We start from the raw sequence: 60948 nt of genomic DNA on the forward strand, positions 1-60948 counted from the left end.
AGGCCTCGCCTCAGTAAGAACACAATCCAACGGACCACTACAACTACACCCTACCGTGTGCAGAGTAGAATTACAGGGAAGTAAAGAGCACTCCATCCGCTGTTCTGCAAATTACACAATCCCAAACATCTGACACACGTACTGGATCACACCCGTCTACTCCTGTATAAATTAGACAACCACATCTACACCTGTATAAATTAGACCACCACATCTACTCCTGTATAAATTAGACCACCACATCTACTCCTGTATAAATTAAACCACCACATCTACACCTGTATAAATTAGACTCCCACATCTACTCCTGTATACATTAGACCCTCACATCTACACCTGTATACATTAGATCACCACATCTACACCTGTATACATTAGACTCCCACATCTACACCTGTATCCATTAGACCACCACATCTACACCTGTATACATTAGACCACCACATCTACACCTGTAAACATTAGACCACCACATCTACACCTGTAAACATTAGACCACCACATCTACACCTGTATACATTAGACCACCACATCTACACCTGTAAACATTAGACTCCCACATCTACACCTGTATACATTAGACCACCACATCTACACCTGTATACATTAGACTCCCACATCTACACCTGTATACATTAGACCACCACATCTACACCTGTATACATTAGACTCCCACATCTACACCTGTATCCATTAGACCACCACATCTACACCTGTATACATTAGACCACCACATCTACACCTGTACAAATTAGACCCCCATATCTACACCTGTAAACATTAGACTCCCACATCTACACCTGTATCCATTAGACCACCACATCTACACCTGTATACATTAGACCACCACATCTACACCTGTATACATTAGACCACCACATCTACACCTGTATACATTAGACCACCACATGTACGCCTGTATAGTTATATTTGTCTTATGGTTTTATGAACAATGTGTTGAATTACAACTACACAACTACACATCCTAGAATTTGACATCAACTCCCTTCTTCAGAACATACCAGTGCACAAAACAGTTTCATACAAGCTGCAATGAAACTATGTGAACTGGCTAAAACAAAAAGTCGTATGTAAATAATCATGGCGATAAACATAATGGCGATATCGGTCTGCCAGCGAGGCCCACCCCGACAGCTTGATACTACAACAGTTTAGTGACTGAAGAATGTTACCGATACCACCAGCAGGCAAACGACCCCAAACTCCCCCTTCCCCGTCTGGTTTGTAAGCAATGCGTTAGTTCTAACCTACTGCATGGATATGTTTACAACGAGAACGCAGGTGCGATAGTTCAACACCACTCTTCTTCCCAATAAAACAGAAAACAGAACACAGAGCGAGTGAGAGATTGAGAGAGAGAGAGAGAAAGAGATTGAGAGAGAAAGAGAGAGAGAGATTGTGAGAGAAAGAGATTGAGAGAGAGAGAAAGAGAGAGAGATATTGAGAGAAAGAGATTGAGAGAGAGAGAGATTGAGAGAGAAGAGAGAGATTGAGAGAGAAAGAGATTGAGAGCGAGAGAAAGAGATTGAGAGAGAGAGAAAGAGAGAGAGATTGAGAGAGAAAGAGAGAGCGATTGTGAGAGAGAGAGATTGAGAGAGAGAGAGAGAGAGAGAGATTGAGAGAGAAGAGAGAGAGAGAGAGAGAGAGAGAGAGAAGAGAGAGATTGAGAGAAAGAGAGAGATTGAGAGAGAAAGAGAGAGAGAGAGAGAGATTGAGAGAGAGATTGAGAGAGAAGATTGAGAGAGAGAGAAAGGCGGGGGGGGGGGGGAGAGAAAGAGACTTTAGATTTGCTTCAGGTAGACTCAGACTTGGACTTGCACAAAGGCTTAGATTTACCTCAGGTAGCCTAGAAATTTAGATTTACCTCAAGTAGACTTAAACTTAAAGTTACCCCAGGCAGACATTGACAAATAGTAGGACTTACTCCAGGTAGATATAAACAGACTCCTCAACTAATACTTAGACCTACTTCAAGTAGATTTCATCGTGTGGATATTACAGGGTGTGGTCAATCACAATCTGAAACACCCAGTTCGATTCCATCGATTCCACGAATAATTATGAAATGCAACATTACTTTCACTGTATATGCTGCCTTGTTTAAAAATTACCATTTTAATGAACTTACACCATCCATTACCTCACTCACTCATCACCCAACTCACTCACTCACTCACTATTACCTGTGAACTTAAGTTACATTGGCACCGTGGGAACGCATGCTAATGAGAGCCGTGGACCTATTTGTATTCCGTGTTGAATGGCGTTGCCCCGCTGTGCTGTGATTAATGCATTCAGCCTACCCCGACGGTGATCTGTATAATGGGATATTACGCCCGGGGTACAATAGCAGGCACCCGGTGCCACCTCATATTGATAACAGTGCAGGTTAGAACTGCATTTTGCACTGATTTACTCTAAATCAATAGATATAAAAACATATTTATTATCTGCCAAAATAGATACCAACTGGCGTAACAGGCAAAATAGCAATGAAAATTTCATGAATGGATACTGGCGTTGGAACCAGGTTTTCCGGAAAGACATTTTGAATAATATGGTAATGTTTGCTTTGTTCTGTTGACGTGTTTCATGTTCACGCAGTTTAGTAAAATTATACGTAAAATGGTCAACGTCACACAATAATCAGTCTCTGGTATCTGCCGAACATATACCACTGTACGCAATAGGCAAGAAAGAGGAGAAAATGTATAATCAAATGAAAAATACTAAAATTCATTTGCTGACAGCAGGTGTTGGCGAAAGACTACAAGCATGACTTAATCCATATGGCGAACACGTCTGTAATGTACACCAGTTTAAATGTTGGGTTATTATCATTCAATTCGTAAACTGACGACAACAGTTGGCAAAAGGAACAGGCTTTACTCACTGCAGCCATTTCGTGAATCGAACCCCTTCAGTCGGTTTGAAAACCAACGCTTTTACCAGAGGGTCAAACACAACAATTGCATGATGTGAAGACTGTATGTCTGGGTTACCTGCGTTAACATGCCCACGTCAACAAAACAATTTACATGTGTTTTATATTTGTCGACTGTCTGCTCTGACATTACACATGCAGCAAAAACACAAATCTCGACCTCACGAACATAGATAAGATATTTATCACGAACAAGGGCGTTGTCGGGAGAAGTGACAGTTCGACTTGAGAGGGTCATTGCTAAGAGTCGTACATGGACACTGTTATCTGCACATATACTCACGGAAACAAGTAAAGCTGTGTATTACTGATGGAGTACACGTGGTGAATGGCACTTTGAGATGCACTTGCGTGATATCATGTTTAAGGTATGTTAGCATAGGTTAACCATAGATTAACATCCAACATAAGTCTTGAAGCACCCATAATCAGAGCGAATTCGGGATATAACATAATGATTGCTGCATCCTGACCCGCCAAAGGGACGTAAGTCTGCAGAGCCAGTTGGACGACATGGCTATCAGAGCCTCCTAACCCTTACAGAGGGGTTATTTTATTAACTACTGCAATGTTTATTGGTCAGTTTTCAGACATCCTGCCCAATATCATGCTTCTAATTACAATCATAATCAGTAGTGTACTGAGGTGAAGAGAAAGTCCAACCTCAAAAATATTGTTTGTTTTAATTTGTAAATGACTAAAACCATAACCGATATGTTCGTATGTACGAGTATACAGTTCTTGTAAGAGTCATGGGTGACCAAGCTGTCTTCGGCGCGTCATGCAGAGTTGCTTGCCTTACACGTGACTACAACGTGAGTTCGAATCCTAGATTCACGCTGTTTATTGTTTCATGGTTTGTAAGCTCTATAATCGTCACGTAGGTTTCACCAAAGCGATAAACGCCTGACACCTGTTTCCTTCCTCCCGCGTAAATCTGACATGCCGTTATATAACGGGGATACTGCTCAGAGCTTACAAATGCTTATATAAGACGAGTATATGGATGGCAACGTCTTCTTTATTGTATAACGCGACGATTCTCGTCTACGTCTTGCCCCTTCGTCAGGTGATAAAGACAGGTGTAGAAAACATAATATATATATGTATATATATACTCATGCCAATAATGGTTGTCACCCCTCCCTACCCCCCCCCCACACCCATTTCATTACACACCCACTCCAATTAAAAAATTGAAGGGGTGACAACCATTATTGGCATGAGTATATATACCAGATTTACAGGAAACCAGAGATGTACATCTAGATACAATCAATCAGTGAGGACAGACACAAAAGAAGTTATAAAATAATGATAATGGGGATAAGGTAAAGCCAGTTGACACAAACAAAGGGATATGAACACAGCAGAGTGACATACTTAAGTGACAATAGAGGCGAGTGTGGTGTGGCTTTTGTGATGTTCCAGGCACTAGGGAGGTATACACCTTGATCTCTATTAATCCCTGGGGTTAAAAATGCTTGCTTGTTTGGTGTTTAACGCCGCACTCAGCAATATTCCAGCTGCGGTCTGCAAATAATCGCGTCTGGACCAGACAATCCAGTGATCAACTGCATGAGCATCGATATACGTAGCTGTGACATGTGTTAACCACGTCAGAGACCCTGACCATCCGATCTCGTTAGTCACCTCTTACGACAAGCATGGGTTTCTGAAAACCAATTGTAACCTTGGCCTAGATTTTCGAAGCTCTCTTAGCGCTAAGATAGTCGTAAGTTAACGTTAATGTATGGCACTTACGACTATCTTAGCGCTAAGAGAGCTTCGAAAATCTAGACCCAGGATATTTACGGGTTACCAAAACCTTAGTTAGTATCATCACATTGCTACTCTACACAATACTACAGCCAATAGAACACCATCGCATATACCATTGTGTACAATATAACACATACATTTTCACTTAAATTAGAGGGGCGGTGGGGTAGCCTAATCGTTGAAGCGTTCGCTCGTCGGGCCTAGGACCCTGGTTCGGTTCCCTACATGGGTATAATGTGTGAAGTTCTCGCATCCCGTGCTGGGATACTGCTCTAAATGCGGCATAAAACTATACTCACTCACTTAACATCTGAGAAGAAGATGGTACACATCACCACGTTCAACACACTATGCTGCATGCATCTGTGCAATACCAAACCGGCCGTGGGCTGTTCAATATTAATCTATATGAGAGAATACCACCCACTCTGTAACGTTAACACCGCACGCACTATCAGCTCCCGAATCATATCTCTCACGACATGATGCAATAAATAATTGTATCCTGATATGCACGACGTGGTATCTCCTCTACCTTCCAGCTCTATCCAACAACGTCCTTGCACGTAGAAAGGAGATTACAGTATTTCACACAAAGCATAAACATTATAATCTTTCCTTGAAACCAACTCTCGTGACGTGACTGCACATGCGTCAATTTATGGTCTCTCTCATGAAGTGGAGCATTAATGTACGGACGTAAATTGAGGCAGTTAGGCGGTCGGGGTAACGGGACACAATCTTTCAGTGGCATGAAATATAACCCCGAGAATTGTTTACTATATAATACTATTGTTGTAACACACCTGAGCCTATAGTATTTACTATATAATACTATAATACACATTGATTGTAACACTATATAATACTATTGAGCCTATAGTATTTACTATATAATACTATTGTTGTAATACACCTGAGCCTATAGTATTTACTATATAATACTATTGTTGTAACACACCTGAGCCTATAGTATTTACTATATAATACTATTGTTGTAACACACCTGAGCCTATAGTATTTACTATATAATACTATTGTTGTAACACACCTGAGCCTATAGTATTTACTATATAATACTATTGTTGTAACACACCTGAGCCTATAGTATTTACTATATAATACTATTGTTGTACACCTGAGCCTATAGTATTTACACTATTGTTGTAACACACCTGAGCCTATAGTATTTACTATATAATACCATTGTTGTAATACACACCTGAGCCTATAGTATTTACTATATAATACTATTGTTGTAACACACCTGAGCCTATAGTATTTACTATATAATACTATTGTTGTAACACACCTGAGCCTATAGTATTTACTATATAATACTATTGTTGTAACACACCTGAGCCTATAGTATTTACTATATAATACTATTGTTGTAACACACCTGAGCCTATAGTATTTACTATATAATACTATTGTTGTAACACACCTGAGCCTATAGTATTTACTATATAATACTATTGTTGTAACACACCTGAGCCTATAGTATTTACTATATAATACTATTGTTGTAAACACACCTGAGCCTATATAGTATTTACTATATAATACTATTGTTGTAACACACCTGAGCCTATAGATTTACTATATAGTATTTACTATATAATACTATTGTTGTATTTACTATATGTACCATTGTAACACACCTGAGCCTATAGTATTTACTATATAATACTATTGTTGTAATACACCTGAGCCTATAGTATTTACTATATAATACTATTGTTGTAACACACCTGAGCCTATAGTATTTACTATATAATACTTTACACCTGAGCCTATATAGTATTGTTTACTATATAATACTATTGTTGTAACACACCTGAGCCTATAGTATTTACTATATAATACTATTGTTGTAACACACCTGAGCCTATAGTATTTACTATATAATACTATTGTTGTAACACACCTGAGCCTATAGTATTTACTATATAATACTATTGTTGTAACACACCTGAGCCTATAGTATTTGTAACACACCTGAGCCTATAGTATTTACTATATAATACTATTGTTGTAACACACCTGAGCCTATAGTATTTACTATATAATACTATTGTTGTAACACACCTGAGCCTATAGTATTTACTATATAATACTATTGTTGTAACACATCTGAGCCTATAGTATTTACTATATAATACTATTGTTGTAATACACCTGAGCCTATAGTATTTACTATATAATACTATTGTTGTAACACACCTGAGCCTATAGTATTTACTATATAATACTATTGTTGTAATACACCTGAGCCTATAGTATCCATAATACAATGGACAACAAGCAATACCAAGACATGAAATGGGAGGTGGTGATGTTTCATGAAATGATGGAATGAAAAGGACTGACTGACTGACTGAGTTTGGTTTTACGCCGCTTTTAGCAATATTCCAGCAAAATCACGGCGGGGGACACCAGAAATGGGCTTCACACATTGCACCCATGTGGGGATTCGAACCCGGGTCTTCGGCGTGACGAGCCAACGCTTTAACCACTAGGCTACCCCACCGCCCTTGTAATGTAAGAGCATGATGGAGATATCATTTACAAGACAATGAGGAAAAAAACAAACACAGTGTCGTCACGAGGAAGGTAAGGACAACGTTCCCAGTAAATCATTTCGCCGTGGTCAATACGTGCATCTCCGTCCGACACGAGGGAGATAACATTGTCGATGTCTTTAGAAGCAGCTAAGGTAACCGTGATCAGAAGGCCCGGGTTCGATTCCCCACATGGGTACAATGTGTGATGCCCATTTCTGGTGTGATATTGCTTTAATATAGCTAAAAGCGGTGTAAAACCCAACTCTCTCGCTCGCTCACTCACTCATAATGAACTGAAAATGAAAGTATACACTCAAAACTCGGATTTGACCAAATCGTTGCAAACTGAAGGCTCAAAACAGTATCCAGTACTTCATCATGGAATAACCATGTCTTGGTTCTTTCATTTCTAGTCTCCATGAAACATGGATGTATAATTTCTTTCGCCCGGCAGTGATTTATTTATTAGTATTTCTGTTACAGTTTTCCTGGTGTGATCAGTTTACTGGGTTTACCATGACATCACCTGCGCCTCGATCAACAATTAAGCTTATAGTCAAATATTAGTTTGATTATAGCCCTTACAGCGTGATCGCCTGGAGACTCAGTAAATGTTTGTACCTTTCTTAATTTGAACACCTCCTAGAGAATAGACGAACACCTTCCTTGTGTTTATTCTTCCTTGTCAGGTTTGTGGACACATGTCAGAGATTAAGAATCTTGAGGTCTGGCGAATCAGGTAAACATGTATCTCATAAATATACACTGATGTGTGTATCAACCCATGGGCCTGTAATACAATGCATAGGGAGTCAAAGGCGTGTCGGTTCGCCCCCCCCTAAGCCATGAGCGGGATCATCTAATGAAATCTATAGTGTTTGGACTGAAGATATATCATATAAACTAATATGGGATCAGTGTATATTCAAGGCAGAGCTGCATTCGTCTTGTAAGGTGACCAATATCGGGGAAACAACAGTTAAGCCTTTACTTAAGCCTTTAAGGGACACACCCGAATGGAACACCCCTGATTGGAACACCCCTTACAGGGACTGGGACACCCCTTACAGGAACACCCCTGATTGGAACACCCCTTACAGGGACTGGAACACCCCTTACAGGGACTGGGACACCCCTTACAGGAACACCCCTGACTGGAACACCCCTTACAGGAACACCCCTGACTGGAACAGCCCTCACAAAAAACATCCATGACTGGGACACCCCTTACAGAAACACCCCTTACAGAAACATCCCCTACAGGAATATCCCTGACAGGAACACCCACGAGAAGAACATCACTCACTATCTTGGAGGAACACTCCCAACAAAAGCATCTGCAATGAGAACATCCTTGCAGGAACGTTATAGAATGTGTCTTAGCAACTTCATATGAATTTGGGCGGTTGGGTAGCCTAATGGTTAAAGCGTTGGCTCGTCACGCCGAAGACCCGGGTTCGAATCCCCACAAGGGCACAATGTGTGAAGCCCATTTCTGGTGTCCCCCGCAGTAATGTTGCTGGAATATTGCTAAAAGCGGCGTAAAACCAAACTCAGTCAGTCAGTCAGTCATATGTATTTACCACGTAGCGTAAACGTGTATACGAAGTATAGATTCCATTCTGACATTGTTTGTGGTCAATAAACGCCCATATTTCTAACAGCAAAAGTCACCTGTTAAATGTCATGGAAGCCTAAAGTACTTAAGTTTTCGATCAGTCAAATATCTTGAAAAGGTCAAGTCGTATCTAAGATATCTACCGAGGACGGGAGAAGTATTTTTCATGACGGTATGGAATGTGCGGTGCATTCAAAATAGTGGTGTTATAATATTCAAACACCCTTGAGTCGATGTTCAAGGGTCCTGAGTAAATACGTCGAGTTACCCGAGATTCGACACAACCGCACAATTACGTATTGATAATACGCTGAGGGACAGCTTTTCCTTCGCGATAACCGTGCGTTCGACAAAGCAGTGTTCGACATAACGGTGTTTGAATTTATGTAAAATGAAACACGCAGAGAAGCTCGAAATAAGACGAGTGTCAACATTAGGGCAAATGGCGACTGCCATTAAATTGATGTAGTGGAAGTGTTAGTTCAGAAAGTCGCCACCCATTTCATATCATAGCATGCAGTGAAGACATGGAGTGTCTTACAAACCGTGCCGGAAATACAACAAGCAACAATGGTGATTTGATGGTGACATATTTGATACGGATGTCACAACCTTAGTGAGTGAGTTTAGTTTTACGCCGCTTTTAGCAATATTCCAGCAATGTCACGAGGGGACCCCAGAAATTGGCTTCACACATTGTACCCATATAGGGAATCGACCACGTGTCTTCGGCTTGACGAGCGGACGCTTTAACCACTAAGCTCCCCTACCGCCCCTTTTTGGAGCCTTATGCCTTTTCTGCTGTATTCAGTTCGGAAAGGTTTTGACGATTCTGATGTAATCCAATTTTCAAGAGTTTGCTCCCTTTGTCCAGTCTTAGTGCAATGGTAAATTATGTTACAATATTACATGCCTATTACGATAGATATTTGTAGCATGGTTTGGTGAAACCTCCATATCAACTGAAAATACAAATGACTTCCACGTGGCTCCACGGTAACACTGTATATATTAGTAAATATTACGTATTACTCCAATTTCTTCTCGCAGGGCCTTACCACCAACATGTTCGTAACGATGTTAACCCTGACTGGGAGAAGGAGATAGTGGGCACCTGGTGTTCCCCTTTGTACAACCCTTAAGAAGCTGGAGAAAATATTCTTTCATTTAACTTAAAGTTTATCTGACAAGTAAGAATCGTATGTTCTTTAAATTATTTTGCGAAGCATATAACCCCTTGCCTTGCATTGCAGCGCAGATCTACCCTCGTAGATATAGCGACACGTTTTTATAGGCCGATGTAATGCTGTAAATATGGCATGCCTTGTAGTGGCAACAGGCGGATAGAATATCGTAGATTTGGCGTGATGCTGCAGTAGTCTGATAAGTGTTGCACATTTAGCGTCATTTTGTTGGTGGCTGGTGAGTTCAGGAGATAATGTCTCAGGCAGCCAGAGGAAGTAGCGGCCCGAGCATGTGACTTGTAATATGATTCGGTTAATAGTGTACGGACGCGGATAAAGCATGCTCCGTTGACAGGATTTGAAACACGAGGATGTGCAAAATATATGAGCTGGGATCTTCCAGCTCTCAGCTTCTCACGTTCAGACACAATCTCTCGGTGTCTCACTTTTGGAATCTCATACCGAGTGTCTCTCAAGGTGTCATTCTTGGTATCTCACATCCGGGTATCAAATAACGCGACAGTCTCACTTGGCATCTCATACTTAGTTATGTCACTCTCTACATCACAATCTCGGTGTCTCATATTTAGTTATCTTAATCTCTACATCACAATCTCGGTGTCTCATATTTAGTTATCTTAATCTCTACATCACAATACAATCAGTGCCTCATATTTAGTTATCTTAATCTCTACATCACAATCTCAGTGTCTCATATTTAGTTATCTTAATCTCTACATCACAATCTCAGTGTCTCATATTTAGTTATCTTAATCTCTACATCACAATCTCAGTGTCTCATATTTAGTTATCTTAATCTCTACATCACAATCTCAGTGTCTCATATTTAGGTCTTAATCTCTCATATTTAGTTATCTTAATCTCTACATCACAATCTCAGTGTCTCATATTTAGTTATCTTAATCTCTACATCACAATCTCGGTGTCTCATATTTAGTTATCTTAATCTCTACATCTTAATCTCTACATCACAATCTCGGTGTCTCATATTTAGTTATCTTAATCTCTACATCACAATCTCGGTGTCTCATATTTAGTTATCTTAATCTCTACATCACAATCTCGGTGTCTCATATTTAGTTATCTTAATCTCTACATCACAATCTCGGTGTCTCATATTTAGTTATCTTAATCTCTACATCACAATCTCGGTGTCTCATATTTAGTTATCTTAATCTCTACATCACAATCTCGGTGTTATCTTAATCTCTACATCACAATCTCATATTTAGTTATCTTAATCTCTACATTACAATCTCGGTGTCTCATATTTAGTTATCTTAATCTCTACATCACAAATCCTCATATTTGTTATCTTTAATCTCTACATCACAACTCGGTGTCTCATATTTAGTTATCTTAATCTCTACATCACAATCTCGGTGTCTCATATTTAGTTATCTTAATCTCTACATCACAATCTCGGTGTTATCTTAATCTCTCTCATATTTAGTTATCTTAATCTTAATCTCTACATCACAATCTCAGTGTCTCATATTTAGTTATCTTAATCTCTACATCACAATCTCGGTGTCTCATATTTAGTTATCTTAATCTCTACATCACAATCTCGGTGTCTCATATTTAGTTATCTTAATCTCTACATCACAATCTCGGTGTCTCATGCTTAGTTATCTTAATCTCTACATCACAATCTCGGTGTCTCATATTTAGTTATCTTAATCTCTACATCACAATCTCGGTGTCTCATGCTTAGTTATCTTAATCTCTACATCACAATCTCGGTGTCTCATATTTAGTTATCTTAATCTCTACATCACAATCTCGGTGTCTCATATTTAGTTATTAATCACAATCTCGGTGTCTCTTAGTTATCTTAATCTCTACATCATCTTAATCTCGGTGTCTCATATTTAGTTATCTTAATCTCTACAATCACAATCTCGGTGTCTCATATTTAGTTATCTTAATCTCTATCACAATCACAATCTCTCGGTGCCTGATATTTAGTTATCTTAATCTAATCTCTACATCACAATCTCGGTGTCTCATGCTTAGTTATCTTAATCTCTACATCACAATCTCGGTGCCTCATATTTAGTTATCTTAATCTCTACATCACAATCTCGGTGTCTCATGCTTAGTTATCTTAATCTCTACATCACAATCTCTTAGGTGCCTGATCGGTTTAGTTATCTTAATCTCTACATCACAATCTCGGTGCCTCATTTAGTTATCTTAATTCTACATCACAATCTCGGTGCCTCATATTTAGTTATCTTAATCTCTACATCACAATCTCGGTGTCTCATTTAGTTATCTTAATCTCTACATCACAATCTCGGTGTCTCATGCTTAGTTATCTTAATCTCTACATCACAATCTCGGTGTCTCATATTTAGTTATCTTAATCTCTACATCACAATCTCGGTGCCTCATATTTAGTTATCTTAATCTCTACATCACAATCTCGGTGCCTCATATTTAGTTATCTTAATCTCTACATCACAATCTCGGTGCCTCATATTTAGTTATCTTAATCTCTAAATCACAATATCGGTGTCTCATGCTTAGTTATCGCAATCTCTACATCACAATCTCGGTGTCTCATGCTTAGTTATCTTAATCTCTACATCACAATCTCGGTGCCTCATATTTTTAGTTATCTTAATCTCTACATCACAATCTCGGTGCCTCATATTTAGTTATCTTAATCTCTACATCACAATCTCGGTGTCTCATGCTTAGTTATCTTAATCTCTACATCACAATCTCGGTGTCTCATGCTTAGTTATCTTAATCTCTACATCACAATCTCGGTGTCTCATGCTTAGTTATCTTAATCTCTATATCACACACTCGTTATTTCTACTCAGTTATCTCTCTCTACATCACAATCTCAGTGTCTCATATATACTGTAGTTATCTCACTCTCTTCGTCACAATCTCAGTGTCTCATATATACTGTAGTTATCTCACTCTCTACGTCACACACTCGGTATTTCTATTAAATTATCTCACTCTCTACATCTCACTTTCTATATCGTCTATATCGCTATTGTCTGCTGGAAAAGAAATCTTGTAAACAAATACATATTTAACACGGCGGTTCCTATCCCTTTTTGTGTTCAACATAAACGCTATTAACAACGTCTAGCAGTTACCTTCACAGCATCAGGACAATCAACCCTTTACTACAAAAGAACATTTCAACATTTCAATCCACATTTCAGCTCATCTGACTTTAATATCTTTGTTGCTATTACAAACTGCTGAGTACATATATAGGTGAGCTACAGAGCCGTTGCAATATTTTGTACAATTGGGAACATACGGATCCGTGCTGCCCGGAATATACGGGTCCGTCCTTCCAGAGACACGAGTCCCACTAGACACGCCTTGGCTGTAAATGGAATCTCACCTTATTGATGGGTAGAACTGACGAGCGGCGGCAGTGGCAGCAGCAGTACCCGACACCGCCCCCAGGACGTGGTGATACTGTTTCCTTACAACTACTCTTCTACAAGACTGGCCTCCGGTCGATTGGTATTAAAACTGGATATCCTTATAACAATATGAAGGTGAACGGAACAGGTGGCTCTCTTCGTTAAAACAGACTTGTGTTCCGCATTGAAGAAACACAATGTATCACTTTCTACAGATTGTACACATTCCTGACCAGCAACAGAATCCAAACACAATTATCTTCCGAACTCAAATCCAGGTTTTCTAAGCAAACGTCAAAGGGAATGACGCGATCTCGACTACGCGACCGAGCAAAGGAGGTTTGCTGCGGATTAATCTCCTCAGCCTCGCCCTATATTGATAGCCTTCAATGTTTGTTGTCTCCCCGATAACACCCCCTTCCCTCCTTACCCACACTCTCAAGCTGTCATCAGGTTCTATATTAATCTGGTGACACACTGTCCGGTCATGATAATCCCGAAAACAATCGCTTGTCGCACTGTATGAAGGTTAAATAAACGCGATCGTGATGTCAAAATATAAATATGGCGTAGAGCGTGTTCGAACAGGTGCAAGCTTAAACAGAATAGTTTGTAAAGTGTGGACAGAGAGGAACCTGGAGTTACAGACATATATATCGATATACAGTTTGGTAGAAGCAACAACAATAAATATACAAGATATGTGAGTGAGTGTGAAAGAATATATTGTAATGTTGAGTAAGTGAGTGAGTGAGAAGGTATTGCAACGTTTCAGCACTATGTCGACAGATGACATCAGAAAAAGGCTCCATCGCCAGTACCCACGCAGGGAATCGAACCTGGTTTTCGGCGTGATGCGCATTTCATATCGCGACGGCGTACCATAATCTGTATCAATGTATGGATTCGAACCCGGTTACTGCTGTAACCACTGCGCTCCCACACGGATGTTAAGTTCAGGGCTTAGATTTTCGAAGCTCTCTTAGAGCTAAGATAGTCGTAAGTGCCATACATTAACATTAACTTACGACTATCTTAGCGCTAAGAGAGCTTCGAAAATCTAGGCCCTGGAGTAGAATATCTTTGTGGTTATATATGTAATATTATTAACAAAATAGGGGGTATTTCATTTTGAGGTGATATTATTTACAAGCCAAGTTGTGTCATTGTATGTGAATTTACAAAATAATTACTTCATTCACAACGTCACATGACCTTCGTAGGTAGAACTTATGCAAGGGTTTTCATGATGTGCCCGTGAACATGGTGGGGGTAACAATCGAAGTGTACAGTGAAACGTGCCCGACGTCCACGTGGTATTCCACGTGTGACGGGCCGTCACGTTACTGCAAGACGTCGTTGGTGCCAAAAGCACAGCGCTGGACCAAGCGTCGTTGGACTAACGTTATGTTTTCGGATGAATCCAGGTGTACTTTGGACTTCCTTCACAGGGAGGGAACCCGTGTCTTCGGTGCGACGAGCGAACGCTTTAACCACTACACTACCAACCGCCCCGGAAGCATGTGGTACCAGATGCGCGCCGACATGGACGTCGTTTTATGTTTCAACATTACAACGTAAGACCACACCGGGCTCGTATTGTTACTGAGTACCTCCATCAGTAGGAAATATCCACCTTACTAGGCTATCACTCAGTCCAGATTTGTTACCCATCGACAACAACCACCGACCACTCTCAACGAACCTACGCTACCCTGAAGATGGTATGGACCAAGTCGACATTGGATGCTTCATTAGGACTATGCCTCGTCAATTCCGGGATTGTCTTGAGAAAAGAAGTGTATTAACGCGATATTAACGAGTTTGACTTTTCATGGTAGACGTGAAGGACAGGGCGGCGATTTGGCCAATCATCTAGCAAAATCTATGGTCATGTGACTCTCAACGACTAGTACACATCTCAGTCGGATGTTCCTAATCCATTGCTAAACTATTTATTCCTTTAAAGATATATAACATCAATACTTGTTACACATTTTTACTGAATATCTCCTGATATTTTGACAGGATATTTATGAAATTCTTTCCTGATAATATTATGCATATAATGTAGATATTTCAGACACTGAATGGAGTAGTATCTTCACAAATATATTCTGATGAAGTTAGTGAGTGAATATGGTTTTACGCCGCTTTTTAGCAATATTCCAGCAATATCACGGCGGGGGACACCAGAAATGGGCTTCACACATTGTACCCATGTGGGGAATCGAACCCGGGTCTTCGGCGTGACGAGCGAACGCTTTAACCACTAGGCCACCCCACCGCCCCGTTATGATGAAGTAGTGTAAGACACAAAATACTGTTATCGCAAGTAAACACACTCAAGGCCCAGCATTCCACGCTGCCCGTTTAGTGCAGACACACTGTATGTCGACAGTAAATCTCTCGTAAATATAATGACATCAATACAACGTTATTACCTCTGAGATTTACCTTCAGTAAGTGTGATTTATGTGGGTATTTAAGGTGCGTAGATTTCTCCTATCAGTTGGCACTGTGTCAAGATTATGTGCCACTCAGTCATCCGGGTACTTACGCCTTGCAGTCACGTGACATGCCAGCTGTGCCAAATCATTAAAATGGAAGTACTGATTTATATTTGCTTCGTAAACATATTTTCGCCAGGCTCTTTAGTTCCGAAACGATTTAACTTGTTCGCCGAATGAGATGTATTAAACAAATGTCTAGTACTGCTTGGCAACTAATCAATCATATTTTCGAATTATTGATCTTATAAGAATGTTTCCAGTGTTGCAAGTGCAGAAATAAGGCGGCCTAATATCGTAAGTAGCAAGCTCCAGGTCAACACATGGCGCTATGAGTAACATACATGATTAAGTAATGCAGAACGTGTGCATCGCTGCAGGGAGCTTGTGAATATCCGTGTGCACATACACGCTGTTGGAGATTAAAGATTTATCATATTTATATTCATAAATTTGAACTTTTCTTCATCAAAATATATAGATAAAAATAGTCGCTATAAATTCTGACGTTATACCTTTAAGGGCGGACCTAGCAACCTGTCATGTCTGCACTATGCAGCTAGTTGCAAGATATAAGGATCTACTTGAACTGACACATATATCATTATACGTAACTGTTGCATATACTTATAGATAAGGTTCCTCCGTCAAATAAAAATATCTGTGTAAAATATAGTCACACTGCCTGACGCACGGCATTAAGGGGATAAATCATGGGATTGGAGTCAGTATTTGTGGGTATTCATGATCCATGATCCATGATCCATGGTACATATCACTAAGAATCCGGACTAAAGTACAAACGTTCATTCATACACATGTGTTTACCTCGGGATATAAGCGGATTAATTATGAGCGGTCCCATGCCTCTCCCTCCCCTGTTACACAAACATTCACGCACGTACACGCACATGCACACACACGCGCACACAAAAGACGCATACTGTGTTGTAGACAACAAAAGCGCCCAGGTAGACGTACAATGCCAAAAGGGAATGACACCATTTTCCATACTGAAGGTTCAACCGCCGTACTATTCTGCTAAGTGGAAGGGTAAACAAGACCCGTGATAAGCCGCAGTGCCTGGGTGTCGTGTTTCCGCCATGTGCCGAGCATCCTAGTCCCAGGTATGCTGTACACAACGTCATTCAAGGGCATCAAACCGGCGACATTGACATGTGATGAATAGTGATCCACCTTGGTCACGAGCGGCGCCATCATCTGTGACATATTGAACTGAGTCGACTTCGTCACCACGGCCACTGATGTACTTCCTCCACATCCTCTTTGACCACCTGTACGATGCCAGGTTGTGATATCTGATCAGTGCCACGTTTAATAGAACCATACCCTAACATTGATAGATGCAGCTGCCTTGGCTGTCATATCACCCTTAACATTGGTATTTTCAACCACCAGGGATTCCAATATCGCCCTTAACATTGATATACTCAACGGCCTTGCTGGCCATGTCAGACTTAACGTTGATATAACTCAGCTGTATTGGTTTACATACCACCATTAGCATTGATATACTGAATGTTCTTGTTGCCATACTACCCTTAACGATGATATACTTAACAGCCTTGGTTGCCATACTACCCTAAACGATGATATACTTAACAGCCTTGGTTGCCATACTATCCTTAACGATGATATACTTATCGACTTTGGTTTCCATTCATTGATATACTCAACAGCCTTGGTTGCCATACCACCCTTATCATTGATATACTTAACTGATTTGGTATATATGTATAATGGTATTTAACATGTCACGTTATTGCTCATATAATCAGATTATTGCAGATCACAGCTTTACCAAATGTCCAAACCAGACATTCAAGAAGAAACCTTTTCCCCAGTGCATATACCCCGTCACTATGCAGTCATAGAAGTCTAGGACCGAGCGATCTCCGACGCTGCATCCATCGCCTCCAGCAAGACATCTTCAACATCGTGAAGAGGGAGAATTGGGGCTCCAGCTGCGCTCTGTATCCAGCTCTACACATGAAGATCATCACTGACCTGCAAGGTCAGGTCATGGTTTTAGGTCTTGCATCATATGGCCTGGGTGTAGTGAACTTAAAACAAAACCCCTTGATGTATAATGCCGCGAATTCATTCTTGAACTGTCTGGTGGTAGACATCTGTACTTTAGACAGCCTTGGTCCCGATCCACAGAGCGTTTTTAGCGCTACGACATTCGCACGTCTATGATTAACTATAGAGCTGCGACAGGTCGTAACGTTACGAATGTGTGGATCGGGGCCCTGGATAGGCGTTACTTCTTCCCTGATAAGTTTCCTAATACTAACAAGTTTGATGAATCTCAAGGTGAATGGCAGTGATCTGAAACAACAGTCGAACATTTGAACAGGCATTTGATGCAGATAGAAGCATCTGGCCATCAGAAATAGCCTTCAAGAAATAGCCTTCAATGTGGGTTTTTCCAAAACCGTTCCAGATTCAATTATTCTTGGCTAAATACGTCAATGAATATGACATGAAGCGTCCATAATATATTACTCGCCAATCAATACGGTCGTTAGAACAGTTCACCTGGCACAACGAGGAAACACCGACCTTGTAACAACCCTACTGCCCCTCTCTTGGGGATAACCCGTGGACAACTGGACATTATTCTCTGACCAATTAGCCGATTACGTACAGGTGTAGATAGGAAAACCCCAAAGGAGGTATTTTCTTAAATCAGTAGCGGTATTCACTTGCTGGTTCTGATCCAAAGTTCACGAGCAACGGATTAGGTTTGTCTATTCAGAGGTTCAGATATGAGGTGGAGTGTGTTATGTAAATATTTAACGATCGGAAAGTTAACAATGCATTATATATCATCCAAATCACGTAGTCACCTAGACTGGTGTGAATATTGAGGTTATTTGATATCGGCATATAGACACATATATACACTGTATAAGTATATATGACCCAAGGCACGAACAGGCTTTGTGTATATATATCGTGGCATATATATTATAGTTTTTATCGGAACGCTCATCAACATCTTTACAAGCTGGGCCAGACAATCCAGTGATTGATATTATAGCAGCGATCCAAGACGTAGGGGCGGAATGACATGTTATCGGACAAATCACTGAGTCAGATCAACCAGACCGCTATGGACCACTTTTAACGTGGAATACCACGTGGGTAGAACATGCTGACAATGTACAGGTACAGGGTGAACTGCGTTGTATTGTACCATGGCTGGCAGGGTGTACGGTGCTTGTTGTATTGTACCATGGCTGGCAGGGTGTACGGTGCTTGTTGTATTGTACCATGGCTGGCAGGGTGTACGGTGCTTGTTGTATTGTACCATGGCTGGCAGGGTGTACGGTGCTTGTTGTATTGTACCATGGCTGGCAGGGTGTACGGTGCTTGTTGTATTGTACCATGGCTGGCAGGGTGTACGGTGCTTGTTGTATTGCACACCATGGCTGGCAGGGTGTACGGTGCTTGTTGTATTGTACCATGGCTGGCAGGGTGTACGGTGCTTATTGTATTGTACCATGGCTGGCAGGGTGTACGGTGCTTGTTGTATTGTACCATGGCTGGCAGGGTGTACGGTGCTTGTTGTATTGTACCATGGCTGGCAGGCTATATGGTGCTTGTTGTATTGTACCATTGCTGGCAGGGTGTACGGTGCTTGTTGTATTGTACCATGGCTGGCAGGCTGTACGGTGCTTGTTGTATTGTACCATGGCTGGCAGGGTGTACAGTGCTTGATGTATTGTACCATGGCTGGCAGGGTGTACGGGGCTTGTTGTATTGTACCATTGCTGGCAGGGTGTACGGTGCTTGTTGTATTGTACCATGGCTGGCAGGGTGTACGGTGCTTGTTGTACTGTACCATGGCTGGCAGGGTGTACGGTGCTTGTTGTACTGTACCATGGCTGGCAGGGTGTACGGTGCTTGTTGTATTGTACCATGGCTGGCAGGGTGTACGGTGCTTGTTGTATTGTACCATGGCTGGCAGGGTGTACGGTGCTTGTTGTATTGTACCATGGCTGGCAGGGTGTACGGTGCTTGTTGTATTGTACCATGGCTGGCAGGGTGTACGGTGCTTGTTGTATTGTACCATGGCTGGCAGGGTGTACGGTGCTTGTTGTATTGTACCATGGCTGGCAGGGTGTACGGTGCTTGTTGTTTATAATGCTGACAATATGTATTGGCCTGTGAAGTATAGTACATGAGTACCTTGTTACAAATACAGAGAGGCATATTGTGCATATGAACATTTCAAAGAAGTTAAGTGGGTATTGAAACACACAGCTTTCCACTTGCGGATGATCTTGAACTTGCTGTGAGTGGTAAAAGATACAGGCTGTTTTCCAGGAGCATCAGCTGTAAGCAGATTGTACTCCGCACTCTGTCTGTACGAGCAGCTTGTACTACATACAGCGCCTGCATGTGTGGACTTGATAATCTCCAGAGTATACGTTCCGATAAATCTCCATTATACCCTGGATGCATCTACGGCTCGAGCCGATGATTTTATTACCTCCCTTTGCTGGCGCCGCATTCTCACACAAGCCAATCAGAAAAGCCGCCGTTACAACCGAGCTTGCCAGTGTAAACAAAGATAGCGGTCGCAGCTGGGAAAGTTTGTTCGCAGTGCGACTCAGATTTGGAGGGAAAACATACAAACAAATTGACAGGTCTGAAACCTTACAAAAATATATGCAAGAACTCCTACTTCTTACAGAGTACCCCTGCAACAATATATTATTGTGTTGCCAAGTTTAATCGGTTAGATAATTTAAAAAGCGGAGGTGAGTTGGTTGGTGAGTGATTGGTACGCTCAACTTCCCAGCGTAGACACCTGATTGGATAAAAAGCCAACCACGGGAGGTAATAAAATCATCGGCTCGAGCCGTAGATGCATCCAGGGTTTAGTGGAGATTTATCGGAACGTATACCCTGGAGATCATCGGGGATGGTGTGGACTATACTCTGCTCAAGCCCAGTATGAACAGGTTGCACACTGCACAGAGCCAGATTGTACTCCGCACATCGCCTGTCTGAGCAAGTCCTACTCCGTACAACGTCTGTAAGAGCAGGTTCTATTCCGCACATCGCCTGTATGCTGTATGAGCAGGATGTTGTTCTATTCCTCACAACGCCTATATACGGAGGATGTAATCCTCACAGCTCCAGTGTACGGAGAATGTAATCCTAACTGTATGATTATCATGTACTCCTCATACCGCATGTATAAGCAGACTGAGCTCCGCACACCGCCTTGTGACACCGGAAGCAGGAAATGGTGTGCCACAAAACGAGGGCTGTTCCCATTAGGGGAGAGTATTGTTACATTCTGCTTCGCTGAAGTTATTCAAGTACGTGTACTAAATTAGACGTTTCAGTAGTATCCGTAATCTTCAGGATGGGCTTTGATCAGGGGTTACTGTATATAAGGTGAACGTGAAACGGAATCCTTACTGCCGGTGTTTCTAAGAAATTGTTAATGGGTAAGTTGACGGTGCCGAATATCATTGTCGGCGACATTACACCTGACTGGGACCCTGTCTACCTAAACAACTGCACTGGCGATGTTCGATACCACGAAGGCTGCGACTGGACGTTACTTACTAAAATTAATAATCATCATCGAAATTAGTTTTTACTGTTAACTACTCAAAATGTACTTCGGGCATTGCACATCGCCTTCACCTTTATTACATTCGTAATTAGGCGACCTATACCTGTTACCGTATGGTTAGAGCGTCCGCCCGGAGAGCGGAAGGTCGCGGGTTCGATCCCCGACCGCGTCATACCAAAAGACGTTAAAATATGGTACTTGTTGGTCCCTGCCTGGCGCTCGGCATTAATGGGTACAACAAGGACTGGTCGGCTCGGAGTCAGAATAATGTGTCTGAGTGGGGTATTCATGCTTCACTGCGGCATGGTATCTCAGTGGGCTAGCACTATAAAACCAGCTTAAGTCTGGGCTAGTACAAGCACATACACACGCATGCACGTCGTCATATGTGCGAAATATTCTCAAGTACGACGTTAAACTCAATTTCACCTCACCTCACATGTTACCGTAAATGGTTAAGAGCACGAGCATGTTGCGCAAGTCAATAGCTAAACCAGTTTATATAATATCTACATCTCGGTGACCTGTAACAAAGGGGAGAGAAAACGTGTCAATGGCACAACATGAACTGCCGGGTAAAGGAAAGCATTCTCTTGAAAAGAGGATTTTGCAAAACGTTCCAAACGTTATAAAAACGTTACAACGTCGCTATAACGTCTTAACTTTAGGTCCACAGCGTTTTAGATACCAGGGAGCCGCTGTACAAAGCGGTCTTGGCGCTAAGGTGGTTGACACATGTCATCGGTTCCCAATTGCGCGGATTGATGCTCCTTCTGTTGATCACTGGATTGTCTGGTCCAGACTCGATTATTTACAAACCGCCGCCATATAGCTGGAATATTGCTGAGTGCGGCGTAAAACTAAACTCACTCACTCACTTAGCGCTGAGGTTGTGTTGTACAACAGCACCAAGCAACGTTACCGTGGGAGCACCAGTTCTTGTGTGTTGTGTTTCATTTTCAGGCGTCATCAAACATGGGCGTATACTTTCTTTAGTCCGTCAGTTTATGTCACAAAATGAAACATCTCTACGTCGTTTGTCGAATTGGGTGATGTCTTGAATTCTAACGATATGGATGTTGATTATTATGATGATTAGCATGATCTCTATTGTATTATAATTTGTGTATATGTATGTGTGTTCTAACACACTTTGTCCTCCACGCCTTTCAAGTAGTCATTGTTTCTGAGTTATTAATATATGTATAGAATATTTTGGTGGATGGATGTTTCCTGTGAGAGTTTGGGTTGAAGTCCCACACTCAGCTGTGAATTACCGAGGTCTTTAGATCTCCTAAACACCGGAATCAACTACTCCCAGTGGTAATGGCCACCGTGCCAGAAATAACTACATAGAAAGTGCCCGATAACATGTGTTTGTCGATCTAGAGATTCATTTATTTATACACAAGTGGTCATTTCAATAGGTCATTTATCAACATCAAACACCAGGTCAAACATAAGCCGAATAAAATTCAATCTTCCTTTTCCATAACAAAACACAGCTGTTTGTTTTCTGTGGTAGGAGCCGGTGACTCAACACATTAACTGACTCGTTAATGACAGATTTCATCACAAAAGTCACGATGTCGGGCTGCCTAGTACATCCGGGTTTCATTCCCCGGAAAATGACATCATTCCAAGTCAGATCCTGGTGAACCCAACACTCATCGAGATGAGTGTTGAGTGTCATCACTGAAACCTGAGCTGTTGTGGTTAATGTTCGTCAATATTGTGGGACCAGACTGTTTATTTCAGTTGGTTGGTTGGTTTGTTGTTTAACGCCGCACTCAGCAATATTCCAGCTATATGGCTCAGGTCTGTAAATACTCGAGTCCTAACAGACAATTCAGTGATCAACAGCATGAGCATCGATCTACGTAATAACGCAATAGGGATACGATGACATGTGTCAGCCAAATCAGTGACCGAGTCCGCTAGGCTTATTTGAGTATGAGTGAGAGAGTATAATTTTATGCCGCATTTTGCAATGTCCAAGCAATGTGATAGCGGTGGACACGATAAATGGGCTTCATACATTGCAACCATTCTCAGAATCGAACCCGGTTTTTCTGCGTGGTGAGCGAACGCTTCAACCATTTGACTTCCTCTTCTGCTTTTTTTCAATGTCCAAGCAATGTGATAGCAGTGGACACCATAAATGGGCTTCATACATTGCAACCATTCTCAGAATTGAACTCAGTTCTGCGTGTTGAGCGAACGCTTTAACCTCGACCCTCCACGACCTTAAGCAGGATGACAACCAAATATATGGCGTGTCACTTGTTACGAAAACGACAAACACCTCCAACCGAGTCACGTGATTCGCGAACACCTGGTGCCCTTTGATTTTCAGTGGTAGATTCATATACTATTCTCTGATATCACTTGGAATCTGTATCGGCGGATAACCGAGACTGGTTTCTCTCTGACATTGACGTTGTCGTTTATATTTATGTGAACAGTGAATACAAGTGAACTTCTGAGAAAATATTTATATGCAAATATATTTTATAATATACATTGATTACATCTGGATATGGATTCCAAACGGTGGAATGACATTTTAGGAATGTATTGTGGAATGCATCTATGCGACATTGACGTCAAATATCACTTGACCAAAGAAAGTGATTGGTCAAAACACTGGTTTCATTGCAACATGTTACGTATAAACACATCTGAGTATACATATATATAAACGAAAGGTAAACAAACAAATAACGCTTGAAATATACATATAGAATAAATTCTAAAACATGAAATATGATAATACAGACGTAATAAGTTAATATTTCATCACGGGTTTGTTAGTGTGACGTGAACGATCTCACAGCTTTGGAAGATTGCAGTGCAATCACATATTACCGGTTTTAATATTCTATATTTATGTTTTGACGATCTACTAGAAGACTTATGGTTTGCTCCGATAATTCCATCACCATTATATACTAGATCTGTTTCTGTATCAATTTGCCAATATATACAAACAAAATATCAAGGGGAAAGGAAAGGTTGTCAATTAACTGTAAAGCGATATGTGAGCACAAAAAAAAATATATATATCAACTGATAAAAACATATGTCTGTGCACGTCTTTTATATCTAACCATCTCCTTGGATGTGCACGTCTTTCATATCTAACCATCTCCTTGGAATTCAATTTCATTTTGCCTTTTCGGACTCATGTAAACTAAAAAAAATACAATGTCAACCTCGAACTAGGGGAGGCAACACCGTAACAACGTTTGATTCAAATCGTTGACGTGAAAACAGCAGTTACATTTTTCCTTGTACTGCACGAAAAATACTTGAGTAAATGGTCATCTTGGATCGACAGTGAAACACCGTTGTGTCGAAGTCGATGGGACCTACGTAAATACTTCGAGTTATCCGAAGTTCGACACAGCGGACAACTAATAAGGAAAGAATGCAGAGGTACAATCCTATTTTTCGAGACAAACGCTATTCGACACATCAACGTTCGATACAACGGTGTTTGTACGTATATCCAGCAGGGCGAGCTTGTCATATGCATTTACATAATAGCTTGGACACAAGTAGCTTGGATTAAAGTGTTAGTCGTATGACTAACACAAGGCTACACTGCATCCTGAAAGAGTCGTGCATATCGGATGTCCGCTCAGTACACTGAGTCACAGTAACCAGAGTGTAAAGTTTAACAACACTGTTTGTTATCTGATGTTGGGATTCCCGAGTCACATCCTTAGTCTTCCAAGGAACGCAATACTCCATACACAACAACAGTCGAACCCTGGTTCTGTATAACATCCCTGTTTCTGGTTGTTACTTTACACATCCATTGCACATACTGCTGCTGTCACTATCCCCTGCAGCAGGGACGTCCGTCAACGTGTTCACTTGAGTCAGTTATAGATGTTTAACCGTGTGTGTTTTTCAGGTACTGAATGTTGTACAGTTGGGGTCGACGACGTTGGTGTTCCTGCGTGTTGTGTTCACAGAACGCTCTGTATATATTTACACGGTATCTCCAGCAATAGGGCCAGCCTTGAATATTCTCTTTCCCTGAATGTGCTGTACAGTTGGTCAGTCATGTGGGGTTGCTCTTTAGGCGTTCTGGTAGATGTCTGAAAAATACAGTTTAATATATCTCACTGTATATTGGCTACATATGACTGTATATGTTTAAAGGAACTAAAATAACAACAAACAACGCACAATCACATACAAGACGCATATTCACACACTAGACGCATACTCACACACAAGGCGCATACTCACACACAAGACGCATACTCACACACAAGACGCATACTCACACACAAGACGCATACTCACACACAAGACGCATATTCACACACAAGACGCATACGCACAGCCAGCACTCACACGCAATACGGAATGAAAGACAATATCTACTAACACCATAGAAGCCCGCCGCACATATCCATCAAATATGCACGCACACGCATATAACTGTCATAGTCTGTCTCACAGTCCCTGAACCGCACTATTTTCCCTTTCTTGAGTTCTAAGCCCTAAATGAAGCAAATCCAGATTTTCTCGGGTTTAGACTGAATCTCCCTTCCCATTGGGGATCCTTTTCAATTTAAAAGAAATCCTTTGTTTCTGTCACGTACATGCATATATTCGGAGACTTAGCGTAAGTCTAATGCACGCCCGAGCGCCCGCAAGCACACACTCCCACCAACCCGATCAAGCAGCACCTCATTCATTCATACACGTTTGGCATCAGCCACCATTTGACATCCACATCCGACAAACGACGTACCCCAGACCATAAAATCTCCCGCTACAACTTATTGTCATTTTTTAGCTCAGTGATGATTGTTGGTAAAGTTTACATTTATAATTCGCACATTGTTATACATTTCATTTTCAAATGTTCTTCCTTAACATGACCGTATTAACTCATTAAGGCCGAGAGACGCGTATATGGGGCAAATTAATCAGCTCCTCACAGCGAGTGACGTGTTTACGGGGCAGGTAATTGGCAGTTTCTCACAGCGAAAGCCACATATATTCGTCAACAGAAAGCACATCTTATTCAGCGAGAGACGCACATGTGTGTTGTACTTTTAAAAATCGCACTGTACCTATTATTTCAACCAATTTAGTAGCACTGAGCAAATATTAGCTTTTCTTGCGAGAGATGCTACCTTTAGTGTCAATCAGAAGAAGTATTTAAAGTGTTTTGATAGCAATTGCTAATCATTATCATAGGCTTGTACAGCGTTTGGCAAATGAACACATGTCGGCGAGAAAGGGGATTATGATGTTTTTACAGGTAAGTGTCTGGTATTCTTCATACTAAAATACTTCGTATGCACATTGATTGAATTAGATGTAATGGTTTAGAGGTTACTGAAGATTATATTTTCTTCAACTTCCTAAATAGGAAACAATATACGAAATTTCAAGGACATACAAAAAATTCAAACACAATAGAATAGTTTGAATATATATTTTAGGTATTATTACGTTGTCATGTTTCATATAATGAAACATATAATGAAACATAATGTATAAACACAAATAATTATACATCCAAGCTCGAATAGATTAGACATAATTTAACTTACTATTTTGAAGCTTACTGAATTGTATTTATTTTCCATAATCTAAAGTTGACAATGTTACCAAATCGAATATCGCGCCTTTGCATCGAATATAATATATGCCAGTGTTATTACAACAATGAAATCGTTTACTACGTTTGTTACAAAACACAGTAAGTTGGTAATTCAAAAAATTCTCACACATAGACAGCAGTAATATCATAAGTTATTACATGTAAACCATACAAAGGTATTTCAAGCATTTATGTTCAAGCTGTTGGGAGTTTCATGTTGATTTGAATCGTCAGTTTTCTATGCAATTTACATGAACATTGTGTAAAACATTTGTATTTGATCTCTGTAATTATCAAATCCGGTGTAATTATCACGTGTAACAATGAACTCAGTCTCTATTGATCCATCGTCAATAAAAGCTGGATAGTATATCAGCTACGGTATCGATACACATGCATATAATCATTCAATCAGATTACAGTAATGAGATATTTGAACACCTCTTTCGACCTTGAAATAACAGCCTCCGGTAGAATGCATATGTAGTTACGTCCTTGTTAAAAGGTTTGTCCCGTGACAAGTGTAAAATAAACAGATGCGCTGTTGTATCATTGGACAACCTGCTTTATGGAGTCATGCCCCTCTCTGTAATGTTTATGCACGCATGCACATCTGTTATCTTATGAACCTTGTTTGCATTCAGTATAAATATAGGCACGCCCTCCTTCATAAATATTTGGAGGGTGGGTGGGGGGTGGTAATGATTCAGTATAGTGTCATTTCGTGAATTCTGAAATACGTTTACTTTAGTTTGGATGTTCATTTGTATCAAGGTGAAGATTATATTTACATGTACAGCAAACCATTCTGTAATACGTTTACTTTAGTTTGGATGTTCATTTGTATCAAGGTGAAGATTATATTTACATGTACAGCAAACCATTATGCTTTATGTACAAGTTGTGTGCGTAAAATCTATATGTAAATAAATACTATCTCTACTCAATGGTTGGATTTCAATCGCTTTGTTTTACGTATCGAAAAACACTAAAATGAGGACAAATAAACTCGCCAAAGTGTGTATCTACTCCTATTTGTCTTATGTGTATATTTCATACATCGTTACCAGTGTGTATGTTTACAAGACACAAACTGTTACATGATAGCTTGAGTTGATAAAGCCGAAACCCAGCATATCGACTGGTCAACGATATAGACAATAATCAATCTCTTTCCAAGCTCTGCCCAAACGTGCTCTTCAGAAATTTTGCCCACGCCCCATCACCTGTCCTTTCCTCTGTGACAGATATCTCATGATGCGATTGGTCACAGATAACATATGACCAGCCACTATATATATTGAACAGTTGAGATACCGAACGTTCTATTCGGGAAATGTGATGACGCCCTATCACGTGACTCTTTTTTTTATTTCTATGCAAGGAATATGTAGTATACATTTTTTATATGTATGTTGGTATGGTCACGTATGTTTTCTGCATTAAATCTAGATGAAACAAAGTGCCAAGCTATGAATGTTCTCTATGTTAGTCACAGACTAGCGTAATTGTACTTTCATTAAAATAATTCGTATACACTAGAAATGTATCGGCACAAACGCTATTTTCGTCGAAGATGATAAAGTATGTAAGTAAATTCTTCTTTACAGTATGTCATTGTCATAGATGTTTTGTAAATTTAAACCTCACACAATGATATTAGAGAGAATTTGTCTATCTGTGTCTCATCTCTTACATACAAAGAATACATGCATATTGTGATAAAATATAAATGTACAAGCCGCCAAAGGTCTAAAAGAGAAGCTTGCAATAAAATTACATAAACCTTTGCAATACACGATATGTATTCACACCTGCTTTCTTCAACATATATCTTTACGACACAATTAAACAATCAGGACTTGTTTGTACGACTAGACAGTTTCCTGTGATCCCCGAAACCTGCCAGGGAAATCAGGTGTGATTAGCACTAATTAGTCTCGGCACAGCGAGTGGGCAATCAGCGAGGGGTTCCAGGTGTTGAGTAGTGAGGTGGCTCTCGGGCTTAATGAGTTGGTTAAAACAGTAATAACTGCTTCAGAATTACTGATTTTCTACCCTCGTTCATGAATACCGAAAGACTTTTTACAATTAAGAGCAGAATCCTCGCAATTGGTTATCATTTAAAAACAATGTAGACCAAATGCCCTAGCTCACAGTAAACTATTTCTTTACATCATTGCGGTGGACCTATGGATGTGATTATTTTTGTACAGATATTAATTAACGTAATGATACGTCAACCTCCGTGTGGCGATGCCACGGAAATGGCGGCCGGCGGATGTGGAGACGTGATCCTAACCATGTTTGCCTCAGCACCATTTCTTAGCAGATAACATTAGGTACATTTGCCCAGGCAGTTGTGTAAGGCTCACAACAGTTGAGTCTCACAAAAAAGCCCGGCTTGAAATTTCATTCTGATGTATAATCAATTAATAGTTTTCATATCTTAATTTTCCCCTTTTAAAGTTTGCACCAATGTGATAACAGTTAATACTCCCATTGAACACTCACAAAACCTCAGGTCAGTTTCATCTTGCTTCCGCTAAATAAAAAAATCGTTTGTGAAGCAGCCTGATCGACGCCATGGATCAATTCACAGACATGTACCGCTTGTTTTAAAATTTGAGAATTCATGAAACACCTTGCATTTTTTTCAATATTTTGCTCGTCCACTCTGATGCTGGTGGAGGTTGGAAATAAGATGGTTGGCCAAAATGAACAAGTGAACAATGAACAATGAGAATCTGTTGATTGAAGTGGAATCGATTACTTCGCTTCCAGAATAAACAGATTTACAAAAGTGACTGAAGCTGTGATATAGCTTATGTATATTGTGTCTTTAGTGAGTGAGTGAGTTTAGTTTTACACCGCCTTTACCAATATTCTAGCAATATCACTGCGGGGGACACCAGAAATGGGATTCACACATTGTACCCATGTGGGGAATCGAACCCGGGCCATCGGCGTGACGAGCAAACGCTTTAACCACTAGGCTACCCCCACTGCCCTCAAATCTAGGAGAAAAGTTTTCTGTGAAATGAGTTTAGTTTTCTTTAAAAAGACATTTTTGATTTTATAAATTATAAGTATCTAGTAATATATAGTATTTTACTTTCGTGGCGTTACGTTTGAAACAGCGGACTGAATTTCCTGTGATGGGGCGTTTCGGTAACTTCACCACTGTAGACCGGAGCCCGCAACATCTACATGGCTTGGATCGATAAACAATTATGTTTTCTGTAAATTATTTGAGTGGCGTGCGCTACCTGTAGGGCAATGATTCTTACCCTTTTCCCTAACACCTGGTGTCATTATGATTGCCAATGCTCCATGCACATACTTCTCAAGGCATTATGTCTTTTACGATGTCAAAATTGAATCAACGTGTAATGTGAACCGACTGTATGTCATAACTGCATCAACGTGTAATGTGAACCAACTGTATGTCATAACTGCATCAACGTGTGTAATGTGAACAGACTGTATTCATAACTACATCAACATGTAACGTGAACCGACTGTATGTCAAAACTACATCAACGTGTAATGTGAACCGACTGTATGTCATAACTACATCAACGTGTAATGTGAACCAACTGTATGTCATAACTGCATCAACGTGTGTAATGTGAACCAACTGTATGTCATAACTGCATCAACGTGTAATATGAACCAGCTGTATGTCAAAACTGCATCAAGATTTAATGTGAATCGACTGTATGTCATAACTGCATCAACGTGTAATATGAACCAGCTGTATGTCAAAACTGCATCAACGTGTAATGTGAACCAACTGTATGTCATAACTGCATCAACGTGTGTAATGTGAACCAACTGTATGTCATAACTGCATCAACGTGTGTAATGTGAACCAACTGTATGTCATAACTGCATCAATGTGTAATCTGAACAGACTGTATGTCATAGCTACATCAACGTGTGTAATGTGAACCAACTGTATGTCATAACTGCATCAACGTGTGTAATGTGAACCGACTGTATGTCAAAACTACATCAACGTGTAATATGAACCAGCTGTATGTCAAAACTGCATCAACATTTAATGTGAATCGACTGTATGTCAAAACTGCATCAACGTGTAATGTGAACCAACTGTATGTCATAGCTACATCAACGTGTGTAATGTGAACCAACTGTATGTCATAACTGCATCAACGTGTGTAATGTGAACAGACTGTATGTCAAAACTACATCAACGTGTGTAATGTGAACCAACTGTATGTCAAAACTACATCAACGTGTGTAATGTGAACCGACTGTATGTCAAAACTACATCAACGTGTAATCTGAACCAACTGTATGTCAAAACTACATCAACTGTATGTCAAAACTAATCAACGTGTGTGAACTGTATGTCGACTGTATGTCAAAACTACATCAACGTGTAATGTGAACCAACTGTATGTCATAACTACATATGGTTAAATCTGTTCAGGCAAATCAACGTTAACGTGTAATGTCAAAACTACATCAACGTGTAATGTATGTCATAACTACATCAACGTAATGTGAACCAACTAATGTCATCAACGTGTAATGCAGAACCGACTGTATGTCAAAACTGCATCAACGTGTAATGTGAACCGACTGTATGTCAAAACTACATCAACGTGTAATCTGAACCGACTGTATGTCAAAACTACATCAACGTGTAATGTGAACCAACTGTATGTCAAAACTACATCAACATGTAATGTGAACAGACTGTATGTCAAAACTACATCAACGTGTAATCTGAACCGACTGTATGTCAAAACTACATCAACGTGTGTAATGTGAACCAACTGTATGTCAAAACTACATCAACATGTAATGTGAACAGACTGTATGTCAAAACTACATCAACGTGTAATCTGAACAGACTGTATGTCAAAACTACATCAACATGTGTGTAATCTGAACAGACTGTATGTCAAAACTACATCAACGTGTAATGTGAACCAACTGTATGTCAAAACTACATCAACGTGTAATGTGAACCAACTGTATGTCATAACTACATCAACGTGTAATGTGAACCAACTGTATTCATAACTACATCAACATGTAACGTGAACCAACTGTATGTCAAAACTACATCAACGTGTAATGTGAACCGACTGTATGTCAAAACTACATCAACGTGTAATGTGAACCAACTGTATGTCATAACTGCATCAACGTGTAATGTGAACCAACTGTATGTCATAACTGCATCAACGTGTAATATGAACCAGCTGTATGTCATAACTGCATCAACATTTAATGTGAACCGACTGTATGTCAAAACTGCATCTCAACGTGTAATGTGAAACCACTGCATCAACGTGTAATGTGAAACCACTGTATGTCATAACTACATCAACATTTAATGTGAACCGACTGTATGTCAAAACTCTATTTTCAGAACGATAAAACATTTTAATCATGATGGCATCTGTACTTATCTACGCAATTACATCTATACTCCTACACACTAGGATTTAGTTGTACAGTCACGGGACTGGCGACACACGAACAAGGAAGAGATATAGGAACCAGGAAGTAAAAGATCTCCTTCACATCGTGTCAGTACCGCCCTTGGTGGTCACGAGAAACGGCCATCAGGCAGTACTGAGTATAAGAAGGAAGTCCTCGGTATGATATTATAGAGCGAGTATTTTGATATCATTCTATACAGTCTAGACATAGCACACTCGACCACGAACGTGGTTGAGGCGGGATGGTGTGTGTGTGTGGTAACCCCCCATTACCCCTACATGCCACTACCCCTACAGCTTACAACAACATAATTTCCTTGACACAAAACACTATCCAATTTGTAAAACTGTTCTACTCACTAGAGGTTTATCTTTCATCATGAAACTAATCAGCTTTTAGCTGATGACACAAAACACTATCCAATTTGTAAAACTGTTCTACTCACTAGAGGTTTATCTTTCATCATGAAACTAATCAACTTTTAGCTGATCCCAAATTTCCTTGACACAAAACACTATCCAATTTGTAAAATTGTTCTACTCACTAGTGGTTTATCTTTCATCATGAAACTAATCAATTTTTAGCTGATCCCAAATTTCCTTGACACAAAACACTAAACAACAGCTTAATCCCTCCCTTGATCTCATCTGTATACTCTATGCACTAATCCCTCCCTTGATCTCATCTGTATACTCTATGCACTAATCTCTCCTTGGGTCAGTCCATTATGCCAGACAGGTAAATGCCGTGTGTTGTTTTAACTAATTGTAGGGGTACTGGGGTGTAGGGGCAATGGCATGTAGGGGTTATGGGAAGAGAGATAAATAAGGCAAACGGGACGGACAAAGTGGAGAAAGTGGACGTGTAAATCAGTGTGCGTGTGTGAGAGTGCGTGCGTGTCCAGCGGTGTTTCAATAGTGATATAACTAAGATTGGTAGCACAGTGTACCAGTGATTATCTACAGGTGTACGGAATAAGGGGTCTGTAGCTCACATAACTATCTGACTTTACCAAGTTGCAAAACAATGAGTTGTATTTGGTACCTTAACACAATGTGTACTTGTATCTAGTACCTTAACACGTAGTACGTACTTGTGTCTAGTACCTTAACACGTAGTGTGTACTTGTATCTAGTACCTTATCACGTAGTGTGTACTTGTATCTAGTACCTTATCACGTAGTGTGTACTTGTATCTAGTACCTTAACACGTAGTGTGTACTGTATCTAGTACTTTAACACGTAGTGTGTACTTGTATCTAGTACCTTAACACGTAGTGTGTACTTGTATCTAGTACCTTATCACGTAGTGTGTACTTGTATCTAGTACCTTATCACGTAGTGTGAACTTGTATCTAGTACCTTAACACGTAGTGTGTACTTGTATCTAGTACTTTAACACGTAGTGTGTACTTGTATCTAGTACCTTATCACGTAGTGTGTACTTGTATCTAGTACCTTAACACGTAGTGTGTACTTGTATCTAGTACCTTAACACGTAGTGTGTACTTGTATCTAGTACCTTAACACGTAGTGTGTACTTGTATCTAGTACCTTATCACGTAGTGTGTACTTGTATCTAGTACCTTATCACGTAGTGTGAACTTGTATCTAGTACCTTAACACGTAGTGTGTACTTGTATCTAGTACCTTAACACGTAGTGTGTACTTGTATCTAGTACCTTAACACGTAGTGTGTACTTGTATCTAGTATCTTAACACGTAGTGTGTACTTGTATCTAGTACCTTAACACGTAGTGTGTATTTGTATCTAGTACCTTAACACGTAGTGTGTACTTGTATCTAGTACCTTAACACAATGTGTACTTGTATCTAGTACCTTAACACAATGTGCACTTGTATCTAGTATCTTAACACAATGTGTGTACTTGTATCTAGTACCTTAACACAATGTGTACTTGTAAATAGTACCTTAACACAATGTGTACTTGTACCTAGTACCAAAACGTAGTGTGTACTTGTATCTAGTACCTTAACACGTACTGTGTACACGCATCAGCTGTGTCAACACACGAGAGTATACGTGGATCTGATGTCTAATGGTGTTAACATGATTTAGCAATACACATTGGTCCCACTATACCATGCTTTCTGTGGCCTGTGACCTTATAATCAGTGTCATTATTACTCACGTTCGTCTTCCTCCTCCTCTTCTTCTTCTTCCTCCATCTCACATTCATCATCAGTCTCTTCCTGAAGAGCGTCCCTGATGCAGTCGTGGATGTAGATGTATTGACTCTGTAACCAACACAACGTTACAGTCTCCCGAGTACGTGCAGCATGTTAGCAGACCTAGGCTACAAATCTACAATTCGAACAAATCGTTAAAGGCTCAGAGCACTGCAAGCAATCTTCTTAAAATCCCAAACTAGAGTATTTTGCATTGTTTCAATGTGAAAGCCGTGTTCTAAAGCTCTGATATAGGTATAAGAAGACTTGTCACTGGTCACTTTTTGGTTTGACAGATGTCGTATCACGAGTAACAACAGCAAGGGTCAGTACCAGCTTGCAATGGACGCCCAACCATTTCACTTGCTAATCCCCAATGTCGTTCTTCTAGGTGTCCTACTCACCTCTGTCTGAACCATGTGTGGTCGGTTATCCCTCATCTGCAGCACCAGGCCAAAGATGTCCAATTCGCTGTAGTCGCGGATTTGTTGTAGCAAGACGTCCACGGAAATAAACGTCCCAGTTCGTCCTACACCTGCACTGCAAACAGAATAGACAACCCGTAATGATCAATGTTACATCCTTTGAAATGGGCTTATCTACCTTTATTGTTGCAAGACGATTCACAATATACTTTTAAAATATCTTTGTTGACAGCGTAGAATGAACAAGGACAAATTACACGCTAATTAAAAGCTAACAGGTTCCGGTAAAAACGCAAGTTCCTTCACATAGTAAGTGATAAGGGTGATTGATGAACGTGCTAGCGCCTGTGACCTGTGAAGATTCGGGTTTGAATTTGAAAGCAGCCCAACGGGATATGCTGGCCCGGCTAGCTATCTTGGTTCGTGATGTCAATGCATCCCCATGATATAGTTCCCTTAAGGTCAATCACTTAGCTGTCTGGTCCAGACTCGACTAATCTAAGGAATGAGTGTGTGAGTTTAGTTTTACGCCGCACTCAGCAATATTCCAGCTATATGGCGGCGGTCTGTAAATAATCGAGTCTGGACCAGACAATCCAGTGATCAACAGCATGAGCATCGATCTGCGCAATTGGGAACCGATGACATGTGTCAACCAAGTCAGCGAGCCTGACCACCCAATCCCGTTAATCACCTCTTACGACAAGCATAGTCGCCTTTTGTGGCAAGCATGGGTTGCTGAAGACCTATTCTATCCCGGATCTTCACGGGTCAATCTAAGGAATGCCATTCCATAGCTGGAATATTGCTGTTTGGCATTAACAATTAACAAATTATACCTGCTCTGAAAGACTTCTTTGAGTGGCATTAAGAAGCTGGTATGATGAACAGGAACAATGTTTTATGGATAGACAAGTTCTTTATTGCAATGGATGCAATGTTTCGGTGTAGAAATAATTGATAACGGTGTTGGCATCTCCACCGACACGTCTCATCCACTGCAATAAACACGTCCCTGTTCTGCACTGAACGGTCTAACACCTGTGTATGAAATAAGCCAAAAACCCAGCCAGACATCAGGGCTGGTAACTTCAAAATGTTACCACCCCAACATGGATTTAACCAGACCAAATATGGTGAATTTACTCAGATATAAAGAACATCTATAATTTTTCCAGACCATCGGGCTGGCTAGCTGTAAATTTAGACCGTCCGTCAGAAATGTAGACCGTCTCGGGCTGTCGGATGGGCCTGATTTCATACACTGCTAACACATTAACAGACATAGAATTATAAAGAAATTGAGATAAACATCAATTTCTCATTGGTACCTTTTTTAGTGCGAGCTCTGTCTGCTGTACACGTGTTCATGCGTACATACATACCTGCAATGTACAAGTGTTGGCCCCTCCTGATTGTGGGGCATGTGCGCGCGCACCGCTGACACAAAGTTCAGAAGGAGGCATGTTCTTTCGGGACAGCCAAAGTCTGGCCACTTCAGGAAGTGGAAATGACGTAGTACACGCTTTTTGTTACCCTGGTAACGACAAAACAGTTATATCTGACACAGTTTCACAGTTCGATTTTCAAACATGCGAGAAACAATCGTTCTTAGTATGTACTGCTCTTTTTGCTCTTTTATTGGAAATAATCATACTCTGGAAATGTATGTTCTTAAGACGACATGTACCTGTCTGACGTCAAGTATACGGATGACGTAGTCCGGCAGAACGGACTCGGAGCGGAGATGCACGATCAGGTCCCCGAAGTACACAGGTTCAGAGTTGTCTGGCCAGTACTTCTCACACTTGATCTGGGAACATGGATACAAAAGTCAGGAGATGTGTGTACTGTGTCAGGAGATGTATACAGATGTGTCAGGAGATCTATACGGATGTGTCAGGAGATGTATTACAATGTTTAACAGATTTATAGAGATGTTTCAGGGGATGCGTCAAGAGATCTATCCGGATGTGTCAGGAGATGTAAACAGATGTGTCAGGAGATGTATACATATGTGTCTGGAGATGTATACATATGTTTAACAGATGTATATGCATGTGTCAGGAGATGTATACGGATGTGTCAGGAGATGTATACAGATGTTTAACAGATGTATATGCATGTGTCAGGAGATGTATACAGATGTGTCAGGAGATGTATTACAATGTTTAACAGATTTATAGAGATGTTTCAGGGGATGTGTCAGGAGATGTATACGGATGTGTCAGGAGATGTATACAGATGTGTCAGGAGATGTATACGGATGTGTCAGGAGATGAATTACAATGTTTGACAGATGTATACAGATGTGTCAGGAGATGTATACAGATGTGTCAGGAGATGTATACGGATGTGTCAGGAGATCTATACGGATGTGTCAGGAGATGTATACGGATGTGTCAGGAGATCTATACGGATGTGTCAGGAGATCTATACGGATGTGTCAGGAGATGTATTACAGCGTTTAATAGATGTATACGGATGTGTCAGGAGATGTATTACAATATTTAACAGATGTATATGCATGTGTCAGGAGATGTATTACAATGTTTAACAGATGTATATGCATGTGTCAGGAGATGTATACGGATTTTTCAGGAGATGTATATGCATGTGTCAGGAGATGTATACGGATTTTTCAGGAGATGTATACGGATGTGTCAGGAGATGTATTACAATGTTTAACAGATGTATACAGATGTGTCAGGAGGTGTATACAGATGTGTCAGGAGATCTATACGGATGTGTCAGGAGATCTATACGGATGTGTCAGGAGATCTATACGGGTGTGTCAGGAGATGTATTACAATGTTTAACAGATTTATAGAGATGTTTCAGGGGATGTGTCAGGAGATCTATACGGATGTGTCTGGAGATGTATACAGATGTGTCTGGAGATGTATACAGATGTGTCAGGAGATGTAAACAGATGTGTCAGGAGATGTATACGGATTTGACAGGAGATGTATACGCCTCTGTCAGGAGATCTGTCTTCAGTGGCCGGAGATGTACACAGATATGTCAGGATAGGTACTCCAGACATAACGAGATCGTACAGGGACACGCCCCCGGTACATGCAACATGATCACCAGCTGTTCTCACCCTGCCCTTCTCCTTGCACTGGGTCAGCATGACGACCATACTGACCCTCTGCTCCCAGATGAGTCGCCAGAAGTCGTCCTTCGTGCTGGGCAGCGGGCCCTGGGCGGCGATATACTCCCGCTTACAGTTATAGCCCTGCAAATGTACAGACAACGTTATTATCACCAGGTCTACAACAGTGTTTGTTTATTGTCTAACGGCGATCAGCAATCTTCCAGCTATATCAGGGCGGCCTGTAAACAATTGAGTCTGGACCAGACGACTCTTGGTTAGCATCACAGCATCGATCTACTCATGCATTTCAACCAAGTCAGCAAAAAAGACCACCCGATCATAGTCGCATCATAGGAAAAACTTGAGTTGTCGAAGCTCAGTTCAAACTCAGAAACAGGCAGGACGAACAGGAACAGTACTGAGGGCTTTGGTTAACTATTTTCAGACATAAGGAAACGAGACAAAGAAAGGGATGTGTGACAATACGCATTGAAAAATTAGGTCCGTCGAAAATAGTTGGTGGTCTTCTGTTGTGGAGTTAACGACATCTTAAACATAATCTCAGGCATAACAGGGTATGCCAGCTTGATAGGAGAACGAAACCCATTTAAACCGAAGCAAAGGCAATGGTTCTGGTGCTGAGAGCTTAGGTGAATTAAGTATGACAATCATTCATAATTCCTGGTTTGCTCCAGGAACAATAATGGTTTGGGGTTGACATGTGCAAAGAACTTGCCGTGATGAAGTTGGCGTTGATGTAGTCGGAACCCTCCTCGTCGTCCTGGGACAACAGCTTCACCCTGGAGTGGTCATCTACACAGAGACAGTACGTGAATCAGGATATAGAACTACTGACAGGATTGACTGAGCATGTGCTGGTCATCTTAGTGCAGACAGGGTCATCACTACAGAGGCAGAATATCGGCTCATGTTTTGTGAGATTTGTATAAAACACCTATACATATATGCGCAAATTCTCCAGACAAAAGCCTATGGGGAGGGTTGAAGATACTCATCTCAAACTGGATGTGTAGCAGGGATTGACTTACATGGCAGCACGTTGGTGTATCTGTTCTTGGTGCGACACGCCTGTTGTTCTGCTGACTTCGTGGGATGTCGACCACACACCTGAGCCACCATCTGTCAAACACGTCATAAAGATTTGTCATAGGGTACGTCATGTTTACATCATGGTGTGGGTCATAAGTAAGCCACAGGGATCATACGAAAAGACCAAGGATAGTCATACGAAAAGACAAAGGGTAGTCATACGAAAAGACAAAAGGTCAGGTACGACATAAGGAGACATGGTAGAAATGTGTGAACGAGTAAGCATAGATATGGCATGCGGTACGTCATTGATATTCATCATAAGATATGGCAATAGAGGTTCAACACTGATAAATATATTCTGTAGCATGTAACGGCCTCAACAAATTGGGCGGTAAAATAACACCTGATATATGAAGAATCTGGCAAGACCGCAAATAATTTAGCACTCCAAACATTGCGGCGTAAGCCACAAAAGGAAAGTACCTATAGATGTAAAACACCACAGAATTTACACACCTTAAATTCCTCTGCAAAGCCAAGATTGGAGTCTCTGTGTAACTGTTCCACGTGGTCCGAGAAATTCTGCAGCTTCACAGGTCTGCAACATGTCACGATCGTAGTGAGGGTGCACTCGAGGCTGATACGATTCTCATTACATGTTCATTCTAGGTACTGACAAACATTTATAGAATTGTATATTGTATTATATACATCGCCAGTGTGCACCAAGGTTATGCTACGACGCACTCTGGTGTTGGGTACGTCATGAGATTTACTGCACTACCTACCGGGACTTCTGGGCCTGGGACACCACGCTGGCCTTCTTGGCTCCTAGTTCGATAGTCGCGGGGTCGAAATGGACACTGGGGCGTACAGCGGTCCTGAAACATAATCCATGAACTTGAAGCTATGCAGCATTCTGATTGGACGGTTGGTTGATTCGTTTGTCCATGGTTTCTTTTGTTAGTGGAACGCCGCACTCAGTCATATACAGGCTGTGTAAGAACCGACTGTAAATGGTCTGGACCAGATAATCCAGAGATTGACATCACGAGCATCGATTTTACTTGGCGACGATGACCTACATCAAGCAAGTCACCGAGCCTGACCGCCCAACCCCTTAGTCGCCAAACACTGGTTGCTAATGACAAACTCTAACCCGGATCCTTACGGGGCGTATTTTGTGAACACTGACAGGAGGTACGAGGTCTATCTCGGCATGATCCAGTCTTAGTGCAAGTCTTTGGCCAATAGATATTCCTCGCTGTGCTCCTTCAATTTCGATGAATTCAAACATAACATCGCATCTGTATTTTTCAGTTAATTCTCACTGTTACACACCATCTCCATAATTATCTGCCCTGACTATACCAAGACAGGACGACCTAGCCCTGTGCTCACTTCCGACCCCTTTCTCACCTCTTCCGCCACAGCTTGTAGAGTACGGCGACTAACAGCGACGACAGGACTATGAGCACGATGCCAGCAACGATTGCCACTATGAATGTGTTGGATTCCTCTTCGCTTGCTGAAACACCAACATATGATGACATGCATAGTGAAATGAACGTTTACGAGTTTGTTGTTTTAATGCATTTGAAGATTAAATAAACTTGAAAATTTGACTATGTCTATTTAATCATCAAATATTTATGCAGTTTGTATGTCTGAAGCTGGGTAATTCTGTGTTAAAAATATTAGTCCGATGAAGACTGGGATAAGGAATTCATTTCCAACCACTTCCCCTACGATGTTCGAAATGTTGTAATGTTGTCCCGAATTGAGCAAATGTGTTGATTTTCAATCACAAGATGTGAAGACTGTCATCAGCAGTTGTGCCTCATGCAACTTTTACAGTTTTAAATTGATATATATATATATTTTTAAACTACACTATGCAAAGAATAGTGCCAATAGTAGTTTGGGATTTGTTTGTTTGTTTTTCTTGTTTCTTAGTTTGTCCTGGGGGAGGACTTTACATCGCTAACTTCAGATATTTTCCAATGCAAATCAAAAATACAAAATCAACTGAGAGGTATAGATTCTATGCTCTTCAGTTTACATGGAATTATAAGTAATTACAATCCTACTTGAGTGGGTATTCAGGCACGGGTTTTAGGTAGTGTCATTTAAACAATATTGCAACGATCGAGCTGTCGTAGACCTACCTGTCTGTAGATACACGGAGGGGAGAGTCTCGCTGCAGCCGGTGCTCGTACAGGCGAACACAACAAACCTGGAATACAGGAACCACTAAGTCATTATCAGAGAGAGTGAGTTGAATTTTATGCCGACAGCCATGTACAATATTTCAGTCATAATGATCACGGCGTGGCTTAATGAAAGAGGAAATCTTACAGAACTGCATATAGTTGGTGTCACCAGTTCAGGGTACAGGCCTTCGTGTCTTTGCGTGGATTAAAGATTTTTAAAAAATATTTTGAGATGACCCCCGACTCGAAATGCTTCACAGTACAATAATCATGATTTATTGTACTATGAAGCATTTCGAGTTGGGGGTCATCTCAAAATATTTTTAGTCTTTAATCCTCACAAAGACAGAGGGCCTGTGGGTCAAAGGTTATATGGGAGATTATATATTATAAAGGATCGAAGGCTTTGAATTTTGAAAAGCAACATTTATGACAGGTGAAGTTTCTGTGTATTTCGTTCATTCATACAGTAGTTTTAAATAAATGTCCGAAGAGTATTTAGCCCATATGACGTGCATTTAACAACAATCTGAAGCACATAAAATAGTAATATATACCTGTATTAAGCACATAAAATAGTAATATACCTGTATTAAGCACATAAAATAGTAATATACCTGTATTATGCACATAAAATAGTAATATACCTGTATTAAGCACATGTGTCATGCAACTACATGTTAAGCCCTTCTATATTATTATTACATACCGGTAATGCTACTAAGAACATGAATTACATGTATTTATAAGCATGACTTTAAGCACATATGTGCCGTGCAGTAAGACTGTGCTGTCTATTTAGACAAAGGTAGTGAGTAGCGTGTGACGTGCAGTTAGAGATAGGTATTAAGCACACTGGTGTGCTTGTAGACACTAGTGTTATATGCATATATTGGGTATCAAATTACATGGTGATAGCTGAAGTCACATGTACCAAGAAGAGAGTGAGTGAGTTCAGGTTTACGTCGCTTTTAGCAATATTCCAGCAATATGACGGCGGAGGACACCAGAAATTGGCTTCACACATTGTACCCATGTTGGGAATCGAACCCGGGATTTCAGGGTGACGAGCGAACGCTTTAACCACTCGGCTACCCCACCGTCCTGTACCAAGAAGAGTCTGGCTACCCATGCAACGTGCCCAGAAGGGGGAGTACCTGTACTTGCTGGCCGGCTTCAGACGGTTGTTGCAGATGCCGTTTTCGCAACTGCCATCTCCGATAATTATGTCTGGCGCTAAACAAGACACAGCATAACTTCACAACAAACAGTTCACATGGGAGCATCAGAACAAACAACAAACATTGTACCTCGACAACAGGGTGGAACCTGACGGTACACAAAACAACGGGTACCAGATAACACAAGGTGTTAACATAGCGACGACAGAGTTCGGTCGACATAACATACAGGGCTCAAGAAGCAACAGTCAATGTAGTTATGCTACTACGTGTATTAAACAGAGATCCCGTTTGATGTGCAACTGTGTTATGGTGATTTTACTAAATGAGTGTCATAATTCTTGTATTTCCCGAGCGAGAGCGACTAATGTTGATGAATTCTCACTGAGTTGCCCACAATCAGCATGACACAGACCCGTGAAGATCCGGGTTAGAATAGATCTTCAGCAACCCATGCTTGTCGAAAGAGGCGACTAACGGGATCGGGTGGTCAGGCTCACTGACTTGGTTGACACATGTCATCGGTTCCCAATTGCGTAGATCGATGCTTATGTTGTTGATCACTGGATTGTCTGGTCCAGACTCGATTATTTACAGACCACTACCATATAGCTCGAATATTGCTGAGTGTGGTGTAAAACTAAACTCACTCATTCACTCACTCACTCACAGCATGGCACACATTCGAATCGAGATAGCTAGTGAGAATCAGTACTCGAACCCAGATAACATTATCCTGGCGTGGCCAAGGGACGGAACTCTGCAATGTGTGTTATAGATCCACCCATGCTCCCCTCTATGTGATCCATATTAATAATACTTTTTTATTTCCATTTTTTCCCGCTCAACAACATAAATTATATTGTCATATGTGTGAAGATGTACATGTTTTTTCTTTCAATCAATTGGTAAATATCTACATATTGATAATACTGTTACTCCACACCATGCATAGCAGTGCTTTTACACACGGTACAATACAGAGCTAATACAGCAGTTCAGCGACAACACTGACAGATTTACCGAAAGTTAATAAATATCCAACAGTTACCGTTATCCCGCCAGTGTTCACATCGTTCCTCGGACTTGTTGATGGCGATCTGGAACGGGTAGCGGCGGAAGAAGCCATCTCGATGTCCACGGTATTTTCCTTCAACACAGAGATAAGGGGGCTTTTAGGAACCTCGTTAATACAAACATCACAGAAGCAAAGTTGCTTTCAGAAACTTGTTATTACAAACAACACAACGACAAAGGGGCTTTCAGGAACCTCGTTATTACAAACATTCACTGACATTCCAGAGTAAATTGATAGTTACTTGTCATCCATGAAGCTGTACGTTTTCTTCAACACCACATTACGCACAATTATAATGCATAAACTGCCGGACAAAAGAAATATATTCGATAGCGTTACAACCAACCAAACAAGCAATGGATATTGGATGGTGATGTATTCGATATGAGTGAGTGAGTGAGTAAGTTTGATTTTACGCCGCTTTCAGCAGTATTCCAGCAATATTACGGCGGGGGACACCAGAAATGGGTTTCACACATTTTGCCCATGTGGGGAATCGAACTCGGGTCTTCGGCGTGACGAGCGAACGCTTTAACCACTGGGCTACCCCACCGCCCCGTATTCGATATGAATCTTACGGTTGTTTTGGACCTTACGTTGGTCCGTACGTTTGTTTTCAGCCGAGTAACGTTTTGAGAACGTTTGCGTATCACATAATTATACCGGAATTTCAGAAAATTGCAAGTCTCACCTTGATACTGGTCCCTGTTTCTGAGAACAACCACGCCCCACACTCGCACCCTCCCATAGGAGTTGTTACACACGTCACGTGGTACACTGATGGCCATCTCACGCTTGGGGTCGCTGACGCGGCTGTTGGATTTCATAACCATTTTTCCAATTTCTGGCGGAGCTGGAGGTAAACAATTATAATGAGTTAATTGATAACAGTATAATGACGTTATCATAATGTCATGAGGCGTCGTCTAATTGAGTGAGCAGGGGTGGTGGGGCACCCAAGTGGGTAAAGCGTTCGCTCGTCACGCCGAAGACCCGGGTTCGATTCCCCACATGGGTACAAAACTCATATCGAGGCTGGTTGTAGACTGGTGTTACCGCACTCACGGAACCAACAATCATGGTGTTGAAACCAGGGATCCAAATCTATAATAATCATGGATTCGAAGCGAGGATCAACGTATCCTGGCATAGCTATGGCGCAACTCATATATAGACGTTTTTAATATATTTGTTTCCAGGTAATGGACATATCTGAAGCTTTCAGAGCGATGTTGGTTAGTCGGTTGGTTTGTTGCTGACTCAGCAATATTCCAGCTATATGGCGGCGGTCTGTAAATAATCGAGTCGTGACCAGACAATCCAGTGATCAACAGCATGAGCATCGACCTACGCAACTGGGATACGATGAAGTGTCAACCAGGTCAGCGAGCCTGACCAACTGATCCCGTTAGTCGCCTTTTACGACAAGCATGGGCTGCTGAAGATCACTTCTAACCCGGATCTTCACGGGTATTCTGAGAAATGTTCCTGAAGCATTGACACCACGTGACCTACCCGTGTTTAGGGCAGTAGATAGTGGCCTTACCTCCTGGTGTTGTCATGAACTGTCTGGTCACACGGCTTCCGTTCCCCTTACTTGTGGATGCGAACACCTGTAAATATGGTCAGAAATAAATAAATTATGCAAATAAGATATTCATGTAGTGTTGCCATATATAGGCATTTTCCAGCTGTTTATAAAAGTGATGGTGTCCTGAAGGGGACCATACACTTGATTATCGGAGTGTACTAATCAAATAAAACGTCATAAAACGCTATAAGGCTGAAATCTGTCGCCGAAATACTGCAGAAGTAAGATGCAAAACACAACCATGCATAGGCGGATCCAGAAGGGGTTGCAGTGGTGCGCACTCCCCTTTTGTCCTGAAAGTTTATTAAATGACCATTGAAACTTTGGTGAAAATGAAGTGTGCACCCTCCTTTTTCTCAACAGTGTGCACCACCCCCCCCCCTTTCTCAAAAAGCTGTATCCGCCCCTGCCATGATACCAATTTCAAATACATAACCATCCAGTAACCACCACGCCCCTCTTGTCCGACAGTTTATTATCGTGTTGCGTTTACAGGAGAATTCCAGGAATAGCACAAACTGACACTGTTAATTTCCTCACAATATACAACTCTTACCCCTCGTATAGAGGAGACCTCATCCTGTGATGACGAGGGGCACCTGACAACTACTATCCCATGCATACAGGAGACCTCATCCTGTGATAACGAGGGGCACCTGACAACTATTATCCGATGTATAGAGGAGACCTCATCCTGTGATGACGAGGGGCACCTGACAACTATTATCCCATGTATACAGGAGACCTCATCCTGTGATGACGAGGGGCACCTGACAACTACTATCCGATGTATAGAGGAGACCTCATCCTGTGATGACGAGGGGCACCTGACAACTACTATCCCATGCATACAGGAGACCTCATCCTGAGATAACGAGGGGCACCTGACAACTATTATCCGATGTATACAGGAGACCTCATCCTGTGATGACGAGGGGCACCTGACAACTATTATCCCATGTATACATCCGTGTGATAACGAGGGAGACCTCATCCTGTGATGACGAGGGGCACCTGACAACTACTATCCCATGCATACAGGAGACCTCATCCTGAGATAACGAGGGGCACCTGACAACTATTATCCGATGTATACAGGAGACCTCATCCTGTGATGACGAGGGGCACCTGACAACTATTATCCCATGTATACAGGAGACCTCATCCTGTGATGACGAGGGGCACCTGACAACTATTATCCAATGTATACAGGAGACCTCATCCTGTGATGACGAGGGGCACCTGACAACTATTATCCAATGTATACAGGAGATCCAGGAGGTATTCAGGCAACTCACCGTGATGTTGTAGCGACACTCCGGCTGCACATCTCTCGTTAACTTCAGGGATGTTTCATACATCGTCAACGTGGAAAATTTCTAAACAAATTAGTTCAAATGTGTTGATTTCTATATATACTTCTATAATCATATATATTTTGCAAAAATATGGTTTTCCATGGGTGAGTGAGTAAGATTGTACGCCGCTTTTAGCAATATCCCAGTAGTTACACGGCGGGGGACACAAGAAACGGGCTTCACACAGTGTCCCCATGTGGGGAATCGAACCCAGGTCTTGGGTGTGGCGTCACAAGCGAACGCTTCCACCACGTTACCCCATGGCCCCAAGCTGAGTGAGTGAGTGAGTTTAGTTTTACGCCGCACTCAGCAATATTCCAGCTATATGGCAGCGGTCTGTAAATAATCGAGTCTGGACCAGACAATCCAGTGATCAACAGCATGAGCATCGATCTGCTCAATTGGGAACCGATGACATGTGTCAACCCAGTCAGCGAGCCTGACCACCCGATCCTGTTAGTCGCCCCTTACGACAAGCATGGATTACTGAAGATCAATATTCTAACCCGGACCTTCACGGGTGCCCCAAGCTGAAGTAGTGGTAGTAGTAGAAGTAGTAATAGAAGTTGTAGTAGTAATAGTAGTAGTAGTCGTCGTCGTCGTCGTCGTAGTAGTAGTAGTAGGTTACAGTTTTAATAGTTGATCTACATTACCTTCCCTAAACCAGTTTTACATGTGGAACATCCCTTATAAAGTCGTTTTCACAGATAACCTACTTCACATGTCACACACATTCATAGCTTTACCAGTTGACCTACTTCACATGTCACACACATTCATAGTTTTACCAGTTGACCTACTTCACATGTCACACACATTCATAGCTTTACCAGTTGACCTACTTTAATGTCACACACCTTTACAGTTTAACCAGTTGACCTACTTTAATGTCACACACCTTCGCAGTTTTACCGGTTGACCTAATTCACATGTCATACACCTTCACACAGTTTTACAAGCTGACCCACTTTACATGTCACACAGTTTTACAAGCTGACATACTTCACATGTCACACACCTTCACAGTTTTACTAGTTGACCTAATTCACATATCACAAACCTTCACACTTCCTCATACGGTATTACAAGACACATACCATCACCGTGTTGTAAAAAGACACATTCTGTACCCTTCAAACACCTTTTACCATCACAGATTTTCGAAAGGAGACCTTCTTTACACTTCAAACTACCCTCAATCAGCTTTGTACACCACAGTCCCTCATAGTTGAACAACAGAAGGGTTGTGTGTGTACAGTACTGTACGTACCTTCTGGCACTGTACGTAAACGGTGTATCCCTGGATAATGCCGTGTCTCTCCCTCGGGAGCGGGGGTCTCCACGTGATGGTCAAAGATCTCAAAGCGACGACATCGTTGGGGCCCGTCACATTTATCCCCGTCACGGGTCCAGGAACTGTTGCATGATAAACCGTGATACATGATACATAACACATGGCACATGATACATGATACATAATACACGGTACATGATACATAACAAGCGGCACACGATACAAAACATCCGGCACACTACACGTATTAATTTGTAAACTACATATCAAGACGTATTACCCGTATGCAAATACACTTGACACGTAATACGGATCACACAACACGCATGATACATGATAAATTCGACAATGTAGCGTGTTATGAATTTTACAGCTACAGAAATTACTAAATACTGACATCCAGCATAATTACGAAATTACCGAAAACGATAAAAAAATATCCACCATTTGGATTTTAAGGGCAGTTCAGGAGAATCTAACTAGGAGGTTGTGGATTTGGAAACTGGATAAGTTTGTGCAAGGTTAACAAGGTTTCGTGAACACCTGGCGCCATAACTGATATCAATATTCATAAGAAGCATAACACGAGGAGAGTCGATCTATGATCGTCATCAGGGTTTATCAGAGAGTGATGACACCTGATGTTTGAGAAGTTTGAGACACCCGTCACTAACACATGAAAAGGCAAGGCAATTATAATGTCAACGTCAAAATCTCCATCATGCGCATAGTGATGGAATAACGTCGGTATAGCGTCTACGTCTCTTACCGTCTTCCTGTGTTGTGAAGGTGACGTTGTCGGAAAGTTTTCTACCCTTCGTATTGCTCGCTCTCACTGCCAGTGAGTAATTCCAGTATGGCGTCAGACCAAGCACATGGCAAGATCGATCTGGGCAAATTGAAGAGAAAATGAAGCGAGGTGATGATGTTCGCGGAGAACATCATTGGTGCTTATTACCCCTATAAATATCAGAATCAAAGCTGATTATTGTAGCCTACAATAGCTATCGATGAATATTCGTGAGTGAGTACAGTTTTACACCGCTAATAAGAATATTCCACCAGCAGCTCAGCATCAAGAATAGGCGAAATATATAGTACCCATGAAGAATCGAACGTTTTAATCGTTTTGCTTCCCCACCGCCCCATGCCACATCTGACAATACATAAATTGAATTATGACAGGTTATAAGTATTTTAAACCACTGAACTGGGCATTAAATTCCGGAAAGCATGATCTAAGAGTACATGTCCTATGTAGGGAGACTATTGTCAGCCCAAATATCGCCCGGAGTGCAGTGGCCTCGAAAAGCCGATCCAACGATTCGCTACCACCCACATAATCACCCCCTAAAACCCCTTCCCGCCACCCTCCCCAACACCAAACACAACTTCCCCCCATAGACCCATGTGCGTCCATCCGTCTGAACACCTGGCAGGTACGTCACTGAGTTGATAGCTGCGTCAGGTACTTACTGTCACACCGTGTCTCCCATTCTGTATGGTTATCAAGGTCCCGCGTGATGACTGCATAGTTCGTGTTACCACGAGGACGACCTGATATTGACCACTTGATGGTAGCAGATGTTGTGTCGGCTAGTACGGAAACGTTGTTGGGCTGCCGAGGCCCTGGAACAAATGAGCGGGTAAGGTTCAGGATTGGATTTAACGCCCCTTTACCAGTATTCCAGATAGATCAGGCCGTGTTAGCTTATGTGATAGGAAAGCAGGAGGTGATAAGGATATTAGACGTTTAAACACTATGGGTGAACCTACGAGTTTAGACATGTATGGTGCTGGAGTCACCTGGGTTAAGCGTCGCTTTCAATTCAAGTTCTGTTACGACACGTGAACTAAATTAAGGAGATGATGCGGGTCTCAGAACCCTACCCACGGGCATCTATTTGGTGCCGACAAACCTAGAAATATATTCAGGGCGAACCGGGATTGGAACCCACGATCATAGGTTTCTGCCGTGCTCAAGGGACGCAACTCTGTACGGAGAATTATGGCCCGACAGGGCAATCAGTGATCACTAAACAAATGATGGCCAGTATTTCAATAGTACGCGATGGGAGGAATCTACTCTGCCAGAAACACATTTTTCCCCGCCATGGCGATTCATACAAGTATATTGGGAGTTACTCACTTCCTTCCAGTGTTGTGAAGTTGGTGAAGACGGCGTGTCCTGTGTGATTCCTCGTAACGGCCTCGACACTGAGAACGTAGTTAGTGAACGGATTCAAGTCAGAAAAGGTAGCGTTGAACCTTTTCTGTGATGCCATGAATTCCAAAGGCGTGTGTTTAGCCCGCTGAGGATAAAGAAAAATATGTTAATACTTGTTCTGTATTAAGCTGATCTACGAAGTGATAATGTGTCGGTCGGGTAACGAATTTTGGGCAAGTTTGTTTCTATGATCTCAGCGTAGGGTAACCCTCTTGTTAAATCGTCGGCTCGACAGGCCAGATTTCCTGGTTTGGTTCCCATCATGCAGCTCGTGAAGTCCACCAGCCAGGAAAGTAATAATGTACTATTACCCAAAAGCTGTCATCAACGTATGCACGTTGACAAAATTGCACCGGAAGTAGTTTTGAATTTCACCAAAGCAAGCTGAGATTAAAATCCAAATATCCTGGTAACTCGGATGTTTACATGTCATACATTGTTCGACATTGATTCAAGGCAATATATGGCTTCATTCATGCTCGCCCCAACCTCCACATACCTGCACTGACCATACAACATGCACGAGCAAGTGTTGACCACTACCTGTGTTTGTCCGGAGCAGGGTGACCCACAATCTGTACAGGTGAGGTTCTTAGTAGCGGCATTCCCGGTCGTCTTGTGCCTCACGTTCACCCTGTACGCAATGACTGTTCCATTGACGTCAGACGGTCTCGTCCACGACACCGTCATCGTCCGCGACTTCACGTTACTAACTGCCAGGCCTTGCACACCACCGGGTACTGTAACACAAACCGAATCGTACATAGGTAGTTCATTTGGAATTCATCTTCGACAGACGTCGATAGATCGCTGTTTTGTCTGAATGTATATTTTTGGTATTTCTGCTAAATCCATAATAATTCATACATCTCTGTATCAGAAGAAACTTCTGAATAATATGTCTGAATAATAGTATCTTTTGTGTTTTAGAACTTGATAACCATTAAACTAAACAGACTCTAAGTGGTCATTTAATTTTGAGAATTAATGCGATTTTAATGTGTTTTCGTGCTAAAATGAAATCAACATATATCCTTAGAATGTTGGCCATCTGCTGAAACTCACAATTGGTGAGTAAAAACGTGGTGTTTATAGAATTACAGAACATAGTATTGTTCTATATTCTGGCCATTGGCATGATGAATGTGCATAACAAGGTTTTGGATTAACTTAACTTTAGATGAAGACGTTAACGAAATAAATTTAAGCATGGTATACTTAATACAGTATTAAGTAGTGTACAGTTACTGTATGGTAGAAATCGTGTGGCTGTCAAACTGTATTAACTCACCCTGGATCTAGTGCACTTACCTCCAGCGTCCGTGGCAAGCTGGGACAAAGGTGAAACTGGACCCAGTCCGGCACCGTTTCTGGCTTGAACGGTCACATTGTAACAGGTGTCTAAAAAAATCAACAAAAACATACTAGTGAATACGTTTGTTGAGAGCAGTAACACAATCTCGAACTTTAAGAAAATATAGCGAAATTTCAAGCTGTTTCTCCAAATTTATAATTTTCTCTCTATATGTATCATATAAAATTTCGAGTATTTTTCTTGTAATATAAACTGTAATATAATTTCAAATACTTTCTCGAAATTTTGTATATTTTATCGTTATTTTAATGAACTTCAAATAACGGCAAAACAAGCGAAATTACTTTCGAACAACTAAAAGAACGAAAACATATTCGCTCTTTCAGTTGTAAATGTGGTAGCAGTTGGTATGATAGCATAGTGGTGAATGGTGCTATGTTGTTAATTTGCTGGGTGGCAACGATATAGTACAGACGTACCATATTTTGCTCTTTGATAGATTTTAGTCCCTGCTGTGCTATTTTGAATCCCGTTGATGGTCACGACGTATGTTACGTCTGTTGTAACTTGTAATCGCGTCCACCTGACAGTTATCTCGTTGTTTCCGCTTGAAACCATTACACCTCTCACAAGGCCAGGGCCTGAAATAACAAATTATCCAGAAATCAAATATTCAGCCATAAAATCGCAGGAGACACCATCAATATTGGGAATCAAACCCGGATTACTGACGAGCGAGCGCTTTCATTACTTGACTACGCCTCTGATCCAATGAACTTTGGCATTGAAGACAAATATAAGTTTGAAGTATGATGGCTGTTTCCTGGACATAGTCAATCGGTTACGAGTTATTTCAAGACAGTTAAACCCCGTTCAACCGAACACTGTCAATTGGATAACTAATAGTAAGAGCAAAGTTAATCTCCCTTAATCAGGACAATTTCACTCGGTAATCCGTTACAGGACCACAGTGAAACCCACTTAATCCGAACAGTGTCATTCGGTAATCCGTTACAGGACCACAGTGAAACCCACTTAATCCGAACAGTGTCACTCGGTAATCCGTTACAAGGCCACAGTGAAACCCCCTTAATCCGAACAGTGTCACTCGGTAATCCGTTACAGGACCACAGTGAAACCCCCTTGATCCGAACAGTGCCACTCGGTAATCCGTTACATGAACACAGTGTTACCCCCTTAATCCGGACAGAGAAGCCCCCATAATCCGGACAGAGACACTCGGTACTCCTTTACAGGACCACAGTGAAGCCCCCATAATCCGGACAGAGACACTCGGTACTCCGTTACAGGACCACAGTGAAGCCCCCATAATCCGGACAGAGACACTCGGTACTCCGTTACATGAACACAGTGTAGCCTACATAATCCGGACAGAGACACTCGGTACTCCGTTACAGGACCACAGTGAAGCCCCCATAATCCGGACAGAGACACTCGGTACTCCGTTACAGGACCAGAGTGAAGCCCCCATAATCCGGACAGAGTCACTCGGTAATCCGTTACAGGACCACAGTGAAACCCCCTTAATCCGAACAGTGTCACTCGGTAATCCGTTACAGGACCACAGTGAAACCCCCTTAATCCGAACAGTGTCACTCGGTAATCCGTTACAGGACCACTGTGCAACCCCCTTGATCCAAACAGTGCCACTCGGTAATCCGTTACATGAACACAGTGTAACCCCCTTAATCCGGACAGAGAAGCCCCCATAATCCGGACAGAGACACTCGGTACTCCTTTACAGGACCACAGTGAAGCCCCCATAATCCGGACAGAGACTCTCGGTACTCCGTTACAGGACCACAGTGAAGCCCCCATAATCCGGACAGAGACACTCGGTAATCCGTTACAGGACCACAGTGAAGCCGACATAATCCGGACAGAGACACTCGGTACTCCGTTACAGGACCACAGTGAAGCCCCCATAATCCGGACAGAGTCACTCGGTAATCCGTTACGGGACCACAGTCTAGCCCCCATAATCCGGACAGAGACGCTCGGTACTCCGTTACAGGATCACAGTGAAGCCCCCATAATCCGGACAGAGACACTCGGTACTCCGTTACGGGACCACAGTGAAGCCCCCATAATCCGGACAGAGTCACTCGGTAATCTGTTACGGGACCACAGTGAAGCCCCCATAATCCGGACAGAGACACTCGGTATTCCGTTACAGGACCACAGTGAAACCCCCTTAATCCGAACAGTGTCACTGCCTAATCCGTTACAGGACCACAGTGCAACCCCCTTGTTCCGAACAGTGCCACTCGGTAATCCGTTACATGAACACAGTGTAACCCCCTTAATCCGGACATTAATGGTCACATGCAACTTCTGTCATGTTTCGTCTGTCTGTGAGGTCTGGGCGGTCGGGTAGCCTAGTGGTTAAAGCATTCGCTCGTCACGCCGAAGACCCTGGTTCGATTCCCCACATGGGTACAATGTTTGAAGCCCATTTGTTGTAGGGCTGGGACTGGTCCAAATTTTCTACCCTGGTACCCCACCCCCTATTACCCTACCCTACCCGGATACCCGATATGTTAATTCCTGATATCAAATTTGTCAGAAATGGCAATATATTCTTCATATGGGAGGCTAAGATTTCGAGTTTTGCAATATCTTAACCATGTATTTTATTCAAAACAGGTGACTGTAAATAACGTCTAAATCTTCAAAGACAATACAACCTTTTAATCATGAAGGAGTAACATATTACATTGTTTAATATATTAGTCACATGATCATAACGGGTCCGGGTATTGAGATGGGTACCCGGGTCCAACTCATTACCCACCCGTCCCGGGTATTCGGGTTACCGAGCCCAGCCCTAATTTCTTGTGTCCCTCGCCGTGATATTGCTGGAATATTGCTAAAAGCGGCGTAAAACCATACTCACTCCCGCACTGTGAGGTCTAACCGCTGTCAGAATCTAATGAGCAACCACATAAAACCCTTCTGCGCATCTATGTATCGATCTATGTATTGTCAGATTCTGTGAGCGTCTTTGATTCTATGAACATCTTGTGTACGTTCCAATATAGGCAGGAATATACTCACGTGTGGTGTATTTGATTGTATCCGAGGTGAAGGTCCTTCCATCCTGTGTCCTCACAGTCACAGTGATGTCAAAGTCGGTTCCCAGGCGGAGAGAGGCCAATATGGCGGTATTAGCGCTGGCATTAACGTCTATACGTCCATAACATCGAGGACAGGTCACGGTGACGTTCTTCACGTCGCGGGGACGTGCAATCGACCACACCACCTCGGCAGTTGTGTAGTTGATGAATGTGGCGTTGATGTTGGTTGGTGTCACCCCCGATTCTGTAAAAACAACGAATGATTGGCAATCATCAGATTGGTCGTTACTATCACATATCAGGACACCCAGTGTTATATATTCTTAGTCATATGTGTATATGATTTGATCACTCATCATTTAGTGGAACCTGTGTCAGCAATGCTCTCTGTTGCTGAAATTATATATTTCCATTCCGCGTGTTGTGTATACGTGGGTAAATCTGGTTTAATGCCGCTTTTAACATATTTGCCAGCCAGCATGTTATGAAAAGACCACATCATAAACACCTAAAGCTGGCAAACCAGGATCTATAATCGATGTTCAAGGGGCTGCGAACCAAACACCATTGTATCCTTGACAGATCCTCACAGCTGAGGGTAACGATTGTAATAGAGCCCTTTAGAGTCCTTTACAGTCCAGCTGTAAAGGGAGAATACTTGGACGAGCTGATGTTACAAGACGGAGGTTTCGATTTATAATTATACACCGCTTCCAACATGTTTCAGTTTGTGTCGCTGAGTGTAGGTTGAATGTGGTCGATACGTCGACAGTGAAGCTCATTATAGGTGTTAACCAGGGCTTAGATTTTCGAAGCTCTCTTAGCGCTAAGATAGTCGTAAGTGCCATACATTAACATTAACTTACGACTATCTTAGTGCTAAGAGAGCGTCGAAAATCTAGGCCCTGGTTGATTGATCTATAGCATGACAACTAAGGGGAGTAACTCTGCACCACATGGGCTTCGACATGACATAATTGTTAGTGGCAGAGTTGGTAAATGAAATTTATATTCATATTTCGAAATACTCACTAGAGACGCATGAGAGGTCCGAGCTATAGAAGTCAGCATTACACTGGCACGTATTGTTGCACTGAGCATGTTCTATATGGTTGCAACTGTCTTTACTGCAATAAGAGCCAAGTGAAGGTGGAGTTGTTGTCGGCGTCGTCGTCGTCGTCGTCGTCGTTGTAGTTGTTGTCGTTGTCGGTGGTAGGCTTGTCGTAGGAATGGTGGTAGGCGTGGTCGTCGTCGTTGTTGTAGTGGTTGTAGTAGTTGTAGTTGTTGATGTAGACGAGGTGGTTGAAGAGGGAGTAGTTTGTGGTTGGGTGATAACTTCACCTGGTGTAGACGAAGGTACACTCTGATCGAAGGTAGGTGCTGTAGATGTTGGCATCGACGTTGATGTAGGCGGGAATGGAAGTGACGATGAAGTCACAGGGGCGTCTGTAGTTGGGGGTTCTGTCGGCAGCTCTGAAGCCCTGTTTGTCGCAGGTGAATCCTCAACCGACACTACAGCCGAAGTACTATGGGTTGCATCAGACTTTGGAGATGGAACATATCTAGTGGTAGTCATTGACGAGCTCCTATCATTAGAATAAGTCACCCCTTCTGATGTCATTGGTTCATCAAAAGAAACAGTTGACTTCTGAATGAGGCCGTGTGTAGTTGTCTCCCCTGTACTAGCGCTTGTTGGAGATGACCTGGTCGAAGAAGACATTTGACTTGGGGCAGAAAATGTGGTCGCACTATCGTTCCTTGTCGACATCTTCGACACCGCACCACCCGGTAGAACATTCTGCTGAGTTGAGGTGTCCCCTAACGTTGTAGACTGATCCCAAAGTGGGGTCATACTTTGGGTTATCTCCCCTGATCCTTCGTCGCCGAGGCTTGTGGCATCCGCGATATCTGTCGCATCTGTTTGCTGAGTATAATAAGAAATACATCTTATCACCATGACATTGGACGAAATGGGTACAAGGAAGGACTTATATGTCTAGACACATGTAACAAAATTACTGTGTAAACTGTGTATGAATGAAATTGTTTGAAGCCGCAAGCGCCAATCTTCCAGATGTGTCATGTTTTTTTTGTGTTTTTTAATGATCAGTTCTGGATCAGATCATCCGCTAGACGATGGCGCTTCTATTGAGGACATCGCAGGATAGCGACACGATGTCATTGCGTCTAAAAGTGAGTGATGGCTGACAAGTTTGGCTGATTTTACCACGAACATGTATTACAAAAGGCCCATCCTCAGCCGGAATCGAAACAGGATGATACTGCAATGTAGTCAGGAGCATTCACATGAGTGGAATGGCGCGTAATATATTGACATCATCATCATCATCATCATCAGCAGCAGCAGCAGCAGCATCAGCAGCAGCAGCAGCATCATTACTATTGACCGCCGCCGTATAGCTTGAATATTGCTGCGTGCGGCGTTAAACAACAATCAATCAATCATGAACATTATTATTGTAAACTGACCAGATCGGAGTTTCCATCCCACACAATGACCGTTGAGTTCTGCTCACTGTTGGACACCTATGGACAAGAGGAGGACATATTATTGATGTAGTTCCAGTACAGGAAGGGTGTAGTGAAATATTTAATATTTTCAAAAATTCTCGATAAAAATAAGTAATACTACTTCAAGCTGAATGGCTAATCAGTATCAACTGTGTAATTGCCCTCGTCGCTTGCGGAACGGTCATTAGCAACGTAACAACTCATTGACATTTCAAAATGACGTCATCAACTGTTCATTTCGAACTGAAAGACTTTAAGTGAAAGTACATTGTCCGAGCTGACGTTTCCACTTGGAATCGCGAGACCAGTCACAATGTAGAACCTTTACAAGCAATTACAGATTATTCAGAACAATTAAAATCAATTTTCAAAGTTAGGATACATAGTATTACCTAAATTGAAACGGTTTCGTGTAATTTGTTTTAGGAAATTTAAATCTATGACAATACTGACAATGATTAAAGTCATAACTTACTTCAGCTAACTTAATTAATTTATTGTTTAATGTGTTTTGCGTTGCGTTCCTCATCAATGTCCCGAACTGTCAAACAATAGTTGACAGCAACAGATGCTATCGACTCTTGTTGAATATAAATGACCAGATAGTAAAATAATATCAAATCTGTTAAGATATGCTTGGTTATGGAGTGAGACATTATCAAATGTTGTGAGATATGCATTTAATGCGTCAGACAATATCGAATCTCCTGAGATATGCATTAACAAAGCATGAGACAACACCAGATCTGCTGAGACGTGCTTTACAAAAACGCGAGACAATTGCAAATCTGCTGAGGTGTGCATTATCAAAGCGTGAGACAATATTAAATATTGTGAGGTATTAATGACCAAAGCGTGAGACAATTTCAAATATAACAGAGGTATTCATTACCAAAGCGTGAGACAATGTTAAATCTGCAGAGATGTGCAATACCAAAGCGTGAGACAATGTTAAATCTGCAGAGATGTGCAATACCAAAGCGTGAGACAATATTAAATCTGCAGAGATGTGCAATACCAAAGTGTGAGACAATATTAAATCTGCAGAGATGTGCAATACCAAAGCGTGAGACAATATTAAATCTGCAGAGATGTGCAATACCAAAGCGTGAGACAATGTTAAATCTGCAGAGTGCAATACCAAAGAGACAATGTTAAATCTGCAGAGATGTACAAAAGCGTGAGACAATATTAAATCTGCAGAGATGTGCCATACCAAAGCGTGAGACAATGTTAAATCTGCAGAGATGTGCAATGCAGAGATGTGCAATACCAAAGCGTGAGACAATATTAAATCTGCAGAGATGTGCAATACCAAAGTGTGAGACAATATTGAATCTAGTGAAATGCGCGTGGTCATGGTAACTAAAGGTATCACATATGCTGGAACGTTATTATACGTGACATTATGGGCACATTTCTTGGTATGGCAAACCAGCGCGATGACAGGCATGGGAAGGTTGGCAATTTCTTTCTGGGATTAAGAGGAAATGGGAAACGAGATATTGGTCAACATATTGACTCTGGGCATGTCATAGGAGGACAAACTGGAGGATCCGGCTCACAGCGAAGCATTCAAATTCCACATAGACAACTTGGAGAAACACCTTGTGTTCAGCGAAATCCCATGGGAAGACAACAAACTACATGCATGTGGTGTACGGGAATAAATTGACCGATGTTCAGGCTGATCACATTGACCGATATTATTGCTTAATCAGTATGCGTGACACTTACTGAATCAAATTTTAGTGACGCATTTTTCTGTATGCCGAACTTTGATCGTAGGGAGGAAGTTCCTGTTGGTTATCTCGACAGATGGGCGGATATTTATTTCCTTAAACACGCTGTTACCAAAGTAAACCTTCCCACGGACACCCCCTTGCACAAACAATGGGCGGACTTAAGGAATCGCTTAAAGCTTGAGATATTTCATTTATTAAAATACAATTCACGAAATATAAAGAAAACATTCCCAGCGTGTTGGTTAAGCAGTCAAAGGGTTACAAGATACTTAAAGACGAATATTGTCAACTGTTTGTGCTCCCTTAGATCTGTAGAACGGTGTTCTCTGTGAACAGCCCATGGGTGTTGAGGATGTGAGGGTATGTGTTATTTATGAAACTAATTAATATCTGGTCAGATAGACAAAGAAACCTGACAGGTTTAAGTCAGTAAATGGTATACTCACATTGTGTATGAAGATAAGTAGAAGTATTGCTGTAACATGCGTGTTTTTCATGTCGTCTGTAACACAGCCGTAGGCGCTCTGGCCTCGTCGAAGTCACTGCCTGAAGCACTTGCATCCGCTGCCGTGACGTCACACCGGATGCCCGCATCTACATCGGCTCACACTTCGGCGACATTGAGCCGTCACTTCGGCAATCTCCGTGACGTCACACAGGATGTGTATGCACTGAAATGCAGTAGGACTCAAGATCTTTTGGGAACCTGCTTAACAGGAGGGTAAGGGAAAGGATGGAAGATCAGATCTGAGCAAAAGACTTTAGGGAGCGTCTGTTCTATCCATGTAACGTTACTAAATTCAGGCGCAGAGAAGTGCCAGCAGGGAAATACATGATGCACATTTCAAGTAGGAGCTGTTTTTATCCAAAACAGCATCACGTGATTTCCGCCATTTCATGGCAAGGGAAGTAAATCTACACCTTGTTTTGAGTTCGTCAAGAGCGGGTCTCGAGTCATTCACGTCTTCCTGTGGTTGGTGTCTTGTTGCGTTGTCCAAACTCAACACCATCAACACGAGTCCATGTGTGTCGCCGGCCATGTCGTATGGACACTTATATCAAACGCGGATGTTTTGTCGAGGTCGTGCCTTCCTGGGAATTATGCGTCTGTTGTGTGAACATCTATCTGGGAAGCCACTGTCGTCAAAGTAGAAGCGTGTGTCTCCCATTTTCGGTCGTTCTGTGTCGGGCATGTGTGAAACCCATCTCGTGTATTGGGCATGTGTGAAACCCATCTCGTGTATCGGGCATGTGTGACACCCATCTCGTCTATCGGGCATGTGTGACACCCATCTCGTGTATCGGGCATGTGTGACACCCATCTCGTGTATCGGGCATGTATGACTCCCATCTCGTGTATCTGGCATGTATGAAACCCACCTCGTGTATCGGGCATGTGTGACTCCCATCTCGTGTATCGGGCATGTGTGACATCCATCTCGTGTATCGGGCATGTGTGACATCCATCTCGTGTATTGGGCATGTGTGACACCCATCTCGTGTATTGGGCATGTATGACTCCCATCTCGTGTATCTGGCATGTGTGAAACCCACCTCGTGTATCGGGCATGTATGACACCCATCTCGTGTATCGGGCATGTGTGACTCCCATCTCGTGTATCGGGCATGTGTGACTCCCATCTCGTGTATCGGACATGTGTGACTCCCATCTCGTGTATCGGGCATGTATGACTCCCATCTCGTGTATCGGGCATTAGTGACATCCATCTCGTGTATCGGGCATATGTGACAT

General features: G+C 41.7%; 2 protein-coding genes across 6 annotated transcripts in view; both read right to left on the reverse strand.

The window, feature by feature from the left end:
• Nucleotides 1-13908, reverse strand: part of LOC124290624 (cadherin-23-like) — a 49085-nt gene extending 35177 nt beyond the window's left edge. The window contains exon 1 of one of the 3 annotated variants that reach the window (XM_046727391.1): nucleotides 13520-13908. The gene's annotated coding sequence lies outside the window, so the exon portion shown is untranslated. Of the gene's footprint in view, nucleotides 1-5046; nucleotides 5186-13519 lie in introns of those variants that run through there. The other 2 variants (XM_046727393.1, XM_046727394.1) reach the window with 2 other exon arrangements.
• Nucleotides 13909-24155: 10247 nt separating this feature from the next.
• LOC124290608 (phosphatidylinositol phosphatase PTPRQ-like) lies at nucleotides 24156-60009 on the reverse strand. Of its 3 annotated transcripts, none has more exons than XM_046727373.1 (28): nucleotides 59642-60009; nucleotides 57409-57465; nucleotides 55951-56842; nucleotides 54899-55162; nucleotides 52300-52461; nucleotides 51817-51906; nucleotides 51049-51245; nucleotides 50428-50590; nucleotides 49755-49907; nucleotides 49048-49167; nucleotides 48246-48400; nucleotides 46925-47005; nucleotides 45582-45648; nucleotides 44727-44888; nucleotides 44009-44107; nucleotides 42934-43006; nucleotides 41732-41799; nucleotides 40983-41091; nucleotides 40352-40444; nucleotides 40080-40161; nucleotides 39560-39650; nucleotides 39247-39323; nucleotides 38517-38651; nucleotides 37101-37223; nucleotides 36796-36947; nucleotides 35390-35525; nucleotides 34949-35054; nucleotides 24156-25786 (listed from the first exon to the last, which is right to left on the reverse strand). In XM_046727373.1, the coding sequence occupies exons 1-28, from the start codon at nucleotides 59690-59692 to the stop codon at nucleotides 25767-25769; spliced, it is 3978 nt and encodes a 1325-aa protein (XP_046583329.1). In that variant the 5' UTR covers nucleotides 59693-60009; the 3' UTR covers nucleotides 24156-25766. The 3 variants fall into 3 exon arrangements, with proteins under 3 accessions (XP_046583329.1, XP_046583328.1, XP_046583330.1); XM_046727372.1 differs by having other exon boundaries at nucleotides 42934-43012; XM_046727374.1 differs by having other exon boundaries at nucleotides 42934-43012; nucleotides 48255-48400; nucleotides 59642-60008.
• Nucleotides 60010-60948: the final 939 nt, after the last annotated feature.

The sequence above is a fragment of the Haliotis rubra genome, unplaced genomic scaffold (assembly GCF_003918875.1).
Source record: "Haliotis rubra isolate DU_JTF1 unplaced genomic scaffold, ASM391887v1 Scf47, whole genome shotgun sequence".
In the NCBI taxonomy this organism is placed as follows: domain Eukaryota; kingdom Metazoa; phylum Mollusca; class Gastropoda; order Lepetellida; family Haliotidae; genus Haliotis; species Haliotis rubra.

Bases quoted from the DNA above. Each gene is read 5' to 3' on its own strand.
- LOC124290608 (XM_046727372.1), bottom strand. From the start codon at position 59,692: ATGAAAAACACGCATGTTACAGCAATACTTCTACTTATCTTCATACAC. The intron at 51,246-51,816 runs GTAAGTGCACTA...TTTGTGTTACAG, and splicing joins GCTTGCCACGGACGCTGGAG to TACCCGGTGGTGTGCAAGGC. The intron at 44,108-44,726 runs GTGAGACTTGCA...TCTGTGTTGAAG, and splicing joins AAACAGGGACCAGTATCAAG to GAAAATACCGTGGACATCGA.